The 70,951-nt window shown below is 45.5% G+C and overlaps 3 protein-coding genes and 1 long non-coding RNA gene across 7 annotated transcripts in view; 3 read left to right on the top strand and 1 right to left on the bottom strand.

Moving 5' to 3' along the window:
* adcy7 (adenylate cyclase 7) overlaps positions 1-5,216 on the top strand; it is a 36,538-nt gene extending 31,322 nt beyond the window's left edge. For 3 of the 4 annotated variants that reach the window (XM_084681609.1, XM_084681606.1, XM_084681607.1), the window contains 8 exons: positions 41-237; positions 407-515; positions 626-826; positions 1,992-2,138; positions 2,246-2,353; positions 2,559-2,673; positions 3,297-3,421; positions 3,974-5,216. In XM_084681609.1, the coding sequence (XP_084537735.1) occupies positions 41-237; positions 407-515; positions 626-826; positions 1,992-2,138; positions 2,246-2,353; positions 2,559-2,673; positions 3,297-3,421; positions 3,974-4,120 (1,149 nt within the window). In that variant the 3' untranslated portion in view covers positions 4,121-5,216. The remainder of the gene's footprint in view (positions 1-40; positions 238-406; positions 516-625; positions 827-1,991; positions 2,139-2,245; positions 2,354-2,558; positions 2,674-3,296; positions 3,422-3,973) is intronic. The other variant, XM_084681608.1, reaches the window with a different exon arrangement.
* A 71-nt stretch (positions 5,217-5,287) lies between these two features.
* Positions 5,288-11,961, bottom strand: brd7 (bromodomain containing 7). The gene is made up of 17 exons (XM_084681611.1): positions 11,836-11,961; positions 10,935-11,137; positions 10,639-10,750; positions 10,460-10,517; positions 10,215-10,359; positions 9,939-10,049; positions 9,538-9,707; positions 8,505-8,631; positions 8,201-8,276; positions 8,002-8,109; positions 7,633-7,768; positions 7,202-7,307; positions 6,961-7,017; positions 6,217-6,307; positions 5,790-5,933; positions 5,568-5,697; positions 5,288-5,432 (listed from the first exon to the last, which is right to left on the bottom strand). Exons 1-17 carry the CDS (start codon positions 11,882-11,884, stop codon positions 5,396-5,398), a joined length of 1,860 nt encoding a protein of 619 aa, XP_084537737.1. The 5' UTR covers positions 11,885-11,961; the 3' UTR covers positions 5,288-5,395.
* Positions 11,106-18,336, top strand: LOC146246733 (uncharacterized). The gene is made up of 3 exons (XR_014732206.1): positions 11,106-11,167; positions 11,933-11,948; positions 18,263-18,336. It is a non-coding gene; the product is annotated as an uncharacterized LOC146246733 (long non-coding RNA).
* Positions 18,337-45,833: 27,497 nt separating this feature from the next.
* On the top strand, positions 45,834-70,453 carry nkd1 (NKD inhibitor of WNT signaling pathway 1). Its single transcript, XM_084682579.1, has 10 exons — positions 45,834-45,970; positions 46,095-46,127; positions 46,346-46,485; positions 62,711-62,768; positions 65,695-65,795; positions 66,005-66,100; positions 67,568-67,715; positions 68,583-68,664; positions 68,862-68,989; positions 69,675-70,453. Exons 1-10 carry the CDS (start codon positions 45,946-45,948, stop codon positions 70,223-70,225), a joined length of 1,362 nt encoding a protein of 453 aa, XP_084538705.1. The 5' UTR covers positions 45,834-45,945; the 3' UTR covers positions 70,226-70,453.
* Positions 70,454-70,951: the final 498 nt, after the last annotated feature.

Genomic DNA, 70,951 nt, shown 5'->3' with positions numbered 1-70,951 from the left:
TCCTTGCTCTCTCCTCCACCTCTCTCTGACTCGCATACAGTACTCTGTGTACAGCTGTATCCTGGCACTCATAGCTTGTGGGGTCTTCCTGAGGGTCAGCTTCGAGCTCAAGGTGTTCTTCCTCACAGTGGCTTCCACTGCCTACTACATCCTCATCCTCAGCTCCAGGAGTGATCTGTTCAGTTCCTACGAGCAAATCCTGTATGCTCAGCTCAACGACAACTTGACCTGCAGCAGGTGGGACACGCGCCGCTCAACTCAATTTTGTCGAATGTTGTGGTTTCGAGGGGACCGATTCAAGCATGCCACATGAGCTAGGAACTTAGGACGGGGAGGAAGGAAGGATGTTTGCTTCGGAGGAGGGTTGTGACGTTACTCCTGGTGACCCCTGACCTCTGTATTGCAGCTCTGGAGATTTCATACTGAAGAGACTGGGCCTCGTAAAGGACCCCAGGGTGATGAGCTGCATGTACATCACTCTGTTCCTGGTCACCATGTTCCTCATCTCACAGCAGGTAAGAAAGAATCTTTTTGCTTCTCCATTCCTTTTTTTAAAATTCCATCCCTATATTCACTTCGGCCACCCACTAACCCCCCCCCCCCCTCCTCCCTTACCGCTTCACAGAACGAGTCCTGCTTCAGACAAGACTTCCTACTGAAGAACAAGAACCGTACAGAGCAGGACGAGATCGAGACCCGGGAGAACCTGAACCGGCTGCTCCTGGAGAACGTGCTGCCCGCCCACGTGGCCGCCCTGTTTGTCGGGGAGAATAAAAAGAACGAGGTGGGATTCCTCACAAACACTTTACTTACTGAGAAGTACAAGGTAGGGGTCCAGGATGGATGGATGAGCCCAACACATCCTCCCCTCGTCCTCTCCTCCACATTCTCCCCCTTTCTCCTAAATACTCTCCTCCTTTTCACTCTCCTCTTCAATATATTGTCCTTCCATCCTCTCCTCTCCATTGTCTCTTACACCAGGGTCCTATCTCCACTGGCCTACAGTAGTGATCCATGGAGGTGGTGTCTAGATTAGATTGACCCAGTGGACGGTCACTGCTAAAGCTGTACTGTTTCTTCTTGTTGTCCTCCCTCTGGGATCAAAGGTCGAACTCACACCTCACACCACAGGACGCATAAGGTCCTCGTTTGACAAATGAGTTCAAGGACTTTATGTTTAAGGAATTTTGTGTCCTCTGGGTAGATAGGATTTAGATACAATGTATCATCATTGTGATTTGTGATATGCTGGTTATCATTAAGTGTCCGCGCTGTGGAGGAAGCTTCTACTCTGCCACTACACCTTCAGCCACTGAAAATGGACAAAAAACAGACATCATATCAATACATTTGACAAATCCCTGATAAGAGTGTTGCCAATGCCAAGTTTTTTCAGAAATATATATCTGTTGGGTCTAAATCACCCTTGAAACCTTGCGCATTCACACCACTTGGTGTGAAAAAGAGGTTCAAGGTAAATTGTTACAACTCCTGATGTTTTATATATTTTTTTTTGTTCTTTATCTTGAAAGATTTATTTTTGTGTGGGTGCCTGGGAAAGTCTCATTCTGTCTTACGAGTTCTCTTATTGCAGAGAGTAGAACGCCAGTCCATCGTTGTTTGGGTTGGTGTTGGAACTGCAACATCAAATCAAATACTGGAAAGACCTGCAACCATATCATATTTTGGTGTACTGTAGAATAGAAATGAGAACTGAAGAAATAGTATTGCCCTATTTTTAATCCTGGGAGTACTGGAGGTCAAACAGGTGACTATAGCAGAGCTGACAGGTGTTTGCCTAGCCTTACATTGACCCTGGGGACATGACCCGACACTCTCTCATAGAACCACTCATCTTCACTGCCCTTTTCATAGAAACATGTCTCCCTGTGTACCCTAAACGTCCCATTTATCTGTTCAAAACTCTTCGTTACGATGTAATGCTTCTTGGCATCAGTCTTTATCACCTCTTCTCCGGTTCTGTTCATCAGGACCTGTACTACAAATCCTATGACTGTGTGTGTGTGATGTTCGCCTCGGTGCCCGACTTCAAAGAGTTCTATACAGAGTGTGACATCAACAAAGAGGGCCTGGAGTGCCTGCGACTGCTCAACGAGATCATCGCCGACTTTGATGAGGTGAGGCCACAGGCTGCTGCTGAACTTCTGCCACCCGATTTGTGGTCATATTCGGGAATTAAAAAACAAACCCCTTCTTCTCATCCCATCCTCATTTCCACATCCAGCTGCTCTCTAAGCCCAAGTTCAGTGGAGTGGAGAAGATCAAGACTATAGGCAGCACATACATGGCTGCTGCCGGTCTCAGTGGCACACCAGGACAGGAGAACAACCAGGTAGGATTAAGCAATTGATTATGATGTTACCGCCATTAATACAATGAACTAAGACGGATCTCAAACTAAATACTTGAAGGGAATTGAACCAAACAAAAGCTGTTTATATAACTTGTAAATGTGAGAATACCCAATTGGCAAGATGCTCAAGTGCTATGACCTGCTGATACAACAAAGTGGATTCTTCATCCCTGTGTGGTTTCAGGACAGAGACAGGCAGCAGGCCCAGATTGGAAACATGGTGGAGTTTGCCATCGCCCTCATTGGCAAACTGGATGGCATCAACAGGCACTCCTTCAACAGCTTTCGTCTCCGTGTGGGTGAGTGAGCTTGGGGAGTCTGTTTCCAAGCCTGGTGTGGTGCTGTCTGCTCTATATCCTGTTCCAGTTCTCAATGTGTCATGGGTTATACTTTACCTCATGCATCCGCTATTCACTTACAAGACCCTTCCCTCAATATATTGCATTGTCTGTTGCATTGTCTGGGCACTATAACACTCGCAGCGTCTTCCAATCCAGCCAAGTTCCCAGACAGCTTACTCTGAGCAGATCCCCTAAGCTTAGTGGAAACATTTAAAATACTTGGGAGATAAAAGCACACGTTATGATAAAAAGAATAACATAAACACTGGGGAAAGGTTGGCATGAAATGCAACATAAACAGCTTTCAAAGAAATGGTTCTCTCGTCAAAACAATTGGTACAGCACATAATTGAACTGAATTCCTTTGCGGAAAGACGCTTTTATTAAAAATCTGAGGCTCCAACAAGTTACATTTACAGACGGCTCTGGCTTTGGCCTCCCTTGCCAGACTGATGATAGTCCCTTGACATATGCTGGAAGTGAAGGCATAAATCTGTACATTTTGCCTGCTAACTAAAAACATAATTAAATAGATAAATCTTGTCTTTAAGCTCTTTGTTATGTTGTGTGCTACTTCACAGGGATCAACCATGGGCCTGTTATAGCTGGGGTGATTGGAGCCAGGAAACCACAGTATGACATTTGGGGCAACACTGTCAACGTGGCCAGTAGGATGGAGAGTACTGGAGAACTGGGCAAGATCCAGGTACTGCAAAAACAATGAGGCCTGTTGTGTCCTTTTCTACTTTGTGTTTGCGTCACTCAGGGCTCGCAACAAACGTTTTTCCTCACTGTCCCAGTACCATCCTGAAATTGACCTGTCCCAAAATGTCAATTATTGTGTTTTTGCATTTAGACATTGTGACATGGGTCGAGGTTAATGCAACACTATTCAAGTAATCCATACAGTCGTGGGGCTCAAATCAATGTCTGAATTTCAATGTGAATGCATACACAATAGAAAACACAATTTCTTGCTTGTTTCATGGTGGGGCTAACACTTCTTGGTGTGGCTGGAATAAAAAAGTTTATGAAGGTTTTACAAATGTTTTGGAAAAAAAGTTTCTAAAGGTTTTACAAATATTTTCTACAAAGTTTTGAAAATAGTTTTGAAAAAGTTTCAGAGCGCCCGAAGAGAGTGTCTTTTTTTTTTTTTTTTTTTTTTACGAGACAATTGGTCCCCCTATGCCAGGCAAGATCAATCAAGCTCTGATCAATATTTTAAATGATCCACATCTGATCACCCCTCCCCAAACAGGTTACAGAGGAGACGTCAGAGGTGCTGAAGAAGCTGGGCTACTCCTGCGAATGCCGAGGCCTCATCAATGTCAAGGGGAAGGGCGAGCTGAGGACCTTCTTTGTTTGCACGGACATGAGCAAGCAGCAGGGCCTGGGCCTGAGCTGAGGCCAGCCTCAGTGACCACTGGCCCTGGAGGCTCCGGCTGGGCTGCTGTTGGGAGGGGAGAGGAGCACAGGACCCACAGGCCCCTCTCCCTTCTCTCTACGCAGAGGGTCTCAGAAACATGGCCCTGGCGCATTCAGCTTTCCTAGACCATCATCAGGGTTGCAGTGTCGCATATGACTGAAGAGAGGATTGGATTGAGAGGGCAAGAACTCCCTGCCACTCTTGTCCCTTTTGAGGGATGAAAGACAGACTGTGTTCAAGCACTGAACTTGACATGAGTTTGTCGGCCCCCTTTTGTCTGAAACTGGTTGGATTTGTATCCTGGTGGTGATAATGAAATGCATGAAAAGGGACGCAGATGTAAATATTCCTTCCAGCTGATCTGTTTTCTAAAATATAACTTAATACTTTTGTTTAGTGAAAGGTCTCACAATATTTCTTCTATCCCAGTTTGGCTGTTGCCTGTGATGCACAAATGTATATGTACTATATTGAAGCCAAATACTGTTTCAGCCAACTGAGTTTACTTGCCATTCTCTGTTGAATGAATGAGATAAAAGCTGAATAGAATGTTGCTATGTTCTGCCTGGTTGTTCAACCAGTGCTGTAACACATGGGCGTACCAGAAGGAAATACAATATTTTAACTTTGGTATAAATGTAAGAAACACAGTATTTAAAATTCACTTGATTATAACTAGCTGACCAGTGTGTCAAGGCTAGTGTTTTCTGAGTAGGCCTGTATGAATGTCTTATGCTGCCTGTCCACATTTGCTGGGGAATAACAAGCTGTACTGACCAGAGCTGGGATCAACTCAAGGTGTAAATCACATGTTTCATTTTTTTTTTCCCCAAACCCCCAATACTGACTGTCTATTATCTTGTGTGTAAGCAGAACTGTCTACTCACTGAATGCTCTCGTTCTTGCCGCTGTGTGCCTCTGAAAACTGTTGCTGTGGGGCCTTATGTCTTCGACTGACTACGGTGGGCTATAATAGCTTGTGTTGCTTTCATGTGAACTGTATGCTGTCTCACCAAGGAACAAAGTTCGCATTTTGTACAGTAATGGAATGTTATAAATGGTTTTGCAAGTTTGAGTGGTTGACATTGTCTACAATATAGTTCAAGGACCTTGCAGTTGCTGAGTAAATGACAACCAAAAGCAAACTTTCTATAAAAAGTTTATTTGATGAAATTACAAATGTCAGACAAAAAGCACCTTTTGTACAGTTCAAGACAGATCTCATGTTATGATGGTAAGCCATCCTAAGCTCAGCTACCCACAGACGAAATATCCATGGATGCACTCTCCACTATGAAGAAAACCAGACCGACGCAAGTCATTATTTGAAGAGGAACATCATATTAGTTTTGTACAAGATAAGTATTTATACAAAATCAAATGTTAGCTCTGATAAGAGACAGCAGACTGATGTATGGTGGCTTACCTGTGGTCAGGTCTATGAGGGGATCCTGAGTCAGTGATGCCCATGGCCCTCCTGATACCGCACAGGCTGCTCACATCTCCAGGACCCACCTGGCTGGTCAGCTGGGCCAAGTTCTCAGTCACCTTCTCAGCTGCAGGGAGAATAGGTACAATGAGAGTTTACATCCAGGGAGGGTTGTGAATGACCCTACTGAGACTGTGTGGGAGAGAGCACGAGTCGTACCCAGCTGCAGCTCCTTGGTGGTGGGGGCGAGCAGGCAGATCATGTTGGGGGGCTGCTTGGCGCTCAGACGCTCGTTCTGGGCTTCCTGGAGCCCATTGAGGAGCTTTGTCGTTTCGTCCAACTTGTTCTGGAAACGCTGGGCTTCTGTGATGCACACAAACAACAGGGGGGGGTTCACACCTGCATTTTCCTACGTTAATTGTAACCTATATAATTGGATCTCGACCACAACATCTCTTTCACAAGGGTACGTTCAACCAAGCCCCGACTAAGTGGCCAGGGAAAGCATGCAGCCCTTCAAAATCACCTACCTAATTGCCTGTTTGACAGGCCTACGAGAATTTACAATGAAACACTATGACTCATGGTTCCAATTAACAGGCTAGCTGCGGAGAACTCGACCTCAGGTCACACCAAAGATCTTTACCCTCAGTGAGGTCCTCCACAGTCTCCGGGTCCAGTCCAATCACAGAGCTCAGAGACGCTGATCTCTGCTTGGTAGTGCTGGGCGTAATCACCTGAGTGGGGAGAAAGGAGTCAGTTTGCTACATTATCTTGGCCTTCCTTTTCAGCACTCCCCTCATCTCGCAACTGACAATTCTTAGAAATCACCAATTCCTCAAAAGAGGACTGAGATGGAGACTCAGGGACCAGTCCCTTTTAAAGCAGCACATTCCCAGCTTCCAAGAAATCTGCTGCGAAAAAAATAAATAAATAAAAGCAGCAGCACCACCCGAGCAGGGAAGAAGGATAATCTGGAGAGCAGCCAAGCACAGCAAACAGCCGGGGACAGAGGCTGCAGTGTTGCTCAGCAGGGTTTGGTGGCTTCAGTTTCCCCCCAGCCCTGCCACCCCTGTGTGGAGCCCATTCAAATGACCGGGAGACGGGAGGGGGGGGGCTGGAAAGAAAATACAGGCATTTCCACATCCCTGACACTGAGCCCCTGAGATTGCTGGATGCAACCGATCCCAGGAAGGGAAGAGGGACTGTAGTGGAGGGAGGTGCGTTTTTATGGGGAAATACTTTTCCACATGTGGATGTTGGCAGCTGACGACCATGGCTGTGCTGTTGACACAGCTGGGACGCACAACAGCCATGTGCAGAAGCAGTCTGGGCGGGGTTCAGCTCACGTTGGGATCATCATTAGTGTTGTAGTCTATCTGGGTCTTACCTCCATTTCAACCCTGGCCTCTGAAGTCTTCTCTCGTTCCTCTCCATCTTGAACAATCTAAAAGGCAAGCACGCATCATCAAGTACGCAATACCGTAGAACATTTTACTGTTCGATCGAACCATTATACGTTCAAGCAGAGACCATTGTCTTTTTCGGAAGGGATGCTTGGCTGCAAAATGCAAGAACAAAGTACAGTACAGCCAAGTAAATGTGTCAGAAGGAAGTGACTGAGTACTCACCACTTCTTCTATGGTTTTGGAGTGCTCTCCATTGGTCATCGCATCCAAAAGACTGTCTGCCAATTTGTACATGTGCTCCTCCGATTTGGCCAGAAACTCTTTGATGCTGTGGACCCAGTGACACACACTCAAACAAAAAACAATCGGAAGAGTTTCTCCCTCTGCAAGCACAAGTAGCAGGCTCGGATTACGTTCAACGTGGCTTGAAACTATGCAGTGGCGAGCTGTAGCCACGCCAACACCCCCTCTCATAACTTCAGAGGACGACATTTGGCCTTGAGTCATCCAGGAATCCTAATAGCGTGTTTGTCTAAAACAGTACTTAATGTAAGTCTGAAAAATAAATCGACATCTTCTATACTGTAAATGTCACAAGTATATATCTTCACAACAGTCAGAGAGGGCAGAGGAATGAGGAGAGAGATTCCTACCTCTCAGAGCCCTGGAGGCTGGGCTCTTCTCCGTAGGACGAGTAGACGAGATCCGTGTCGTCCTTGCTGATGTTGGCGAAGCTGGAGTCGTAGGTGGGAGCGTAGGAGGTGTACGGCCCGTAGTTCATGTAACACACTGTGGAGCACCGAGCATGCACGTCAACGCATCGTCCACACACAGCAACACGAAGGGGAGGGACAAGCTAGGAGCTGGAAATACACATGCCCTCCATCCACGGAAATAATTATTCAAAACGGATATGGATACAAAACCCTGTAGGCTTTTTTTTTAAACATGGGTAGGCACATTGGCTGTTGTGCTGTGAAATGTTCCCACTGCTGTGTTTTAACCCCCCCCCCCCATCCTACCTGGGGTGATCCGGTTCCTCTTGTCCTCCCTGAAGCCCTGCAGGGTGTTGACACCACTCTGCAGTCTGCCTGACATCATGCCCAGCTTCACAGGGCAGTAGCCCACATCTGCAGAAGACACAGTGACATGTCAAAGTTCAACTGCTCCCTCGTGCAAACAGTGGGCAGGAGAGCTCGAGAACTTCCTGGTTGCACCTACCTCCGGCGGATAAATCGGCTGGGTTAAGGATGGCCAGGGTGGTGGAGCCATCAGTCTTCCGCCTCTTAAACTCCAGCTACAAAAACAACAGCAACACTGTATCATGTACTTGCATGTAAGACATGGTTGTGGACACAAAAAACGTAAGCATGTGGTGATATCTGATAATTGAGGCTCAATAAGTCAAGTGACCTACGGCTATCGTACCTATGTATGTCTGCAAATGTGTCTAGCAACTGCGTATCGGGTGGACATCCATGACACAAATACTAAATGAAGAAAGTGAACTAGGGGGATCTCCCACCTCGGTCTGAAGCCCTCTGTTGGAGAGTTTGCCTCCAGACTCCTGGATGACCTTGCGGATCTCCTCCAGCTCTCTCTCTGCCTGGCTCACAGCCTTGGACGCCTCATCTTTAGAATCTTTATCCAACCTGGAAGCACAGCCGAACACAAAGGCAAAGAGGAGAGTGGATGAGTAAGAGGCTTTGACCCAGAGAATTACGGCCTCACAATATGGCCCAAATGCAGTTGACAGCCGTTAGTGATGCTGTAATTATCTTGTGCAACCAGAAGGAAGACATTTGAAACCACTCTGATGACCCAAAACGAGGACAGGGACAAAAAAGTAACATTTGCATACGTTTGTTTCCATAGTCAGCATCTTCCCTAAACTAATCCACAATGTTTAGATATTATCTGTCAAAAGTATGCTGCTTCACCTAGCTAACACTTTGGTAGTTTGAGACCAAGAAATGGTAGGCTTCAAAGACATGTTTTGTTCCCTGGTGTAAAACCTAGAGTGCAGTGCTGACAGCGTGCAAGACCCAACACGCTCACAGGCATTCCTTTCATTCTGAGCTCTCAGTGTCTCTGTGGAAAGAACTGATTCACCAAAGACAGGGAGGGAAACAAACCCACAGCACTTGGGAGGGAATCCATAACATGTGAATGTCAGGGGGCAGAGCTGAGCCACTTCCTGATTGGCTCTCGTGTCTCTGACAGATGAGCTCGGTCACAACAGTCTCATGTAAGCAATAGCACAGCAGCACGTCTTGTTACTACATCAGCGGCAACAACAAACAACTAACAGAATATCAATCCCACTTGTGCAAAATTTTAAAAAGGAATTCTGTCAAACATCAGAGGTTATTGTGACACTTGGAAGACGTGATCCTTTTATAACCAGTTGAAGTTTCCTTCCAAAGGCTAGTCTGATCAGGATCATGCCAGTAATTGCACCTTGAGATGTTTGCAACGTGTGTTTAAATCAGGGTTCGTTTCTCTCCTAAATCAGGTTTTAAATGGTGTTTTAGTATCACATGGGTAAGGAGCAGCACCTGGGAGTGCAGGGGGACTGGGAGTTCTCACTGGTGTCAGTGGGAATAGCACCATTTTGAGACCGGTCCAGGCTTGAGCCCCCTTCCTCCTCAGTCTTTCCTGGCTTGTTAGCAGGGTTGTCCAGGTCAGCCATGAACTCTATACTCTGTTTGACGCTCTCCAACCTCTCCTGAAAGGGTACAGAACATCAACTTTAGTTGGATATTTATTACTAGATGCATAAATTAGTTTGTAGGTATGTGAACATATTGTAGGGATACTGCAGCAATGTAGTGGCAGACTGTAATGACATGTCGCAATGTGGAGCCACATGCTGCTCTCTGCTGCCCTCTGGTGTCATTTCATTGAAAGTACAAGGCTTTGTGCAAGAATCCACTTTACTCTTCAGGCAAACGCTTACCGGGCTGAGTATCTTCATACCGGAGTGGAGCAGCTTCCTGGCAGCTTTATGGTAGATTGTCTCAGGCTTGTTGTAGATCATGGCGTTCTCACACATGATTCTGAGATCCACCTGTATCAGTGACCGATAATGACACACATGGGTAAGAATGGGCAATGTTGGTAGATCCTCTTTTTAATAATTTTCACTCCATAGAACCAGTACGCTATTTAATGAGGTAATCTGTGCGTTGGTGGTTTGAGAAGGAGAAAAGAAGGCCAGTGTGTGCAGATATACCTTCAGGTCCTCCAGAGATGAATAGTGCTCCTTCTTGACTTTCTCCTTCATTGTGCTGAAGTCCATGGGCCTTTTGATGACTGAGGTGTAACCAGGGGCGATGAGATCAGTCACCGGGAATGAGAAAAAAGCACTGGGGTCTTTCCTACAAGAAAAAGGAATACAATGACTAGAATGTAATATGCAAATGAAATTGAGTATACAATTTCAATCAAAGGTGTGTTGTGTTTGGTAGGATGCTTCACCTCTGGAGCTGTCTGATGAGCTGGTTCAAAGCTACCTGAAGCGGGGTTTGCTCCTTTTCTGATGGAAGAGATGAGTAATAATGTTGGCTATGAGTGCTTAATTAAATGACATTTTTCCAAATACCATTTCAAAGTGGACATCAGTGAAGTAAAAAGGCAAATATAAACATATTTATTACCTTCCATTTTCGCCAGGGAGGAAGACAGTTCTGACCGGACAGGAGTCCGACTCTGCTCCCTGTCATCCCAGTCTGTGTCTAAAGAGTCCTGTCCTTTTCTCTTCTTGATCATCTACATAGACCGCACAGATATAGGTCTGAACATGGACTACCCTCCACACAACAGTGACTGATGTAGCCAGCAAGCTTAGTCGTGTAATGACTATTGAAAAGCAAATTACAAAAAGTGACATTGTTCTAATTTTCAGCACGTTCCCATGGAAAATAGGGGCATCCTACAGACATTAAAAATGTACCTTTCTCTTTCTCTTGTCATCCAGGGGTGAACCTGGGTTGCTTCTCTCCTTGTCTTCCCTCTTCTTTTTCTTCTTCTTCTTATCTTTGCTGGGTTTGTCGTAATCGGCCTGTTCGTCATAAGTGTTTTCAAGACTCGAGCTTCCGGCTGTCACTTCATTACCCGCAACCTTCAGGACCAATTTTAGTGGTCTCTCTCCATAGTCTGCGGACAGCAGCAATCAAGCAGAAACAAGTGAGTATATTTATGCAGTGCATTGAGGCTACTAAAGATAACCAGCTAACAACTTTAAGATGTTCCGTGCCAGTCGGCCCGTTAGTATGCGAGTAAATTACTAGCTAGCTAGCGTCGTTTCTTTTTTAAATAGTTAAGGAGTAGCCATGTGTTTATGTATTGCTTCTCAAATGTCAGCATGTTGCTGAAACGGCAAAAGAGCAACACAGTTGTATTGTTATTTTTGCTCAACATACATTCATTTGCATGCTACTATAATCGATATGTTATTGCTGCATTGATAGTATTGTTGTTGGTTCACCGTGTGTTGCTGAGATGTGTGGTTACTTTGCAATGTAAACAGTCAGATTCTCGAGTCTGAATACCGAAATATATGGATCTATATTTTAAAATGTACTGCACTTCTGATACTTGATCTCCCGCTGTACTTTATACATACAATATTTGTTGCTTTGGATAAAAGTGTCTGATAAATTAATACGATGCAATGTAAATGTAATTTAAAAGGCTATTGTGAGCTAAATGTGACGGGCTAATAATGAGCTAGGTAACTAGTAGCTAACTAATAGCTAGCTTTCAAGCCTGGGGCACGACACCCACTAAAGCTCATACATAGCCACGATCTCTGCAACTTGAGGCGGTGATTGTGTAGGTCACTAAAGTCTTACCTTCGTATCCGTGTTTTTCGGACTTATGTTTCTTGTGCTTTTTCCCCATTGTTTATGTTATCCTGATGCACCACCGCGGGATCTTCTTTGTGAGTAGGTAAAAGCCAGCCTCAGTAAGTAATCCCATTTCCGGTTTATTTCTTCTTCTTGGGACCGTGAAACTGGTCGTCAATATCATTTCCGGTTTTGCACATTCCCTTTCAAAATAAAAGCATAGCCTGAGCCGTGTCCTAACGTATGAAGCTTGGCGCAACAAACTTTCACTTTTGGATGAAGAATACCTTTTGAAAGATAAATCAAATGTTTTTTTGAGTGAGGATGTCCCTTGACCTTATAACATATGCATGGGGAATCGGTTTAAGAGAGAAACTTTATCATAATAAGGATCATATTATGTACAAAACATGGGTAGATATTTTTCCAGTAGGAGGCACTGTCATCTTAACATTACCACAATGACAAGACGTAGCCTACTTTGGGACGGTAAGACAAGTCATAGATATAAGGGCCGTTTAGAAAATAATTCAGACTGTCCTTACACAAACACAAATGAAACACATACACATATGAAACGTTCATAGACATTCATAACACTGAAAACTCACATCCACACATGTGAAATGCTTGCATAATACACATATGAAGCGCATTCAAGTGAACTGTTTTTTTTTTTAAAGGTTGAACAAATATTTTATAATAAACTTTTTTCGAAAAAAAAAATCCTCTGTAAAATTTTTGTGTAAAGACAGTCTGAATTGTTTCCTAAACGGCCCTTTAATACAAATATATAGAAGTCATAGTATTCAGATATTTATTTAAATCCCATTTAGTTCACAGGAAAGTATGAAAATGAATGTAAGCTATGAAAAACTCCCACCTAATTGATATGACATACCATACTTGGAATTAATTGGAAGAGTGTTTGACATGTGCAAAGGAAGTTCAGAGACTGTCACTTTGATCTCATAACTTTTCTACAGTGACATTTTGTCATGCTTGACATAAAGCTTTAAAATCCACGTGGTGCTCACCACACCCTTACATTCTCTGTGACTATGACTCTTCACCTGACCAGCATGCAAGGCCAACTAAGGATAATTTGTCCTGTAACAGTAGCTGCCCTAAAGACTAAGCCCCAGGCCATCCAGACCATTACTTCTCCAAAGTTCAAACAACCAAAACCCTTCAAACATGAAAACGTGCTTTAAAACAGACATTTTTGTAGAACCTTTTTTTTCTCCTAGTGATACATCCCATTGTTATTGTGGCTTCCAAAAACGGCATTTCATAGTCGCTGTGCCCCAGGCCAGCTAACTGGGAACTGTCCAACAGGGTAGATAGGCTAACCCTTGGATGTGGCTGAGCCCATTAGGACCGTGCACCTCACTCAGAAGTGCCTCCATTCCCTTCCAAGCTGATATGCTCTGTTAAATCGGCACATATTGTGCGGGACGATGAATGACAGATGTTTTATTCATAGAGGGAAGATAGTGTGCATACTTTGAAGCACATTCCAGGTTTTATGAAGAGACAGGGGATGGAGGCAGGGAATACAGTACTCATATTCCACATTTTTGGGAACGAAAAGAGACAAAATTATCATTCCGACCATACTTCCCTCAGAAGAGGTGAGGTGATTCTGAGTTTTTTTTTTTTCGTCTGATATTCTGTCTAGTCAAACCACTCCTCATTCCGAACTCTACTGATTTTATAGGGCTAACAGCACGGCTACACTTTTATCAAGATGAGGTTCTCCCTGATGAAATCTGAATATTTGAGGATTAGTGTTTCTGCTCTCTTTGGGATTAAAAAGACTCGATGTTTAGGTCTATAAGTATAATAAGGCCCCCATCTCTTTTAGATCTCTGGAGAAGCTCAACCCAGACTCTAGAGTGAAGTTGTAAAGCAATACTGGTACTGGTGGGGACGGGGATGGGGGGGGCACGGGACGATGAGAGGATGTATGTGCCAGCCTCTGCTGGGCCTGCCTGCACACTCCTGCTTCCTGCCCCAGTTAGGCCATGGGATCCATCTGTTTCATTTCAGCCGCAGCACTGCACACGCTTTGGAAGTCCGTGGACGTCTCGGGATTAAAAGGAGATCAGTTACACCAAACAGGGCTAACAAATAGCAGATGTTGTGAAATTCATTATCCTCTGTCACAACACAGGGGCAGAGGGGACCCAGAGATTCCTTTCCACATGAAAGCACCATCCCAACGGAACCATGGGAAACCGCTTCCCACTTTGTGGCCAGTATGGAATTAGAATTTTCGGTCTCCACATACACAACAAAAACACAAACATTCATACAGTACAAAGGAGGCTTTGAATGGTTTATCTGTCGCGCACATGGTTCGACTGAACCGGTCCTGTATATATACAGGATGTCATTGAAGGCCAAACTCATCTCTAGACATTTAAAGTAGTGGAACAATCCAGTTTCTACAGTGTTAGCATAACATACTGTGTCATGAATAGTAGTTCTGACATTTGTCATGCTCCAACATGATTCATAACAGTTTGACCTTGCACAGAACAGTTGCTATTGTCTATTAAAAGTAACTACAATACTGCGCAGTGCATACAAAAAAACAGTACAACATAAATCAAACTGATTTAAATGTAAAATTATTATCTAAGACACAAAGGATGTAATCTCATTGCACTCAAATTAAATGTAATAGTAATAACCACTGTTTTACTGGATTGGTCAGGAGAGTCTATTGTTCAACCTGACAGTTGGTAGAGACCTGTTCTGATGTGACAGATGAATGTTTAGGGTCATCACGCCTGTCAGCGTGTAAAGGGTTTTGAAGATGTATAACCAGCCATCAAAAGCAAGACAGATAGAAACATCAAAGAGAAGAAGCCAATCATTCTGTCCCTCTGTTTCTCCTGCCAGATGATCTGTCACAGCGATGTCTTTGAGACTCCATCATTCACTCACTCAGCCACTCAAAGAGTGATCGTGATGTGGGGGCCTGACTTTGTGTCTATCTGGAGCCTTGCATCATGTGTTCCTCTTTGATTTTCCACCATTTGTCTCGATCACACTATTCCTGTCTGGCCCACCATGTGACCTAAGACTGTATGTAGAATTGCTGCCTGTTAAAGACCCTTACCTGTGCTTGACAATGCCGCCCTCAGAGAAATGAGTATGTTACATGTTCTCACTGTTTCAGTGACATATTGTGTTATTGTCCTGCACAAAATCCAAACTAGTTTCAACAGTCATGGTAGCTTGGTGCAGCTTGGTTAATCATGGTCCTGCTGCTGAAGAGACTCAGGCATGTGAAGTGCCACATGAAGTAATTTGATGTGCTGTCATTAGCATCTGCTGCTCCTCCTATCGTCAGCCCAAGTCTTCTCTGATCCAATTACTGTAATGTATATTTCATTGGGCTTACTTAATGTTTTTATGCTTTCACGTCACCCTCTGTGTCTTCTGCTTTAAGGTACTTTAATGTATTATTCTGTTTTTGAAAGCCCTATTACAAAGGATGTGAAAGTTTGTGTGTGTGTGTGCACGAGTGTGAAAAGGACTCTGATGTGTGACTCTGTGGGGAGGTTTATTGGGGGGCTGACAGTGTGTGTATGTACGTGTGTGTTTGCGTGTGTGAGAGAGACAAGGGGAGGGTGTGGAGGGGAAAGGGCCACTGATTTCTGTTGCTCAAGGCCTTTTTTCTCCACAAGCCTCAGAAGACAGTGGTCCTGGGTGGGGAGAGTTCCCAGGGGACCCATGTTCAAAGCTAGTGAGCATGGTGACGGTCTTCTGTCAGATACTAAGCTGTTTGAAAAGTTCATACAAACTGAAGCAGCCATTGGGAAATAGTCTTTGCAAACTCAAATACTTTTTCTTTTTCATTCAGGGAGTGGTATTCCACGACAAGGATGCAGTGTGTATATAATCTCATCATCATTCAGGATTTAATATGTGACCTGTCATTAAACCCTGAAAAATGAGTCTGAAATGTGACACCCGCCAACTTCTAATACCATCAACCAGGGTCATATGGTTAGCAACATATATAGCTTATTATGTTATTGTAAATATAAGTTCTAGATTATATTTTACGATACGTTGTCGGCAGATAGCTTTTTTCAATACCCTTTTGTAACCAAGCCCACCTTCTCTCATGCCCTTATAGTGCAATCAAATCCTAAAGGCTGGTGGAAAACTAAAAGACCCTTGTGAATGTCATTTCTGGGCTTCAACGGAGTGGGAAGGGATGGGGAAAAGCACTGTGGAGAGGATGACGGTAATTGTCTCATTTTCAGACAGATGCCCACAGGTACAGGTAATTACAGAGGGCCATTACTTCCCTCTCGTCGGTGTGTGTGTGTGTGTGTTTGCGTGCTGTGGCAGGGGCCGCTCTCTCGGGTGGGTTCCCACCGCAGATTGCATAGGTGTGACTTCAGCTCCACGTCCAAATGGGACATATGAAAGACATAGATCAACAGAGGGCGTCTCTGCCCCATTCCGCTGCTTTGGTGGCAATCCGGCAGATGGCATGGGGCTGTCTGAGGCCAGCAACGAAGAGAGCAGCAGCTTCAAAGCCGCTCTGTAATCGGCAGGAACATCAGAGGCTGGGAGAAAGTGACTGTCTCCCAGACGCCCGCCCTGCTAAGAGTGCGAGCGAAGCGCTAATGAAAGGCAGATAAAGGGATTGCAGGCGCTGGCAGAGCCTGCCAGAAAAAGGGAACATCAGGTAGAAAATGCACTTTTTTCTTCCTCTTTCTTTTCTTTCAAGAATATATAGATAAATGGTCTTGTCGGGTCTTTTGTGTTACCCCCAAAACAGTAACACACACACAAAGACTTATCTTAAAAGCATTTGCCCCCAGTTGAGGTTCAGTTCAAGCCCAAATGGACCGTGTGCCAGAGACGGGGTAGAGGCAGCATTGCATGGTAGGGAGGACGGGGGAGAAATAAAATTGCTTCGGGTTTTGCAGGAAATGCCACCACCAGTTCCATGTAGTTTGCAGTCTTTTTGATGTGCAAGTCAGGCCTGATGCCTGCTGTCAAGCCCAGTATTAATCAGAGGAACACAGGACTTGGTCACACCCATGTTGGACTCATCTACCACCTGCCTAGCATTCCTCACAAAGAACCTTCCGTTCATTTGAGATGATTAATTTTCTTTTTAATGTAGCTTCTCAGTTCACCGCAGGTTTATGCGTTTTTTGTGATACATTGATGCCTGATAGCAGAAATATCAAACGCCTAATACAAATGTGCTTCCTTTCAAGGGAGCATGTATTTGGAGATAACAGGACCATATTCAATGTAGTTGGCCTGGCCTGTTCGTTCAGAAGGTGAAGATCTATTGGAATTACCATATGTAGTTGATGAGGTTAATGATCATAGGAACTGAAATGGATGGTTTGTGCCATACAGGCCTTGTTCATACAGCCTGTACGTGTAGATGTTAATCAAATTAATGTGAACCTTTGTGACAAACTCTCTTTGCATCCTAATGTTCCATGTTCTTGGTGGGGTGTGATGAATGCAGGCTGTAGAAAGGGTAGTCTCTGGAGGCAGTGTAGCCTACCAGCCAGGGAGTTACCAGCCTGTGGATGTATAGAGGTGCTTAGTGGAGCCAGTCTGGATCAGTCATAGTCTACAGCCCCCACCCCTGCTCCCCCGCTCTGCACCAGAGACAGGGGACTTGTTAGCTGCTGTCTGGCTGGAGATTCTCTCCCCCAATTGTAGACTACTGTGCAGATTTCCCTAAAGTCCTTTGACAAGCTACTGGACTGTGCAAGCCTGTCAAAGCTCTTAATGGTTTCAGGTTTTAAGGATTACACTGTGTGAGGTAACCCAGGCCAATCCCTTACTTTCACATGGTTAAGAAGACACTTATTTGTTGTTGCGGTGCAGAGAATAACACACCTTTAATAACGTCAGGTAGATAGAAGAACACGTTTCCAGGCTACTGACTTTTGGCAGCACCATTTTTAAAAGAGTCTTTGGAGCTCTTGGGCTTAGTACTGTTTTATGAGAGGTGCTGTGGCTTAATGAACGATGTGGATTACCACAATATGCAGAACCGGATCTTCTCACTCGTCAGTGGAACATTCAGTCAAACACATCAAGCTTTCGTTATCCTCTTGAACATCTCACTTGAATATTCATCAGTCTTCAAGGTGCGTCAAATCCAGGTGTTTACCTGATGCCATTGCGCTCAAAGATGTTTCATCAAAGCAGAGTGCTTATGATGCTGATGCCTCTTATGTAGTTCATGCTGGATGAGAAAAATTGTCTGACATTAGTCCAACTCTTCTGTGCAACATTTTTCCAACTATCAGTTGATGATGCCTGGTAGTTGTTCTTTAATGTTTGCACTATATTTGTAGTCTGCTTTAAACAAACTTTCCCCTGGTTCAATTTTATTGATAATAATTGTATTATGTTCTTTCTTCAGCCATCCCTCTAATTTATCCCTGCCATCACCCCACTACCTGTCTGCCCTCCCTTCAACCTGGTCCCCACCATCACCCAACTACCTCCCTTCTCCACCAATAACCCATCATCACCTCCCCCCACAATGGCGCCCCTGTCATTCACCACTGCTCAAGCAAAGAGAGAGCTGGAGAAGCTTCACAGGGGCAAGGCTGCTAGCCTTGATTGCTTTAGCCCAAGGGTGCTGAAGTGCTGCGCCGCCCAGTTTTGTGGACTAGTCCAGCATTTGTTCAACCTGAGCATAAGCCTTGAATGGGTCCCTGTGATGTGGAAGACTTTGTGCCTGGTCCCAGTGACCAAGAAGGGACACCCCACTGTCCTGAACAACAACAGACCAATATTGCTTACATCCCATGACCCTGGAGAGGCTAGTTCTCTTGCACCTCAAGCATCTGGCCAATGCCTTTGTGGACAGACTGATCGGGTAAGCAGGCTCTGTTCTGGGGACTAACCACAGCACCCTAGAGGAATTGTAAGCAGTATTACCTGTGTCACCTGTGCATTGCCCTGTGGGTCACCTGCATTCAGCTTATCTGTAAGTTGTATTGCGCATGATCCACATGTGTATTACTCCACGATTTAACCCTGTATTTTACCGTGTATACAGCCCTGTTCTTTGTATTTGTATATTATTTTTTGTAACCGGTTTGTTTATTTTATTTCCTATTTTCATTTCCTTTTTCTGCCAGCTGCAATGCCTTCATTTCCCCTTTTGGATCAATAAAGTACTTACTGGTGCTACTAGGATGTGTTTTGGAGGATTTGGTTTTGTTGAGCAGAGAAAGCAAAACATGTCTAGGTGTCAGCTGGTGTTTCCGTTTTTGCACCAGCAAAGCCAGTTACTCCTACACCAGCCTTTCCATTTTAGAGTCATTCTTGAGTTGTGTAATTAGCTGGAGTTTAATTAAAGACTCATTTCAAATGGGCAGACAGAGAGGCAAATTAAAGAGTATTGTAAAACAGAAATGCAATGCTTAACAAGCTCTACTTGGTCTTCAAGGACATGATTTAAATGGCAAACTTTTACAGTTTGTCTGTTTACAGTTTTGTGGGTTCCACGCCACTGCAACATTGTGATAAAAGCTGATGCTATATTTAAAATATAAGTCAATAAATATTTTATAACACATCTAAAGTGGTCTTTCTCCCACCGGAATAGTTATGACACAGTAAAATAATACTACAATGTCCGAATTCTCAGTTGGAACTGAAACGTACTTGCAGTAATACGTTTGAGCATCGTTTGAAGTCAGTGTTTACACAAGTCAGTCTCAAATTATGTTGGTGCCTTTTTTTTGTATATTTGATAGGCCTACCTCTAACTATTTGTCGTTTTATGGACACCATTCTCCTTCATAACACCTATGGGTGCCCTCTACTGGTATCCATACATAGAAGTATGAGTGCTGCATGAGCATGGGATGGATCTTACTTTTCCAAGCATGGCTATGTGGCCTTGAGAAAGGCCAGCAGGCCACAGCTTGCCTGGTTCATGTCACACAAAGTGCCCCTGTCAGCACTCTCCACTGTGCTGGCCATGGTCTGCACAACTTTGGGCTAGTCTAGCCAACCAAATTACACTAATTGGCACAAATGTATTATGAACTTTAGATTTATATATCAAGATTTTATTTAAAGCTATTCACAGATTGTAGTCTATGTGCATAGCTTGCGTGTCAGCAAAACAGACAAGCTGACTTTGTCAAAAAAAAAAAAGAGAGGACTGTATTTCAAACCCATCCAGTATGCAGAACTTGGCAGCACCCTTTTCTAATTTTAGATCAGGATTTATTTGTATCCAATTTCTCAACTCTTTTTAAAAAGATGGTGAAAATGTTACCCAGATCCACCCAACCATGACACTTTAAACCACATTTTGCCTGATGTTTCTCATGGCACATAATATCTGACCTGGAAAAAATCTGTCTGGCATAAGAATGTTAGGGTTCAATTATATAGCGGCCAATTAAATTAATTGAGTATCAAAATCTTCAGTGAATAAGGAGACCCTGATTACCATCTGTGTTATTCCTGAACTCTACAGCCAAACCTTTTAGATGAGGCAGCGGAGGGATTTAACAATACAAAGAGATGTTGAGGAAGAACGTAAAAAAACTATGGCCAAAATACTTCTATAATAATAACTTTTTTCTTGCCAAAAAGTATTACTGTAGAACCCTAACCCACCCATTTTGTAAATATAGGGTTGCTGTTAATTGCATCAAATAGCGGGCCTTTCTATCTTACCTATCCAGCCATGCTATGTATACATACCCATCTCCATAACCTCTTGCCAAAAATGCACACACACACATAGCACACATACACACACACATACACACACACACACACACACTCCAGCGTCTGTCTCTGTTGGGTGAATGCCAGCTTGAATAAAGCAGTCCATCAGCCTCCTACACGGCCCATTACAGGAATGAGCTTGCATGGAAACATGTCGCTTCTAATTGAAGGAGAGTGAATCAAAAAGCTGCTCTCCATGACAAGACGTGAGGGTTAGATAATAATTCCTGTGTTTCTCCTCTTTCAAAGAAGCCCCCCTTTTTGGAGGAGGATTTGTGTGACCTTGTTTCCTTGGAGAAAAAATGAGAGAGCAGAGAAGAAGAGGAGGGGTGAGAGGGGGGTAGAAGGGAAGATGGGTGGTGGGAAGAGAAGGGGAGAAGGGCAGAGTGGGGAGGGGGGAGGTTAGGGTAACTTCAAAAACCCACATCAAAAGGAATAAATAATTGTTTCTGCTGGTTTTGTTGTTGTGATACGGATCCGCGCAGCAGCGAGTGGCGAGCAGGAAGCTTTGATTTGCGGCAGCCTTCCTGGAGAGGGCTCCTTCTGTTGGCGGCTGAGCGAAGAAGAGCCGGGGCCCACTGATTAAACTCCTGTTTGTTTTAATCTTCTGCCTGCCCCATGGGAGGTCCACAGAGAGCGAGAGATCCTGCTGGGGGGAAATGCTGAGCTCCAGAGGCCCACACCCTCTCCTCGGGCCTGCCTGCCTATCTGCCTGCGCTTACCTGCCTATGTGCTTGCCTGAGCGTTCTGAAAGAATATGAAGGATTAAAGGATGACAAGACGCCACGGATCCCATCCATCCAATCAGCCCACATAAAGAGGGTGGGTGGGAAGAGGAGGAGTAGGAGGATAAGGAGAGGAGGAGTGGGTGATGGGATGAAGGTGACAAGCGGAGGGTAGATGACGAGGGGGGTGAGGGGTTTGGGGTCACGCAAGAGATTATGACAGATCACATTTTCAATGTTATGGTGATGTGCTTGACCCCGTGGTTGACCTATCTTTGTTGACCTATCCAATCTGTGTCAGATATCTGGTTGTTTAGACATTTGGTTGACTAGTCCAAGTTCCATATTTAGAAAATATTTGTGGTGTATCGAGATCAGAGGATTATTTGTAACAGCTGACATCCCCACAGAACATCTCATTGTCCTGATCTTTGGTCGACATGCTCCATTCTCTCTTTTAACATAGCAAGGGGCCAGAGAGTTTCCAGATAGGAAGTCTGTCTCATCATGTTGCTAAACATTGATTCCCAAACATTTAGTTTTGATCTTTCTTCCCCATCACATCTTTTATTTATTTTCTCTCTTTTCTTCCTTCCCTTCATGTGTCGCCACCCACGTGGTTTCTAACTGTGCACTGGGGCAAACCATGGTATCCCCCACTGTCATGCTGGGGTCACAGGGGTCAGGGTAAGTGCACAGTAAGACAGCCGGGCATTGGTGGGGGAAGGGGGGGAGGGGTGTGTGTGCGTGTGTGTGTGTGGGGGGGGGGTTGCATGCTGATTGTGTGCATTTAGGGGAACAAGCTGCTCACATGCTAATCCCATTAGATGGCCCCACGGTACACACGAACACAGGCACACGCAACTATATACCGAGCAAAGCTATCCTGAGACTCATTCTCCCACACTCAGTCAAGTCTCTTCCTAACCTTCACTGACATCACGTGTGGTCGAGTCTGCTCACAGAATAGGATCAAAGCGTAGAACCACTGACCTTGTATTGAGTTGTTGCACAGTATTATACTATTATATATTAACAGCTACAGCAACCTGTAGATGTTATGCAAGTAATTCATTTATGTATATCTATGCATGCAAAATGGATAAGCCGGTATCAATGCTACAGTACAATAGCGTAGTGTTCAAGAGATCACTATACGTTGGTATACATTTCTGAAGTTATGCATACATCCTGGTCTCCTTTAAGGCATCATGCATACATGGTACGCTTGAACTCCTAGCCTATAGGTAAGAAACACTTTGTGTTTGATTTCAGAAAACAAATCTGTCTGGGTCGAAAGGAAAAAGTGAAGTGGAAGTAAGATTTTTGAGCAGTGCATGATTGATTGGACACCATTTGTGCAGTTGTTCAAAATATAATTGTCCCATCAGATGCCATAAACATTTGAAGAGAAAACTCTACGAAGCACTGTTTTCTTCTCTTAGAGTAAACAATTCGTCTCTCCACACCTCTGTCAGTGCGAGAGACGGCGCTCATTAAGAGCATGCATCAAACGGCCTATCGCAATTGACGGATTAAATATTGAATTGATCATTCAGCCTGGCTGCGGTGTGCAGTTGGAGGGGATCTACATTGTGAGCTGCTATGTGCTGACACATAGCCAGATGTATATTTAAACAGCCATTTCCCTGCTAAACTGTCTAATGGCTTTGGGGCTGAGGCAGATGAAATGAGACCTGCGGAGCTGTCAGATGTCTCTGGGGCTGCTGGAAGTGGCGTGGTCCCCATCCCCCCATTGCTCCCTAGCTCCCTCCCTTCAATCCCTCCCTTCCCCTAGCTCTATGTTCCCTCCGTCTTAGCAGGATCAGAGGAGAGGCAACGCGAGCGGGGGCCCCCACGCTAGGCCTCAGGCGGCGGGGGGATCGGGAGACTAACGAACCTTAATGATCCTCCGTCTGGCCCGGCTCCCCTGTCTTCACTCCTACACTCGGCTCCACGAAAATACACGAGGCAGACCTCAGAGATCCTGTCCACTGGTGCTGTTTGGGACGCTCTGTCTAGCCTCTTCCTCTCAGTTTGTTTAAGTTAAGGTTTGAGGTGCTGCCGGTTTCCAACACCGACCTTATCACACCCCATGGGAGGAGATGAGTAAAGAAATAAACCACACACCCCAACTCTCAAGCTGTACATTTGTTTATACTTCACCCCACTCCCCTCCACCCATCTCCTCCCTTCCTTCTACCCGCTCACCTTCTATCCCTAGACATGCTTTTATTGGCCTGTGAGCACTAAGAACATAGAGAACCAGATGTGAGGGACTGTAGAGAAAGAGAGAGAAAGAGAGATAAAGTCCATCTAAGTATCTGAGAGCCAAGGCAATTACAAGCATGTGTGGCTCATCTCTTATCTCGATGGGGCCTAAGATGACGTACCTAAGTCCAGAGAGGAGGAGCTGTCCGTTCCCTGCCCCGACAACAAGACATGGAAGCCTAGGAAGAGAACTTGGCAGAGAGTTTGGGAGAGCTCAGAGTTAAGCTCTCTGTGAAGTGCAAATCACCATCCTTTCAACCACTGATGATGAGCAGCGCTCCAGCATCAAAAAAGTCAAAAGAAATTCCTGCCTAACTGGTCAGGTCATTCTGGGAGGAAACCATACTCCTCGCCTTTGGCTCTAAGAACATCTGAAGGTTGTTATAACAGCAGCATAAAGTCATTTCCACTTACCTCTCCTGACTGCTCTGCAAGGAAAAGACAATCAGTGACGCGTTGAGGGAACATCTCAGCATCTCTCATGTTAACATCAGCACCTGTCACATCCCAGCTGAATAACTGGGCAAGGTTCACTTAATGCTGAGTGACATTCTCATACAATACGTCAGAATGTCTCACAGAGTCCCTGCTGACGCCAGCTTGTCAAAGTAGTGCTGGAGAGGTCAGATACAGGAAATGTTGAGTTTTACCTGACAGTTGGTCTGAGCTCTACCCAGAGCTATTTTTGAGCCTTGAAACAATGGGAAGTCTCTCAATTAAGTTCATGTTGTGCTAACAAGCTGGATATCCTTTAAACTTGCTTGGTTCTCTAAACCTGTGATTGATCTGGTTCCAAAACACCCACTCAAGTTGTTTTATTTCACCTGGCTGTGTGTGTGTGAGTTAGTGTAAGCGTGTGTGACAGTGTGTGTGTATACATAGGGTGTAGAGGCTTCAAAGGGATAGGGAGTAGTTGATCTTACCAGTGAGGCTCTACAAGTCATCAAACAGGACATTTTTCAGGCATGCTGAAGCCTTGGCATGAGGCCGATGGTGCAGATTAAAAGATGATAACTTCAAAGTTTACAGAATATTGTTTGGATGCTGCTCATTGTCCAGGTCTTCCTATATATGAGATTTCAAAGTGCAGCTGAGGGGCAGGAGGTGAGTTGAAACTTTCCAGTCACCCAAAGTTGACCCAGTTAGAGGCATGCTGTCTGTCACAAAAGTCAATGTCCCTTTTTTAGTTGTTGTGGAGCACATTCCCCTTGTGGAATAATGAGCATGAGGCTGTCGGACAGCAAAGCTGGATTTGCTCTCTGATGTGAGAGCCAGAAACGCACATCCTCGTTAGAGTGGCCCAGAGCCCCTGAGAACATCAAGTTCCCATCTTATGCTTTGAAGGCCATTGTGTTTGCAACAGTCTCCTTCAAGTGTATAATTGAGTGCTTACTGGATCTTTTCATTAAGTCTGAATTTGTGTGTGCGACTAGGTTTGATTGTGTGTGTTCTTAAGTTTGTGTTATTGTGTGTGTGTGTGTGTGTGTGTGAACATGAGCGTGTGTGTCACTGTATGTTCTTGTGTATGTGTGAAGCTGTACAACCAAGCTGGCAAGTATGGTGTCACTTTCAGCTTAGTCTCCTTTAAAGTTTCTCTTTTAAACTCCTATTTCTGTGTTTATTCGAGACACTCTTGAGGAGCGTGTAATCAACAGGGAATTGACTTGAAGGTCTTAAAGGTTCCACTTTGAAATACATCAGTAGCTGCTTCCATCCTCACTCTGGATGGGAGAGAGGTGTGGTCATAAATTTCACATCGGACCTTCGATGAACTTAATATGAATTTTCAGCATTTTGATCTAAGTATTGAAAGTGGATAAAGGGCCTGGTCTAAAGGATGTCTATAAAGGGCTTACATTTTCTATAATATTAAACCCAACCAGCCTTTGATCTTTTAATCCTGTGCTTGTAAGGTTGTGAGATAAGCAGGCATGACTAACTTTTCTTTCTTAGCCAATCTAATAGTCAAGAAAGAGCAGAGCACACATAATGAGCTCTTTTACCCCCTTTTGATGACAAATTGGACTGAAATTCCATTGTTTTACGGTTCTTCCTTGCAACAGAACTCTGTTCTCTGTTCCCAGTGAGAGGACCGGTCATATGAACGCTGTCCTTTACAGACTGGGTGTGCCAGAAGCCAAACCTACCCCTCTCAGTCACAGAATTCTATCTTAGCTGCCTGTCCCTGTCCTACTAGTATCATTATGATTATGTCTTTATTTAGCCTATCCAGAGTGACTTGCAGAGCTTAGTTAAATACTGTATATGGGTGGAACACAAGCCCTGGGCAGCACAGAGGGACAGTTTGGCCTTGTCAACACCATCTCCAGATTGGATGGTGCCAGCTGTGTACACCTCATATTCCCATTTGGGTTCTCTGTCTGTCCGTGCATGTGTCTGTCTACTACCCGTTTACTTACAAAGGGATGAGAGACATACTGTGTCTGTTCCTTATCCACTGGTTATACTGTAGTTTGGCAACAAGCTCAATCTTTCTGTCTCCCTAGCTGTGTTGAACCTTTAATTGGGCCACAGTGTCCTGTTGCACTCATCTCTCTCTCACTCTTTGATACTCTATTCCTCTCACTCTCTCTTCCTTTCTTTGCCTCTCTTTCTGTCTCATTCTCACTCACACACACAGCAGAAAAGCTATTTACATCTTTAATGCTTTCATCTGATATTCCCTTTGTGCCATTGTTGTTTTGCAAGGATTTAGGGTTCAGATGTAAAAGACTTCACTGGTAGCACAAAGACTAGCATTTTTGATTTCACGCATTTGTTTCCCCTCACATAACTGGCATTCTCTTTAGACAAATACGCCTCAGAAATGACTGGAGCCTGAACTGGCTGTACTTGGACAAGGACAGTTTGTTTAAAGACTGGGGTCCAGCTCTGAGAACACCACAGGGACATAATTCACATATTACATTAGTGTTTTACACTTCTAAGAGACCCTCCATAGCTTGGTGGTTTTCATCTTTCCCTTTGATGCTGATTGAAGGAGAAAGGCGGCCATTGTCCTCAGTGGCCTGCAGGCATGTCACAGGCTACACAGGCTGAGCCAATGGAGAGCTGCTGAAAAAGTCACCCGCATATGGCCGTGCTCACATGACTTAATGCCGGGGCCTACGTCTGGCCCCTGTCCCCTCCGTCCCTGCGTCTCTTTATCCCTCTGACTCCAGTGTCTGCCTCTGTCTCAGATGAACATGCCATCTGGTCTGGTTCCACATCTGTGGATATCCTGTCTACAAAACCCCAGACAGCAGCCCTCTTTGTGCAGAGACTGTCCGCTCCAGGGCACCTGCTATGGCTTAGACCAGTTTACACATGCAAAAGAGGCACTGCCATTAATAGTGTCCACCGCTAAGCATCACACGTCGTAAAGCATTTGTTGCAATATCATTTATAGCCGCACGGGATTTAGTCGCGGTGTACTCTGGGAATCCACGCGGCGGCACAAAGGAGTAAGGTTTGCGACCTGTCAGCAGGCTACGAGACTGCAGAGCACATTTATACAGTCATCAGAATGTCATGCCTCCGCATTTAGTCAGGTCTAAAGATGGAAGGGCCGATTGCCGTAGGGTGGAAAATAAACAAAGAAATAATTTAAACGGGTGGGCAGTCCTTTAGCACGGTTGGCTTGATTAATGATTGTATCAATATTTATCAAAAGTGCTTAAATCCGCTTTTCCTTTTCTCTCTGCTCGTTATTTTACTGGTTGCAGGCTTCAAACAATGACATCAATGCGGAGGTTAATTATTGTTCATTCGTTCAGGCTTGGCAGCGCTCTGCGTACCAGATGTGTTCAATGTGGGAGCAGTCAGAGTTGCTATGTGCATACCAGGAATGAGGGGCCATGTGTCTAGAACTGTTCCCAAAAGGCAGCGTTGTGGATTCATTTACCACATGAGCCTGGTTGTACAACCCCTGGAGTCCAATACAAATTGGAAAAAAAGTATTTGCTTCACGAAAATCAAATTTGACTTATGATATAGCAGCTCAATGCACTTTAATTCATAGAGTGAATGCATTGTTGGATCCTCAACTCCTACTTTGTGATCAAATATCACAACAATGAATTGAAACAGTGGATTCCCTGGTTAGGGTGAACAGTAAGCCCCAGTCTCTCGAGGCCCAACCCATCCATGGATGGATCTGACAGCAGGGGTTTGTGGAGGAGGGGGGTGTAAGAAATACTGCAAACCTACTACCCCATCAACTAAGGCAGGGCCAGGCAGGGAACAACAACAGCCCGCCCCAGTAGAGAGGGGAAGAGCCCGCGGACCAGCCAAGCGTTTCAAAACTGCAGGGTAGTCACCCTGAACAGACAACAATGACTCATGGCGCGCCTGTCTCTGCTGTCAAAACAAGAGACAGTAGCAAGGCTGCCGGAGTATGTCTGGCTGGGTGGAGCGCATCTGCCTTTCTCTCCTCCTCCCCCACAAGCTCGCTATTATGGGGAGGTCCCTGTCAGCGAATGACTGCTGTAGTCTAGGGATGGAGCCATACACAGTGGATATGCTTCACAGGACATGTCATATGCTGTCTGAGGTTTTCATGTCTTTAAATGGTTAAATAAATGTTTCATACCTCCTGCACTCTGCATTGGCTTATCTTGGCTGCACACATTACAGTTGACACTCTTGCCGCCTGTGTAACCCCATCTGATCAAATTCATTAAGTTTTTCTACGTTTATGGTGGCCCATCTCTTGCCATGGAGATGTTGTGGGACCATGTGTTAGCTGCAGTACTGGGAAAACGATCCCATTAGTTCAGCCACCGTTCCCCAGAAGATTTATACGGTAATCACCTCCCCCATGCATTCTGTCCCCTTGCCATGTCGAAAACACTTCCAGATGTCCCTTCCTTTTGCCTTCACCTTGACAAAGTCCCAGTCGAGTTTTAGCTGTCTCTGTCTGATCGTAACTCTAATTACCGAATGCTGTAAAAGGACATACGCAACACTGCATGCTACGCACAGAGATAATGGTAAAGAAACGCCCAACATCACATAGCAGTAGAGCCTTGGAATTGTTTGAGGTGGCGGGCCTCATATTTCACATCTGAACGCCCATGTTTAGCCATGCAGCAATGATGGTGCCCCAGTGTCTGCTTAAAGAGATATGTCCCTGAATGGTGTGAGTGGTTTAGAGAGAATCCAGGAGAAAGAACATTCCCATGTTTTGATCCTGATTCAGGACAGTGGTGCAGCAGAGGAAAAGTATACTTCCTGGAGTGAGAGCACTCTGGGCCTCCTGCACCTTTCATGTACTCCTGCATTTCAACACAACCTACTTGAAGGAGGAAACAAGGTGACCGTACGTGTCAGGGGCAGACCGATTTGTAAGTGGGCAGGACTTTGGTAACGCAGTCTTCCTGTTCCGCTCAGTTGTTGAGCCTGTTTTGTTTTTGGGAAGGGTGGCTGGATGGAGAAGGCGAAACAGGAAGGCGTCTGGGATTGATCCAATGGAGAGAGAGAGAGAGAGAGAGAGAGAGAGAGAGACAGAGAGAGAGAGAGAGAGAGAGAGAGAGAGAGAGAGACAGAGACAGAGAGAGAGACAGAGAGCGAGAGAGAGAGATAACATCAGGAACTCTGAACGTTTCTACTGTGAGAGAGTTCTCTCTTGGGGATGGAGAGGTAATTCCACACGACTACAAAGCCGACCTGGTGAAAGACGTCTCTAAGTGATTGCCTGCTTAATTAGCACTGTGAAATATATTAATGTGTTTTGAAGCGGCAGACGGCTGAAAAGCTCCCCCCCCCATCCTCCACACCCTGGCCCAGTCCGAGGCAGCTCTGATCACACGGAGATGTGTTCTCTGTGTTCTCTGTGTTATCTGTGTTCTCTCTGATAGTCGAGTTTTAGACTATCCTCCGATTCACACAGGCCTTTCAAATGTATTGTTTGTGTAATTATTATACTCTCGAATCGCTTATTGTCAAAGGAAGTTTGAAGATGAAATGCCGTGTCAATTAAAGCGATCTGCATTTGAAGTCCTGTTGAAGTCAAACTCAGATGCGCAGACTTGAGTACAAGCTCATGCATGTGATTAAATATTGTCTCCTATCATTGTTTATTTGGAAATGTCTGTGAAGTTGTTTCACTGTCAAAAGTCACTTAATATGGAAGCACTTCAATATCTACAGTACATCAGAAGTGGAACTTATAATGAATGCTCATGGTTTTCGTTTTCACATGGAGAAGTTATTTGACAGATTCATTTCAAACAGATACTCTGTCTGACTGATCCAAAGCTTGGGAATGTCAGAAATGTGAGATTTCTTCAGAGCTGGCACCAAAGAGGCTGAACTCCATCTCTGCAAATGTTCTGCAAACGAAACACATTTATGAAAATCTTGCAAAGTGTGTTTCCTGAGTGGACACACTTGTTTAGGATAGCAAGCACGACTCGTGTTTCACATCACGTCAGTTTGTCCAGCTGGATGCTAACTTAATCACTGCTGATATCAGGAGAGTCTCCATATCTCCACTCATATCATCTTCTTACTCTATTCTATAATCAATAAATATGCTATAAGATGCAGATGACCTCACTCCCCCTACAATAAAATAACAGCTCTCTTTTAATTTTCTTTGAGACTCAAAGATTATAACAAGGGAATTCATGAAGAGAGAGCCAGTAGGCTTGGTAAACCCCTTATTGTCTCACACCAGGTGGTAGAGAGGTATTATTCTCGCAGACTTTCTATTCTGCCTCCAAAAAGGATCAACACATTCGAATGCACATAGCAGACCGACCAGTCCAAGAGCGTCCTGTTTACTTTTTTCAGGGGGCTTGTTGATCAAGTGTTCAAACAAAGCGAAGCTTTTCTGTCATCATCCTCTTATTTCCCTGGTCTCAAACAGCTCAGCAGCACAATGCAGTCCCAGCTGTGAGGCGGGCATCACAGCAAGCCAAAGTAATTAACATTGTACAAATTCTCTGGGCCCGCTTCGCTCTAATAGGGAAGACTTTCAAAAAGCATCTTTGAGGTTTTTCGAAAAACAAACTTTGCCAGCCATTCTTTGGACGTCGCCGCGCTGCGTCTTAGCCCAGAATCAAAAGAGCCCTGGCGTCTACAGCCAGCGGACAGTCTTTCCTTTCATCTCTTGAAGGCTGTGAAGGAACGGACTGTGTCCTGCTATGGCCGTGAACTCGCCCAGCTTAAAACTGTGAGGGCCACGTTTTTTTTTCCTAAGGGTTCGTCCTTTGAGTGTTTTTTTTTCTTCTCTCTAACCTTTTGATCTAAATCTTCTTAACTTTAAATGAAGTGCTTCAGCCTCTTGAAGATTCTGAGCTTTCAAGTCACTATTCGTCTGAAGACGCAAATCCTTTTGGAGAAACAGATGACTTGATCATGTACAGTGGAGAACTTCACGTGGATGTTCCATATCTACCGACTGAACAAGCTGAAAATGTGACCTTGCATATTTGAATGATAAGAGGTCACAGTAATTAACTACCTAAAATCCCTTTGAAAGGAACTTTAATTCTACCGCCTTCTTTTATTATGCAAACAGATGTGGTATTAAAAGACTATTAACCAGTCCTTAACTGAGGGTAACATTAGATGACACCACCTAGGTAATGACCCAATCACTTAGGGAATGTTTTCTTTCTCTTCTCTCATGTACTTGCCTGTTTGATATCATCCTGACAAAATTAGCATGGAGGTGGTATTGGGATGACTTAAGTGTGAGGGCCACCAGTGTTTGGAATACACAGAATACCTCCAGGTCCTGAGCACACATCCTGATTGGCTCATGTGTGTCACACACCATAGCATTACCACTCACATTCAAACTCAAACTTTGATGGAGTCCTGTAGGACAGGATGCTATTTGTCACCCCATCATGCAAGCACTTTGCAAACCTCTTATGACAAAGACCAAAATGGCTTCATGTGAGGATTTTCTAGATATGACGTCTGTCTTGCCCTACAGAATCTAATGCTGCCATGTGTCTTCAATGGCACAGCCATCCCAAAGCATAGCATTTCAGAGGATGTGTGCCATTCCTGAATCAGTATGAATGACTTTTGAGTTACCTAGTAATATAGTGAAGCAGTTCCATGGTGCCTTGTCTTCCCAAGTAGAAAACCCATATGCTGTACACAAGACAATTTGAAAATATTGGAATGTCATCCAATCTTTCCGTCCCCTGTGTGGTGTTGGCTGAGGTGATCAGCTAACCAGTCACCTCTTCCCTTGGCATGAAACCCTGATGCTGCCCTCCATTCCTGGCCTTGTGGTAGGAGGATTCAGGAGGATCCCTGGCGCTGTGTGCTGAGTGGGGCTGAACAGGCTTTTGTGCGCAGGACGCTCCATCACTGGGCTTTGGACGTGGGTGAGGGATCTGCGGCTGCTCAGGGAGCTCCACAAAACGTTGTTCTTTTCATCCGCTAAGCCACTTGGCCTCACGGATGGAGGGATAGAAAGAGGGAGAGCGGACAGGGGAAAGAAAAGACAGACAGAGGGGCTAGTGGGTTGATGGCAGAGTTCCTGCCCGCTTCTTCTGGGACGTGTTTTCCCTTGCATTTGTCCTTGCACTCTTGGTCTGATTCACCATGAATTCTTTGGAAAGGCTTTGGTACTGCTTAATTTACATGTATGCCAACAGGCTTTTAATGTATTTAAAACTTGGAAGATGTTCAAAGGAAACCATAATTCCTCTGAAATGGTCCTTTTGAAGGCTTTATCTTGTTCTTTCTCTTCTAGCTAATCTTGGAGCCCCTCAGCATGCCAGAGCAATTTTTTCTAATGCCAATTAAGCTTGACATTAACATAAAAACAGCTTTTAACGTTTTTTTTTCACCCTTTTTCTGGACTGAAGAATGATGCTGAATGGACACTTATTTATGCTCTAAACAAAAGTCTTTTGAGTTTTACCATGAGAGACTTAAGTGAAATAAAGAACTACAGCTTTGTCTTTAATGTTGTTACTCAGATGAAGAGGGAAACGAGGGCCAAAAAATCCCTTAATAACAACTCAACACATTTGCTACTAATGAGCAGTCTCTTTGGTGAGACGTCCCAAATTCAGCTTTTTTGTTTAAACGAAGGTTATGCTATTAATGCAGAACATGTTGGCAGCCTCATTCAATTCTCCCTAGAAATGGTGTAATTGCCATACAGTTGTGTTTTGAATCAATTAATTACCATTAGGGCTACACTCCAAGAACTGTGAAACACACAACAAATGGTTTCATTAGCCACGAATGTGCAAATGTGACCCAGAGGAGAAACATAAATTCTTAGCAGATTTCTTGCATATTTGTGAGGAAGTTGAAAGCTTTGTGCTTCATTCACAGTGGAGCTGGGAACATTCCACTCTCTCTGGGAGAATTGATCCAGGGTAGGCGGCCGTGTGGGAACCCATTCTACAGCCTCGCCTGCCCCCCAGCTCTCATTTGACACAGCTGCCAAACTGGGACCCAAAGAAATCTCAAAAGAAGTCTCCAACAGCTGTTGAAGGAAATCAATTCACTGCACTTAACTCAATGTGGATTCTTTGAATGATGACAAATGGCTTCATTAAATTAGTTTTTTGGTGTGAAAAACGTTCCCCTGTGGTTTGTTTGTTCAGTGGTTTGACGTAGAGAAAATAAACTGAGCAGGGGAACTAAAGTTGAAACAGGTAAAGTGGGCAGAATAGGAAGAAGTTCCCCTGTGGGCTGTCTATCAGCCAGCAGGGTAACACACTGAACATGAGAAATGGTTCCTGAGTAAAACAAACTGAAAAGAAACTGGCAAGGCAACACATTCCTCAATGAAGTCGAAGACGGAGGTAACACTTTTCGTAAGTGAGGAGTGCTGACAGGAAACAGGTTTCCAAGTCTAACCGAGGCTGAGATTATTTTGGAGGAAGCCAAAGATAGACAGCCTCCTCTCAACTCTCTTTTGTTGTTCAGTCTCGTTATCAGGCTCTTTAATCACCGTCCCAGTGCCGGCGTGCCACTGGTGCGACAATGCTTTGTTGCTGTCCCACAGTTGTGTGAGTCACCACACAGCTACTGTAAAGCACCGTCGCGAATCGTAGACGAATCACGGAACACAGAACAGAGGATCACAGAGAAGAGAGAGACTTTAAAAGGCAAGCTGCACCAAGTGGGCTGTCATCCTGTCTGAGTGAATGCTAGAGGAATACAAGAACAAACAAGATAATTTGCAAACTTCATAATTTTCTTGAAGGGAAATAAAGAAGGTTCCACTCCTGAAGTAGAGACAGAGAAAGAGAGAGTGGAAAAAAAATGGGAGAGCAAACCATTATGAGCTAGTCAGCCACACTGATCGTCAGCATTAGAAAGTGCTTTCAACTCCGCTGACTGTCAGCAGCTTTGGCAGCTAGGGAGAGCTTAGCTCCCATCCTCTGAATCTGGAGGGCTGTGGTCGGCAATGACAAAATCAGTTTGAACTCTTGCGTGGAGGATCTGTGAAAGGGGGTTTTGGATCAAAGAAGCCTAAGTGGGTCAGAATTACCTTGACCATCTGAGAACAGTCACATTTTGAAGAGGAAACTAATCTGTAATATGTAGGGTAGATTAACATTTTGCAGAACAGATCCCTCCCAACGACGCCAGATCAAAGCAGTCCAAGGCTTCCCCGCCATCTCTTCCACGTTCTACTGACTCAGTGTTAATTTGTTAATTTGGTTGGGCCCTTCTCTTGTCTACCTTTGCAGAAATGTGTTTCCCTTTGAGTGTTGGGACAATGACTCCATAGGTGCCCAGCTTGCTTTACTTTTCAAATGAAATATGGCAACAAAACCAATGTTTATTTCTGGTTCTTTGTGAATGTGAATATACTCAACATTTTTACTGGACTGAATGAGTGTGTGAGATAGCAAAATGCTTGTCTTGCAAAGTGTTTACCATATTCTGCAGCTCTCTGGGCCTCAAAACGTCTCTTGTGAAATGTACATTTTGCATGCCTTTTGCCACCATTTGCATTTAACTAGATGCGCTGTAGGTCTCTCCCAGTGGCGGCACACTGACAATAATACACATCATTCACATTTGGAGATAGAGACCGGGGAGTCGCTTATGAACCCTTCAGAGATTTAGAGAAGGCTGGCTCTAAAGCTATTGTTGGAATAGGGTTTTGATGAAACATTTATAGGGAAATTTTCTGTCAATAAAGTGATGGTCGTGAACCCAACTTATCATTAAATATTGTTGCACAAAACTAATGTGAAAAATGTGTCAGAGAACTGATATTGACACTTCCTCAGGCGATGAGTAGAGATAATAACAAAGTACAAATATATTGTTCTGTATTATTTAAGTATGATTATGTGGATGTAAGTGCTAGGCCTGTTTCAGCTACATGTATACTTGTTTATGTGTACTTCCATTTTCTATGTCTGGACACTCTGCATCTTCCGTTCTTCCTCTCACTCATTATCATCAACGCATAAACACTATATAGTCCTTACCTAACCTCACTTCCTATTCTGGCATGTCCAGGCCGTAGTTGTTAGGTATTGAGGCAGTAATGAGACATGACAGATGCCCAATGGGAGCTCAGTATGAGCAAATGAACAGGAGCAGAGAAGCCATAATGGATTACTATCACAGCCAAGACTGTATCGGCCAAGCATTTAGGCGCTTCCTGTACTTTTCACCAAAAGCCCTGAGGAGGGAAACTACACATTCATTCATTGTCTGAGAAAATGTCTTTTTTTTTCTCTCTCTATTGTGTGTTACGTTTATACCAAAGCTTCACCATTAGAGCCGTTCACAGCACCATTAGCTGAATGTTCTCTTTGGTTAATTATATTTCTATGGAAGACCAGAAGGTACAGAATTAAAGGGAGGGAAAGAAAGTGATAATCACAAACTAATGTCTTCCAATAACACAGGATTTTCGTGTTGTCACAGCTTTCATTTGTAAAGGGTGTGTGTGTGTGTGTATATGTGTATGTGGGTGGGGGGTTCTTGCTCTAACCTAGGCTGGGCTAATTTCAGCCAGGCCTTTGGTCCATGTGAAGCAGTCCTTTAAAGACGGCTTGCGTTTGAAGCCCGCTGCTATGGGTGTTCAAAGCTGCAGCTGTTTTGGTGGTGGATGACAGCTATAATTGATGTTTATTTTGGCATCGAGTTCCAGTCCTTTCATGCAAATGTCCTGCATGGAGTGAAATGGGTCAGGGCAACTCTGGGTGGGCGCTGTCTGTGTGTACCAGGATGGAGCAAAGCGCTTAACGAGGAGACATTTACATTTTAGATCACAGTACCTCGAATAAACAAAACACAACAAAAAAAGCAGCCTTATTGATGCTTAGCATTTACAGGTTCGACAAAGGCTTTACTGACTTCTCTTTGATTAGGGTAAATTGCACAGGGAACAATTAGCCTTCACATTGAGGTAGTCTAAGTCATAAAGTAAACTTTTCATTATCCTAATTCCACAACAGTACGGAATTCTTTCTGTATTATGTCTGAACTCATGACCTTGAGTGAGTGAGGCAATCATAATATTGAATTGCATGGTAATTTCCCTTGATAAGTATCTACAGTATCTCTTTTATGAGCCTCTCAATGGGTGAAAGTTGTTTCATTATTTGTTTTGACCATTTCTTATGATCTTACTAAGTTATCCGTGAAGCATGTGTTTTACCAGCTCAGAACTGCAACCACAGATCTCCACTGGGAGGTGGTGGATTTCTGCGGCCTGGTCTGCCCACCTCAGACCTGCGGCACGTGTGAGCCGCCTCGCAGACATTCCGGGCTCACCGCACGTTTCCCTTCTCCGCGCCTGTCCCTTGTCTTCCTGGGCTGACATCACCAGGGAGGCACGCGGGGGCCTCTGCGTCTGTACCCAATTACAGCCGTGCTAAAACCCCTCCTGGACAGGAAGGTCTTCCGACAGTCACAAAACAGACAGGGAAAAAGCCTGTGACCCAAAGAAATAATCGAAAAAGGTACAGTCCACCATCAGGCCCTGTTGAGATATTCACTACAATGTAGGACATCTAGACAACGGGCATTAGTGGATTATCGGAGGCAGTATAAGGGAGTATGATTGGATATTGGGTAGGATCATCATCTGAAATGAAACAGGTCAAGATTGCATTATGTTGCAATTGTGTTGGATGACATTTTGTTATCTCCCTGTTCCTACTACAGTGGAATCTGCTTGCGTGAGAAGTGCAGGCCTGTCTGTTTCTATTGTTCTTGAACCCGGTCTTAGCTGCGGTTGGCCTGGAATGGCCCACGCCATGCCCATAAAATCCACAGAGGTCAAAACAAAATCATAAAACAGACTGGCATTCTTGCATCTTTCTTTTACTTGTTATTCCATTTCATTGTTGCCATGGAAGTCAGTTATATGTTGCATACACTCTTTATTTGGGCTGAAATATTTTCAGCTGGCAGTCTGCAATGTTTGAAAAGGCATTCCTCAGATTATTGATAGAGTTAACATGTACAGTGCCTGGAACATTCTTAATCTTGGATTCAACTAAACTAAACATTTAGGAGGGCATTGTTCTACCAGTTTAAACAAGACATCAGGCCCAAATGGGGAAGCTGTCGATTTAAAAGTGATACAGATACCCATAAAACCCACTTTCCAGGAAACCTAAACAGTTGCTCTCATCCAAAGCACACTAGTTTCACAACATGGCATAACAATAGAGTAGAGTTCAGAACAAATAAAGTCTTACGTGTTTGGCACTATCTTTTCCTAGTTTGCTGAAAGTCAATGTAAGGCAAGATGAGTGTTTTTACAGGAAATCAAGATTTGTGATGGGCTTTGTGGAACCATCCAACAGTCCAGCTATGGTCCAGCCATGCTAACAATGTCTCAGCACTGATGAGAGTGGGGGAAGTTGTGTTGAGTAAATACTATTGTGTGAAGTGAGTACTGTTGTGTGAGGTAAGTAGCTGGCACACACTGTGTTTTCACAGGTGACTTTAAGGGCTGTTATGTTTGAGTGGATGGTTCTGTGGAGGCCCATGCGCTGTCCAGATGTTTCCTTGCATGCTATGTAGGGAGACAGGCAGCAGGGTTTGAGAAACAGAGTTTGGCCCTCAGCCCTCAGCAAGGCAAGGCTGGCTTGCATGACTAGTGGCAGAAACTGCCTACAAGCTCTGAGAATTAATATTTACAGTAGGTCTTAAAGATCCGTTCAGTTGATAGTCAGTTACAAGCCAAATAAAAAACAAGACGTACTTGTATGTATAATGCATTCATTTTTATAGTCTAATATTTGTGTGTGTGCCCAAGGTAGTAAGGAAGGGAATAAATGAGTGAAAGATTGTGCAAAGAGAGCATACAACTAACCTTGGCCACTGAGGATGAAAACACTTTTAAACAAATAGTTTTCTCTTTCTCCTCGACCTCCTCCCTCTCTGTCTCCAAACCCCTAGTCTCCCGCCCTCTTTCCCTCCCTTTCTTTCTCTCCACTTTCCTCTTCCCATTCTTACTCCTCCCATCTCCCTCCTCACGTTCACTCCGTCTAGGACCACAGCTCTTCACATGGAATTGTTTCGTTCTAATCAACCAGCCTCTCCCCGTGCAGCGTTTTCCCAGGCACAAGTGGGCAACAAAGAGCCTGGCGTCCAGCGAGATGACATCACTGGCCCCTCCAGTCGCGCCCCCTCCTGATCCACGCCCCCCGCTCCCCTCCCTCTGAGTCCCTGGACAAAAGAAGTTGGCCCAGCTGAGACAGGGCTGCCAGCCAGTCCCCCCTCCATCCTCTCTCTCTCTCTCTCTCTCTCTCTCTCTCTCTCTCTCTCTCTCTCTCTCTCTCTCTCTCTCTCTCTCTCTCTCTCTCTCTCTCTCTCTCTCTCTCTCTCTCTCTCTCTTCTCGCTCTGCTCTGTTCAAGGAGCACAGCTTCATTAGGGGGATGAATTGTCTTATTGTCAAGAGCCAACTGCCCAGCTCACAGGCTAGGGTGGGGCCTCACTGGACATCAGGGCATCGTGCCGCGACACAGCTTCAAGGGTCAGCTCACCCAGTGTTTCAAAAACATCTCATGTAACGGATCACTGGACCACCCCTTCCTCTCAGAGGGATCACATGACCTCTTTCAGGCCAAGCCCAGGGGAACAGCAGTAACTTTATTTATTTTCAATCTCATTGTTTGGCTTGATCCAGTAAAATGCCTTTTTTTCTAATTCAATAGTCTTTCAAATCTATTTTGCCAAGCTGAAGCTAAATCCTGCCTAGTAAGTAAAAACATTTGCCTGTAATTCATGGACAGTGGAATTGTGGCCAATGCCCCCACTCCCCCCGCCCCCCATCTAAATGTTTAGGTGTTAATCCAAAGGCCCAGAAACAATATGTACCGATAGGTGTGAAGTGTGGCTTGTTTAATGACTTGGAGCCCTTCTCTATGCAGTGTCATCTTCAGCATCCTGTGTCTTTGGGGATGCTGGACTGTGTTTGTGTTCATGGTTGAAAATGGTTCAAGTTTAGTAAGTTGGCTTGGTGTACAAGTAAGCTTCAAGGTCTTTGATGGTGGGCAGGAGGCACCTTTTAGGATATGAAGTTAAGCTTGTGTGCCACTGTGGGAACAAGGAGACATTTTCAGCTCAGGGCTTTTGGACACAAATCATCAGTATTGTGTTGACATCAAAATGTGCCCCCTTCTGCATTGGGGGTGGGAAGCAAAGGTTCCCACAAGACACGCAAGCAAAAGAACGCAGACATCTGTAGAACCGTCTGGTCCAAGTTTGAAAAGTTTGATGAGCTCATGAGGGAAGGAGAGATTTCCTCCAGAGGATGACAAAGATCTAGTCCTCTGCTCATATTATATGTTAGAGAAAACGAATAGAGAATGGGCAGGAATGAAATGGAGGTATACTGTATATCTGTAAGGAAGTATACAAGTAATTCAATGGATCTCTTTAAACTCTGAGAAAATATATGAATCACCAGTGCTGCAGACAAAAGTGTTTGGATTGGCACAAACCTCAAAATAAACTGGGCTGAATCTTGGCAAGTGGCTTCTTAGAAAATGTTATACCTCATTATTGTAGAAAGAGACTCAGGCATTTCAACTGTCATATATTGCAAGCTTTGAGTCCAAAATAGGGTTATTGCTACAGAAGACATAAAATCTGTTTTAATATTTGTACGTCGTAACATGCTGTTGTTTAAACATTTTATTGTGGTAGAAATCTGCCCATAAAGAATTAGTATTACGTTTATTGTTTTTCCTGAAATGTCCTCACTGTTCTCTGCTCACTGCGCTCTTGCTCAATTACCACAGGCAAGAATTCTGTGGGGGTGGCTATGAGCCAACTTAGAAATGTTTTATTATTGTGGAAAAATTATTTTAAGTGCTTGTTTTACAATGCTGCTTGAGGCATTCTAATTTCTGCTGTCAGCATTGTACAGCTTGTGTCTGTGGCTAAAACCAAGAACAGTTTTAAAGAAGTGTTTAAGTAAACAAATAAAAAAAAAGACAATGTCAAAGCCTCTGGTCGATGGGTGTTTTTCTACAAAATAAAGAGATCCATTCTAAAAGTAGAGCCTTATTACTCTGTTTTCCCAGTACTTGGTCGAAAGAAGGTTTGACTCTTCAAGTGTCTGCATTGCTCTGTGCTTCTCAGGGTTTCCTCATTTTAGTTTAGTTAGTTCATGAAGTGACATCAAAACCAATTGATATGACAAAATAATTTGAATTGACCAGTCACACCTGTGAGGAACAAATAACATAAATATTTTTCTGGTGTCACTCATGGATCCCATTCAAAACTATCATATTGTCCTATCATATCATGTAGGACAGGTGTTTTTCCTCCATACTTTTAGCAAATTTGACAGAGACTATTCTTTCATCAATATCTAAGCTAAATCCAGTTTTGATTAGAAGGCAACATAGATGAAATACAAGGATTTAAGTGTTTTATTGTACATTGCCCTGTTACCTTGCCTAAACATAGGAAGTGTGCACCAATTCAGTACAGGAGCTAATTATAGACAGATGACGACAACAAACATATCTGGGTTTTCTCAGGACGAGTTGTGGTGCTGAGGTGTTGCATTCAGACTGAAATAAGAGTCGAGAGGCAAACAGGGAATTCAGCATCAACCCCTCCCCCCCCAGACCAGACAAGCCCCTCCCCCTCACCTCCTCCTTGGGTGTGGGCCCAAGGGGCTTTCTGGGTGATTTAGTCCTGCATTTAGATGAGAGAAAAGATGGACTTCACATTCTCCCTTTCTTTCTCCATTTCTCTCTCTCACCTTCTTCTCTGTTGTAGTGGTCTATCTGATCTTGCGTCTTCCTTCCATGGTTCCATGTTCCTGCTCCTTTTTCCCTCAGTGTGTTATGGGGAAAACTTGACTTCCTGACTTCCCGTGTGTCTGTAGGTGAAAGGTCATCGTACCCCAGGCTCATAGAGAGGAAGCCTGTCTGTAACCAGAGCTTGCGGGTCCACCCTGGCAACCCCCCTGTTCTTATTATTCCAAAAAGCCTTCTATCTGGAGCCTAGGAAGGCCCTGGTAAATATTTGGGCATTAGCAGGCCATTGTGTTTCTGTGTGGGCCACAGCCTTGCGGCTCAAGGCGAATATCCTAAAGATGATATAGCACTTGGGCCGCAATCCGATCGCATCTGCCGCACCTGAACCCAGAGCGAGAAGTGCACTTTCAAAGAGTGCTGAAACTATTCAAAACATGGGCGGCCGGTTTCCAGCCAGGGATAATGAATTCCATTGCCATCCGGGCCTCAATATGTGGGAGACTCTGAGCTTAGCTAAATAAACCTAGTCTGGCTGAGTAGCCTGATGGTGCCTGGCCCTATTGGGAGGAGGGCAGCCTGGTCACTCACAGGTCACCGGTCGGCCCAACACTGCACTGTGATGCCCATTTAGCCAGTTCCACTGCTAATACCCAAGTCCACTGGCCCCACAAGTCACACTCCTCTGTCATGTGGGATAGCAGGCAGTTAGTCAGGCTTGGGGATTGTTAATGCCTCGGCTTGAAACGACAAACCCTGTCTGTGGAGGGTGGATGTGGGATGAACTGGTTGGAGCTGATATGAGAGATCACTGCTTTTCCCACTGGTGGGAGTGGCAGGCTGTGATTTATTTTGTGGTTCTCTTCATTAACCATTCACATTTGCACCTTGTGTGTAGATCACCATCGCTGCGCAACGTGGGGGCCAGACAGTTCAAAGCTTGTGTTGCTTGGAAGTGTGTGAGCCACCCCGGGAGGTACCAGGCCTCGGACGCCTGCAGAGTCGTGGGTGCTGAGAGCCAGGGCGTGTGTTTGGATCAGGGACTGAATTTCCTCTGAAGATGTGGAAAAGGTTTACAGCGCGCTCCCACGAGAGCGTCTCCATCTCTTTGAAGCTCCTGTCTTGGTGGCTTCTCTTATCTCAGGAAAGGATTATTTTATCTCCTCCCTTTACTCTCTTTTCTCCTTCAGCTTTCTTGTTTCCTCTCTCTCTCTCTCTCTCTCTCTCTCTCTCTCTCTTTCTCTCCTCTCTCTGTTCCACACTTTCATTTTTCTCTTGCTCCGTTCTTGGTCTCCTCAGGTTGTGCCCCCAGCAGAACTCTCCCCCCAGAAGACCTTTTCCTTCCCCCATCCCGCTTCTCAGTGTCTCTGCCTCTGTCCCTGAGTCTCCCTGCACTCTTTCAATACGCCCCATTCCAATTTCCTCTCCTTTCACGGTACACCCAGCCTCCCTCACTTCCACCCCGACCCCCACCCCATCTCTTCCCTTTCCTCTGTTGCACCCCTTCTCCTTTTCTTTCCTCCTATCTCCTCTCTTCTCCCCTTCCAGCACATGACAGGCCGTGTAATTAATGAGCATCATAAACCTCTCTTTCTATTAGCTACCCATTAGTAAACCTGGCAAGCCTGTCATTTTGGACAAAAACACACAGCTCCTTCATTTGATCCCCACATCAAAGGGGGTTCCCTACTGTTTTCGTCTGAATACACTAATTGTGTCCTCGTTCTGGATGGGGCTACTCCCCCACCGCTTCAAAAAGAAGCAAGTGCCGGGTGCAGATAGCAAAGAGAGGTACGGAAGCAGAAAGTATTGATTATAGAGCTAAATTTGGGCAGAGTTTTCTGACGGGAGAAATTAACACAAACACTCAGTGCCATGACTCCAGTCAGAGAAAGTGTGAGTTTACTTCATTATACTATGTACCATCATTTACACTACTTGTCTCTACTTCAGAACATTTAGCAGAATAGATTTAATGGGCTTAAGGCCCTATTAAGAATGTTTTTGCATGCTGCCTTTATCAGATAAAAAGGAATTTTTGAGTGGGACACCAGCATTTTACCCTCTTACACCACAAGCCCATAACATAAAACTCTGGATCAGCAGCTAATTAAGATAGTCTTTAAAAGAAAGCGCCATCCGGAAGATTCTTTATTTTAACATATTGCATATATTACAGTTTGCAGAGCTGTCATTTTAATTTTGCCAAGTTTTTTAAATTGATTTTAAGATATGTACCTCAAGATAGAACTATGATACTGAGTGTACATGGTCCCATCATTCCTTTAAATAATGAAAACTCTACAGTTAATGGGTTGCCTTGAAAATGTTGATATTTTTTTCATTCATCAGTGTCTCAATGGTCTTCTAACAGGCTAAGTGGCACACTCTTTACCAATTATGTCCATAGATAGACACTTTTATATTACTGCAAAGAGAAAATGTCAGTTGGCTTTGTCTGGCAGACACTGTCCCGCACAACACAGGACATATTCATAAAATATCTGTATGATGTTAAGTCAATGAAAGGGAGAAAGACTGGAGAACCATAGCCGCTGTCCATATGGAGAGGCATCCACTCGACAGGCCGCTGTCGCCACGGCGCAGACCCCTCGTCCGACACGTCGCACGCTGGGCCGCCACAATGAGCTGAGTCAGCGGCGCTGCAGGAATCAACACTGTACTTCAATCACGATTGTCTTCTGCCCTTTACAACATCCACCCCCTTTTGTCCCCTTAGAGAAAGGCAACAGTCACATGTTTGCGCTCTAAGCGGCCGGCAGCTGCTCCCTCTTCTCTCTATATGCTTCACACCCCCCGCCCCCTCTCCCCCATCAAACCTTCTCCCTCCTCTCTGCCTCCAGTGGGCTCCCCGGGCAGCCTCCTAACATTGTTACAAGGACATAAACACAGACAAACCATTAGATCCCCCCAATCCGGCAAGCTGAATGTTCCCTTTTATGCCTGTTTCCAGGGAGAATGCTGGGTTTTATGGCGGAATGAACTCTGCCTGACCACCAGGGTAGGTGCTCTCCCAGGTTAATGAATACACAGGACGGAAGGCAGGTCTTTAAACCATATCCTCTGCTCTTGGCTAGTGTGTGGCTGATAGCACCCTTGTTTGACCTCCGCATGACCGTTACACTCCTCAGTCAGAGATTTGAGAAAGAAGATTGGCGCATGGCTTTGTACATGACTTCATTTGATTTATTCAATAATGAAAATTAGATGACCCCACCACTAAACATTTTTTAGACAGATTTTTACCAAGTACAGGATCAGTGGGTGTGGTTGGAGATCCATGAGATGGAATTCTGGTTTAAACCCCCTCCATCTCCTCTCAGCCTGGCATCAAAGGCCAGGCTTGGAAATAGGGCTCGCAAAGCCATCTCTCCATTGGCCTCTTCAAAGTACAGGAAGTGTGTCAGAGGGACAGTCCCTCTTTCCCAGCAAATGCAGGCGAGCGGCTATAATAACAAGCTCATCTGCGTGTCTGTGGCAGGAAAGTTCAAAGAGGAGTCTGATTCCTCTGGTAAAACATGTGATGATAGACTCAGGATGCGGAAAGCGCTGCTTAGCAGAAATGCACTGGGGCGGCTGTGTCAAGGACATGTATCCACTGTATATAGCCACATCCTTAAAGAGGTGAAAATATCCCCCAACCCACCCAACTGAGATCAGGTTAGAAGTTTGAGGAGTGTGATTTTGCCAGATATCAGTCCATTCACTTCCTTACACTCACATGCAGCAAATCATTTTTGCCTGTGATGTGCCTCAGCTACATGTTCAGGTAACTGGTAAAGAAAGACCTTATGAGTGCCTGTTTCTCAGACGTTTTAAGACCTCCCACATGGAACTGCTCTCACATGTGTCTCTTTCAGGCTTGGGAGTGAAACAGAGACAGAGAGAGAAAAAGTTAAGGGAGAAAAAATGGTGAGACCAAATGTCTCCAGTGAAAAGACGGGGCCCATTCAAAGATGGATGCCAGAAGCAGTGTCCTCGTAACTCAGCCTGTCTTATCCAGACAGATCTCCAGACTGCTGAAGAGACAACCCTCTTGGCCCAACTACACCATGTCTGAGAGCGAGTAGTCGTCCACTGGAGTGGATTTTCCTGCCTGAAGTCACAACGGTGCCAGTGATGTTATCTGCTGCCACAGTGTCTGACTGACTGGTAATGGTGCATGGCCTGAAGCCCTGAGGAGAAAGCACATGCTCTGAAGGATGTTGGAGAGAGGCTGGCCTGGTGTCTTTGGAGTTGGAGGAGAGAGACAGCGTCTGTTAGTGGATGGATGCAGGTGGCTGGGTAAACCAGAGCAGGGCATGGCAGGCCTTTAAACTTAAACATAGCCTTGACCGAAGAGGCCCAGGGTAATTTAGAGGCCATTACATTCAGTGCATGTGGGAGCCATCCTGTGGAATGGTTCACCTCTGTTTTCTAAGCAGCACTTTAACAATGTAAATTGTTTATCTTTTTTTACACTTTTGTTAGATCTTTAATATCTTTAGATGAGATGGGACTTCAAAAGAACATTTTAGAATTGGATTTGTAAACTGAATTACTGTAATGATATACAAATTCTGATTTTTATTGTGGGTTCCATCCAATAAACTGTTATGTTATACTCAAGTTTTTTACAAATACTCAAAGCATTTGTAAAATTAAAAACTTTAGAAATGTTCTCAAATTCTTCATGCAAAATATTGTATTTTAATTTATCAATTAAATAGTATTCCCTACCTATCTTTATAATACAATACCATCCACACTTCCAATGCGTCTGTTTGACTGGCTGGCTTTTGTGCCGGGTTTAATTGTTTTTATATTCGGAGATTCTGTAAGAATCCCGGCTGGCTTTCATGTGCCGCCTTGGTCCAATAAAACACAGAGACTGCCTGCTGGTCGTTTAATCTTGGGCGAGGTGTCAATCATGTCCCTTCAGTGGTTGAAGTGCGGGTTTTGGTAACCGCCTCCTGTACGCTTAGAAGAGAGACGAGGGGGAAAGCTTGCTCCGATCAAAGGCAGTGTGCCTCTTTAGCTGTATGATGTACTGAGCGCGCAAGCTGCTTTCTTACGGACGCTCGTATCTGGATATAGCTGATTTCTGGATTATAAATCAATCTGATGTTTTACATTCTCAACTCAATGCAGAGACATGGGTAAACTTCATTCTAAGCATGGTAAGATTCGGCATTTTCCTGTGATATGTACTATGGTCGACGTAATGAATGCTCACTTGCAGGGATACTTTCGAGTAATTCAACTCATTCTTTTCTCCTTTTTTCTCACAAATTATCTCAAAAGCTGCTATTTGTAAACCGAGGGAAAGTCCAGAAGGTGAGTAGACTAATATTGGGCTACATACAGTCTTTTCCAATGTTTTATTTTACTGAAAGATCTATTTTCAATCTGCCTTGCTTTGTCAGGTATAGGTACGCCTAGAGTTTAGCGGGTAAACATTGGAAATAGTTACAGAGATACTTGAAAACATGATGTGAAGGAAGGTACAATGAATGTGAACATAGTTATAATGCGTCTGTTATTTTCGGTTTCAGGCGACAGTTTTGTAGTCAATGCCTGTTTGGCGAGGAAAGGGATCGACGACTGGCTCGTGAAACAGAAATACTATTGCTCGGGCTCGCGGCTGGAGCAACAGGACTGTCATCATAAGAATAGCTGCGGATTGTCTACAAGGGTAAGCAATGAATTTGACTATGACTACATGTAACGTATTGGATATTGTGTTAAGCTCTTTATTGTTGTAGTTGTTACATTGTATATGAAGCCGTCTAGACACAATGATGACTAGGGCTATCAAACATCAACTTTTTCAAGCGAGGTTTAGCGAATGGTTTGTAGCCTAAGTTAGGCAACTTTGCCCAACTTAAGCTTCAAGATAATTAGTACACTGAAATGTATTAACTTTTTCGGCTACCTCCATTAAGTAACCAGCAGTAACCAGTTGTGGGAAACCAGGCTATATGTTTTGGCATTTAAATCTTTAAGTCACCCACTTATACTATAACATCACGCAACCTCATCGGCCAGTCCGACAGGGGTCTTCAGAGGCGTTCTCATAGAATGTGCCTCCGTTTTATTTGCTTTGGCAGTTTGGAACAAAAAACCGTTGTTGGTGTGAGGAAAATGTACACACTTCAGTGTTTTAATTATGATATCAAATTAAATTAGAGAATTTTCGGATGCTTATTTAATTAGACCAAAAATAGAGATATGCAGGGATGCAATGGGTCGACGGTAATTGGGGTACGTTCATAAGTCAAATAAATAAGTGCTTCACCTACCAGAAGTGGCTAAATTATGTATTGCTGTCCAGTTGCTATAACATTTGTTGCCTGTATTGAAGAGAATTGAGGTGTTTAATGGTTATCAATATTCAAAGGCAGTGTTAAGATTGTAATTGACAATCATACAGAAATTTGTATAGAAAACACCAACCTGAACACACAATCACAACCATTATGAAAAGTAAAACAAATTTGGTTAGAAAAAAAAAAAAAAAGAACAAAACATGCATTTAATACCTCAAACTTCACTTGTCCTCAACCCTTTCATGAACAGAAGCCCCTTTTACGGATTTAAGTTTTTACAAACAATAGAAGTCCTGACAATTTACCATCTCATTATGGTTTGGTAAATGTCCCATTGGACTGTAGTGGAAACAAATGAGTCAGACTATGAACAGATGCTTGGTTCTTCAGTAGGTAATAGATCACACCAAAGTTGAAAGCATTGCAGGCTGACAGACTGGTGACAGGGTTGCATTGTAAGGCTGGAGCGAGGTGGTGGAGGTCATGTCTGTTTCGTATTTGGCATGCTGGTAAACACACACAGTTTTGTTGTTGTCGAGAGCAAGAAGAAATCCTTTGGAATTGCTTCAGACGAACCATAAGCCTCTTTGGTTAGGGATGCTTCTCAAAGACAGAATTTTTGAGGATTGAGTGCTCATCAAAAATCCACCAGGACTCTCCACTTCCCCCACCCACTCCTTCAGCAGGGGGTCTCAGACACCCAGTCCTGCAAGTGGCCATCATGCTAAACAAAATTCCATGCTGCTTGTGTTAGATGTGTGAAGGTTTTCTTTTATTTGTTTGCTTTTTTACTATCTTAAAACGTCTTACATTTTCTGAGCATATATCCTCTGAAAGGGATACTCGCCTTCAGTACATCTCTTCATGCGATGTTATGCAGCTTAACTGACATGCTGGCATCTTTAAAAGAGAACCACCATGCACAGACAGCACATGCCAGACCAGTTCAATAGGGATGCCATGTGCTTGGAATCCAGGAAGACACAGGGTAAGCCAGCCGTGAACTCCTTCAGGAAGTAACAACCATAATAGAGCATGCTGGCGAAATCTCTTGATCAAAGTCTTGTCTAAAGTCCTAGTTTTCTTTCTCCCTTTCTGTAAGGTATTTTTAATAACAAACACAGCCAGTCAGGTCACAACCGTGTGAGGCTGGGAGCTTTTAAGCTTTTAACTTTTATGACTGGCCCAGTTTGAGATGACGTGCCCGTGATCGAGTGTGACACTGAGTGTCATGAGGGGTCAGGCCCAGGTCTCCATGTTGCACGCACATGGTGACAAAGTCACTATGGTTGACGTGTGCGCAGGCTTGTATATGCATCTTCGTATTGTAATTGGACTGTCTATGACATCATAAGAGAAGCGTTCTAACGCAGCCCCCTGGGTGGAGTATGTACCGGGAGCTCTCTTTGCCTCAGCCCAGTGAAGGGCATTGTGGGAAACATCTGAAAGGGTGGGATTGTTTGGTAGAGCATGTTTTCATTTCCCAGATGGTGTGAAGTGAGATTTGGCGAGCTTGAAAAAGGAACCCTGCTGAAAAAGTTGGATGGTTTGAACAATTTGGACTCTGTGGAGTTCAGTTTTATAAATAATTGAATTCCTTGTGCCTAATGGCTTTTACAGCTCTGAGGAAAAATGAATAAAATAGGACAAAGGTGTGCCTTACATCAATATTTACTAGAATGTTTTCCTGACGTTGTTTGCTTTTGTTTTCCTTTGTCTTGGAAAATGGCACAAAAAAACATGAATATTTTATTTAAAAGTTTGGCTGATCTGACAAATCAATTGAGTGTTGCCTTTATAAGATTTAGATTGTTTTAAATATATATTGAGTCTATTTGATTTTGAGGTAACTGTATCAGTATTAAGTTACCTGTAAACACACTTTGGTGTCACAGACAAGCTGAAGTTGTTGTCCTCAATTAATAGGGTTAAATAGCCCAACCCTTGTGGACAGAGAGGACTATAGTATAACACCTCTTAGGTGATAATGCAAGTCAACCCTCTTGGCTTTAAAATGTGTCCATGTTGTATAGGATACCTGGTGAGATAGCTATTTATAGCCCTTGTTCTTCTATCCTCCCAGCTGAATTGGGGTCCAGGAGAATGTGGGTCAGATGGTGGCAGCAGTGGGGAGTCCAGCCTTGGAATTCTTTTGATCTGAATCTCCCAAACCACATTTCTTAAAGTGCAATTTCTGCCATGCTAAATGCCCCTTTTTTTATAGAACACATGTTTGTTTAGTTGAGCTGATTACATTAGCAAGCTTGTTTTCATTAGAGGCTATATTGAATTGAGCTAAGTGGTAAGTCGTGGGTGGGAAGAGATGTGAGACTCCAGGGCTCTGGGAAGTTTTTATTTTTTCAGTACGCTTATTAGTTAAACTAACAAAATGCCATTTTGATCACATTTAATCAAAATTTATCTCCACTTCTATTAAGTTGCTGGACTGTAAGAACAGGTGGCTATGAAGATTTGTCATTTAAGGGGCCACAGCATGGGAGTCTGGACACATTTACTTTTTAGACTTGGAATTCACCCCACCCTCAAAGTGTGAGACTTTATTGTATCCCTTGTACAACGTTGGAGCTCATAGACATTAAGAAGGAGTACCGACTACCACAACCAATACTACAACTTGCCAGTTAATATCTCTTTAGCATGGTTTTGCAAAGCCTTAAGGCCTCTCTAACCGAGTTTGCTGAAGGCTTAGTGTTCGTAGGAGTTGGAATGGGGATTCAGCGTTGTGAGTTGGACCCCTTTAGCTTATGGTCCAGGGAATTTGCAACGTGTTGAAAGCAACTTGAAAGATTTCATTTGATGATTTGTTAAAGCATTTTCCCTCTCCTTTGCCAAGTCCTCCTCTCCTACTCCCCAAAGCCCCCTCCCCCTATCCCACTTCTCTTCTTCTCTCCCTAGCTTCCCTCTTTTCCTCCAAGGCTCCATCTGTTTCTTGCGTTTACCCTGTGGCCTTGTTGGTTGTTGCTGATGAAATAAGGTTGCATCTGAAGTGGGTGTTGCAGGGAGGTGGATGCAATGACACTGAGGGCCCCTCCTCTGGTGAGAGGCCCTGGCCTCTCTGTAGTAAAAAGAGGCCCCCCAATGAAGCCAAAACTCTGTTGGAGTCTCTCAAGACACTGCTTTCAAAAATTCCAAAATACCGTTTATGACATTTAAGAACTCTGACTAAAATCAGTGATCACTACAAAATCATTAAATGTAAAAATTACTGTGCAGCCTCTGCCCTTGACCCCTGTGTTTCTCACTAGGTGCCTGGCAATTGTTTATTGGACTTGCAGAAGTCTGAATATTTTTCGAAGTAGGCCCTGATGCTCTTTTTGCAAATGTATGTGTACTTACTTTTTTGTATATGCAAGCCTTCAAGTCTTCTAAAAGACACGGCAGGTTTCTTTCCCCCCTTTACTTTTGCACTTCTCCTGTTGTGTTCTCCTTTCTTGTCTTCACAATGCGCAAAGCCCTTGTCTAGAAGCTGAAAGCACCTTTCAAATGCAGACTCTTCTTTTTCTCTCCCTCTTTCTGTCCTCTCCCCATGTCTGTGCTTTTCCCACCAGCTGTCCCCAGAGTTGTGTCGTATGCCCCCTCTCCCTCCAGGATCTACCCCTGTCCACTTCCATTGGACCGCAGGCCTGTTGTTGATCTTTGAAGAGACTAAAAGAAGCTGGGAGTTGCGGTCTAAGAAAATAAAGGGTTTGCCTTGGGGGAGAACAGGGACAGCACCTGGCTTTTGTGATTTTCCCATGAGCAGAAGGGAGAAAGGACGCGGGTGGCATTAATGTCACCTCTGATATTGTGACACATGGATTACTTAGCTGGCGGAACTTGTCCAAAGTGACAATGTGAAGCGGATATCCCTTATTTGCTCTTTTGAATGATGGTGCCTGGACAGGTTCCTGTGAGGGAAATCTGAGAATGTTTTGAGTAAGGCAAAGGTATCAATACTGATATCTGATCAGGTTGCCCCCAGTAGATTCTTTTTCTTACCCCTATTATGTATATTTTCTGAAGGTGGAGTTTATTTTCAGTCAGCGCTGTGCCTTCTATTGAATGTCACTTCATTGTTCATGTCATGAATTTCATGGCTGTAATTTTTGTGATGCGTGACACTTTATGTTTACAGACAGTTAAAAATAGGGATTTGCTATGTGAGATATGGGGGCGTGCAGGGGGGTGGAGTGGCGCCTATGTGTATGTGCGTGTGTGTGGGGTTGGCTGTCCGGATGCACTCCGGAGATCAAAGGCGTCCCTGGGAATGTGCTCAGAATCCTCCTGGGATTAGCAGCTGAGATTCAGCCTTTGTTTTCCCAAATATCTGCTAACTGTGGAGCAATGGATAGGCCAGGATCATTTCAAAGTGTTTCTCTGTTCTCACCTCTTTTATGAAGCTTTCTGTGCATTGTTTATTCGCTGGGTATGCTGGAGACAGACTTCTCTGTAACATTGACTGGAAATGCTAATGATAAATTAGATTGTAACGTCCAAAGGCTATTTTGCATTTAGTCATTTAGCAGACGGTCATATCCAGAGTGACTTACAGTAAGTACAGGGACATTCCCCGAGGCAAGTACGGTAAAGTGCCTTGCCCAAGGACACAACGTAATTTTGCACGGCCGGGAATTGAACCAACAACCTTCTGATAATAGCCCGACTCCCTAACCGCTCAGCCATCTTACTCCGTTGTGTCTGTCGTATTTTCCTCTCTTTCTAGCTCTTTGTCTGGCGGTTGTGGGTTAAACCCTTAAACAGTTTTTAGTTGAAAAGCATGTGCATAATCAAAATGGTGTCTATAGAAGGTCTAATTAGCAGATTATCCATCTATAGAGTTAATCAAGCTGATGTCATCACACCGAGTTGCTCTCTTTTGTCTTTCCGTTTGAAGTGTGTAGTCGAGAGAAATTCTGTGTTTTTTTTAAAGGGAAAAGGCCTTTGCCACACAATGGAGATAACAATGTGTCTTGAAAAGCATGCAGGATCTCTACAGAGTGAATCTAGGGAAGCAGTTGGGAAAGTATTGAAGTGATGGAGCATGGAAGACTGTTGAACTATAAAGGCAGAAATCTCTGTCCGTCTCTGTGTGTTTGTGTTTCTGTTGCTGGATTATTTGTTACAAATCTGCCAATGTGTTTCTCAGGACCCAATGACGTGCAATGAAACGTGGAACGTTGTTTGGCTGAGTGATTTGCGAAGAATATAAAGACATAAACACGTTTGCCGCCATGTTGATATGCACTAAGACATGGAACCATGGCTCTCGCAAAACGCCAAAGGGGCGCTGCACTAGCATACACCACCAACTGGGATAATACTGGATTGCCCCGCCAATGGGCATTGCAATGTTTAATAGACGGTTTATGATATGGGCATTGCAATGTTTAATAGACGGTTTATGATACCAGATGTAAATTGATGTGCTTGTGATTTATCCAGCTATATTTTATAAGTCCTTGATTTGAAGTCTGTTCAAATATAATATCAGTGGGTGATACTGGGTGACAAAGGAAAAGAGATTTAGAGTAAGAGAGCGAGTAATTGGTTAACAGAGTGGGAGAGATTGGAGGGGAGTGATGGAGAGGTATACATTTAGAGAGGAAAGATGGTGGAGGATTCGGCTGTTGTGGTGTCATTGGGTACCACTGAGCCTCCCATGTGAGCTCTGTGCCGGCTTTAATCACCCACTTAAAAGGCTGTGCTGAAGTGGGCGTTTAAGCGTTTAAACCCTGAATAATTCTCTCTTGTTTGTTTATCAGTTCCCCTGCGGGTTTCGCTCTGGCCTGTACTAGCAAGCATTGAATAATTTGACTGAGCAGTCCAAGTCGCGGGACTCTTACAAATAGGACAAGATCAACATCTGCATGAAACTACTATCTACTCAAATACACACATGTGCGCACACACACTCCGACTGTACTTAGCATTGCTAACCATCGCACATAAGTACCCATTTGGCGTGCTCACATTTTTTTTGTATTTGTTTTCGTAGCTGATCAGACAGAGGGAGGGAGACACCAGTGATGGGCTACACAGCTTGCCACAGCTCTGCTGGAGCGTTTATCCCCCTAAAGCCTGAGAGAGCTATGGTGACCAGGTCCTGGCGGCCACCTGAGTGAGAGAGAATGGAGGAAGTGAGTTTATCTAAACAGAGCCGGGAGAGCATTGTGCCTCCCTCTCTGACGGTGGGCCGGGACTCTTCCTGTGGCGCCAGGGCAGGAGGTGGCCTGGATTGTCTGTTAGAGGGATGTTTTCAGTGAAGAAAAAGCCAAACACGGGAGCGACCCAACTGAAAGGAAGACTTTGCTCCCCTGGTGTGTTTATGCTCCACAGGTGCTACAGCCCTGGAGAGGACCTCACCTCATAGACTGTCAATGGGGCAGGGCAGCCCCTGCACTCCCCAAAGGGCCGTTTTGCCTCGGCTGTTAACCCTTGGCCCATCACTCACATTGAACAGAGCAGACTCAACAGGAAGAGTATTTAACCAGAGCTGGAGTGGAACTGAACTCTGAATAGAACTGAGAAGTGGCAGAGGGCGCCCCAACACTCAGTGGGACTGTCCTTTCTGCTGGAGTGCACATGGCTCGTTTAGCTATGACCTTGGATTATTATGGCTTGTACAGTGTTGTTTTAGGTGGTTAATCTGTGTGTGTGTGTTGAACAGCTCCAGGCAGTCTCCAAGGGCATTGCCAGGGCATTGTCAGGGAGGTGAGCAGTGTCTGAGGGTAAGGCACCATCCTGGGGTCTGAGCTTCAGGCTACAGGCCTCTCGTCCAGGCAGAGACAGGCATACACCGCTGTTCCTCTTCTCCCCGAGTCATTTCTTCTCCTATAGACATTTCCTATGAAGGAATATACAACAAACACCACAAATCCACCCCAGCAGTATCCAATGTATCGTTCACATGCTAAAGTGTACTGTATGCTGCTATTCTGCCTTGGCGTTCTGCTACTGCAGTGGAACCTCACGGATTTAGCAATGAAAGACAGGGGGTAGCCTGCAGGTAGTGGAAGTGGAACAAACTGACTGTGCTGATTTCTATTTGATGCTTCAAAGACCAAAGATCCGGCTGTATGCCGTTGGTGCAATGCTCTCGCTTGCGATTACAAAGCCTCTGTTCGTTCTCCAAGATCTTTGGAAGTAACCAAAGTAAAACATTCAATGGCGAAGTTTCTGGAACTTTTTGAGAATTATTTTGCTACTACTTGCCTACTTCCTGGGTTGTTATTAAAGGGCTGCTATTAGCAATATCTGGTGTCTCATGACAGTTGGTATTTGTTGTGAGTGTGGAAGTACCAATGTGAAGAGCATTCTTCAGTAAAGATTTTGTTGGTGACTATTAAGCCCCTTATTCTTCTCAAATGTTCTGCTACGAATAGAAACTTGGTTCCAGTAAGCTTACAGTAGGGGAAGTGTCTATTCCCAAGTTAAAAGTGTGTAATTAAAGAGGCAACTGTACTGAAAATTGAAAGGTCAGACATATTTCATGTTTAGACGCAGTGGTATATGGTTTGAAGGATGTCTGCTCTGAGAAAGTATACAGGTTTCTTGCGGGTGGCGACCTCAATCCCTTTAGCCTGAACTCGATAACACATACAGTTGTGTCATGTTTCAACAAGATCTAGATAAGGCAAGTCAATTGTCCAAAAATTAATTGTGAAAGGGGTTATCTGGTAGACAAGTAACATGGGTGGTTATGCCACGCAGGTGTAGGGGTAATTCCATGACAGAGTGCAAAGGTGTGTTTTGGCTCATCTTGCCAGAGCTCCGTGGTGAAAGGCTGAAGTGGTTGTCACTTTCCACCAGATCTCTGCTAAACCCCTGCCCCCACCCACGCTTCATAGTGCTTTAAACTGGTGTCTGAACCCACACAGACCCTTGAATGACTCCCTCTTGAGATACTCATAACTAATTACCCAGAACTCCCAGACACACTGTGTCACGCCCTCAGGAAGCTATTCAACACACACACAGACACACACACACACACACACACACACACACACACACACACACACACACACACACACACAGACACACACACCACCCATACAGTCAGTCTTAAAACGAGTGTCAGTCTTGGTACAGTTAGCCTAGAATGTTCCAAGGTTCTATGGCTCTATAATTTCCTGTGTGGCGGGGGGAGGGATCTGATTGCAGCCCTAACCCCAGGGGCCCTCTGAGATGAGACGTGTCACTGTGCCTCCTCGGCTCCCTTCTTCCATTCTTTGGAAATGAGCTTCACTCTGTATTCAAAGGGCCATAACGTTGTGATTTGTTGCTCTTGGCTGACTGGACCACCTGTAAATCAAGGCCAAGTGACAGGCCGTCTCCATTCCTCTCCGATCCCCAGCTCCCCATCGGGACTTGCGGCTCCAGCGGCAGGGTTCATCGGCTGGTGGAGAATGTGTAAGAGGAGTCCACCTAGAGTTCATATCCCCTGTTAACCTCATATCTGCCAGGAAAAACACATGAGAGTAGACTGGGATCTTAAAGACCCTTGATCTAGATCCATCCCTCACTCCTTCTCCCAGTCCTCTATGAGAGACACATTTGATAAACAGGCCTGATAAAGCTTAATAGCTTTGGTTGCATGTTTTTCAAAGCTATACAGATGCCTACACTTAGAGAGGCAGGCAGGTTCCACAGCCCCAGGGGTTAAAGGAGCTGTAAAAATCTTATCTTCGCAGGTGTAAAAGTTTTGTAAATGGGTCATTAAAGTGTTGGCTAACTCCACACATGAAGCACAAAGAGGGAGTGGGGAAGGGAGATTAGCTCAAATCAGCATGTTTCTGAAGTACAGAGATGAGAGCTGTAAATCTCTGCTAATATTCCACTGAGCCTTTAGGAGGCCGCCTTTGATGTGGGTGAGGTAATGTGACCAGTGATGTTTGCAATGTTAATCTGAGGTGCAAAATGACTGAAGGCCATGCACAGTAAGTCCATAAAATTGAGCCAGCCAATGGTATGTCCTTTTGGGGGGGGGGCAGAGGGGGGATGCGGGAGGTGTTCGGGGTGCTCATATCAAGAGATGAGAACCGAATGCACGTTAGTGAAAACACTTACAACAGGAGTGCATGAGGTCAATGTGTCCGGCAACTTCATGTAGTTTGCACAGACGCCTTAAAATCAGTAAACATAGGCCTGCAGATCAAACCGTGAGGTTTGGCTTCTACGTACAGCACACAATACCACACGAGACCACACCTCGTCCAACACAGGGCTTTGTGGCCAAAGCTGTGTGTGTGTTGGTGGAGCGGCTGGCTGACCTGTCCAGTGAACTAGAGATAAGAGCCTAAGCCCCCTGGCATGCGTGGGCCCCACCAGCCCAGGGCCTTTGGTGCTGCTGACCAGGCACACTCTAATCACAGGGCAGCTTCCTCCCTCCAGCCCTGCCGCTGATGGATCCCCTGCCCCTGGCTATAATTTCCTTCCTGCTGGCAAAGGAAGAAAAGTGGTTGTGTTGAAATTGAGTGGTGTCACACAGGGGGGCCGCAGAGTCTGCAGACGTCCACAGGCTGCAGCTCGAGGTGCCGTCTGTGTCTCCTTTGTGGCAGACCTCAAATGATGCTCAGTCTGAAGCGCCGTTCGAAACGGGCAACATCTCAAATGTTAGGGATTTTGTTTTTGTCCCGTCGAACCAGGTCTTTGTTTTCTCTAAAATGGTTTAACCTATCTGTCCAGGCTCGCTTTTGAAGGTAAAATGACTTCAGGTCAAAGTCTGATCAACACACTTTGAGGTATTGAGCAACAGCCTGTTGATAATCGAGTTGACTGTGTGCATTAGGTGGTGTAAATGACCACAGGTGTTGTATATTTTCTTGCCATGAAAAATTGTCTTTCAATTGCTTTTATGGGTCTCTGCATAATAATGATCTATAATTTGGGAGCGAACCCAATTATTTTTTGTTTTGGAGCCAAAAAATCCTGTAGCATCAGATGGTTCAGCTGATAGATCCCTTTGTGAAGTAAAATCTCTGATTGAGAGACAAACCATACATGATTGAAAACTTTTACATAATAGTTCAGATGCATCCTAATTTGGAAATGTGCATACTAGTAGTCTCCGTCTCTTTTACTTTCTCTCTCTCTTTTTCTCTGTCTCTCAGTTTCGGTAAATGTGCAGGCAGCCTCGCTCCATATGATTATCCGAGAGATCTTAATTTCATGTGTGCAAACCGATCCCCTTTGAAGCCAAAGCTCAGACACAGTGCTCTGTTCACCAGCTCACATCAACACCCCCCTATCTTGGCTCCATCTCAAGGCGTCGTGTTCTGCCGCTACGTGCGGATTTGAGGGCCGGGAGTCCTGTGTAATGTTTGTTGCGAGGAACAGTTCACAGTGCGTGTGGAGTCTGGAGCCAGGGTCGGGCGTCTGTCTGTGGACAGTGTATGTTTCCCCACTGTTTCTTGCCACTGCTCCAGTGACTGATTCTCCACTATGTTCAGGCATTAGGTCTGGACCAGGCTCGGACTCCATCCTCTGAAACAGCCGGGCAGCAGCCGGGCAGCAGCCAGAGTATCTCAGTTTAGGGGTTTTGTATGTGTGGGGGAGTTGCACATCTGCACTCCGAAACTGCACTAATAATCTTGATGCTAATTTATTTTGCTGTCCTAAATACCAAAATACAAATGCCAAACTTTTTTTTTTTTTTTAAGACTTGGTTTTCAAAGTTCGCACATCATGGTCTCAATCCACAACAAACCTTTTCTTGAATTTTATTTTTATGAACACCATCATAAAATGTGCTTTGCTGCCAGATGTGAGGCAAAAATATATGTTTAAAATAGTTTCATATAAATGTTTCTGTGAATGACTTGTCTGGTCATGTGATAACTTCATCTTGACCCTAAAAGTCTGTCAGGATTGAGTGAAGTTTTTACCTAGGAATGACCTTGTCTCCCATCAACAGGTAACTTTCTGTTAGACTCTCTAGTGATCCCATATGTGAAGCCAAAAAGAGCAGACAGGGAACCAGAGAGGCATCGCTACCATTCCCTCATCCTCTCCACGTCTCTGACTGACTCCTTCGGTCTCGCCTGCTTTCGCTAAACGGCCTTTCATCTGTCGCTCCCTGCCTTGGCTGTTTTGCTGTAAATGTCAGACCTGAAGGTGTTTTCCAGTGCAGGAGGCAAGGCGAGACAGGCCTAATGAGATTTTTCCTGGGTTTTGATGGAGTGCCAGCAACAGTGGTGAGACTCCAGAGGCCTGCTTCCACGGAGCCCTGGCGCACGATCAGGCGAAGCTGTCGTCGGCCGTGTAAATTGTCAGCCTGTGTGGCGTGGCGTGGAGGCAGACGGTGTAGACCGAGAGCCTTGTGGTTCTTTCCGCAACCGCACGCTCCCTCTCTCGCACACGTAAACACCCGCTCTCTTATAGTTGCTCTTGCTTGGAGTGTGCAACGCACTAGCCGTTGGTCTCTACCTGCACACACATGATTCTCCTTGTCTCAAGGAAAGATTTTGACTGCTTGTCACCAGTGCTTGCTTGTTTGAGACTCTTCACTATACAGTATGTGGCTCTAACATCTTAATGTGCCAAATAGAAGAACACATGCTCGCACACTTGGCTTAGTCTTGGCCTACTCTTCAGTGAGCACAATGCCAGGATAAGACTGATGGGGGGGCCCCTGGCAACCCGATGACCTTACTTGCCAAACTTCAGTCAGCCTATAGTGAGCTCTGTGCCCCATGCAGTTAATGGCTTCTGGAACTTAACGTCTCACCCTCAATCACTCTGTATATCCAGTCTATCCCAATACTAGTTCTTAAAATATTATGGTTTGTAAACATGCAAATCTGGTTTTTCCTTTTTGGAAATACATATTTATGTGCGTGTTGTTGACGTTGGTTTGCCATGTAGATTCAACGGCCAAATCAAACAACGCCAGAGACTGTCCATCCCCATAGCTGGGATGTTGTAATGCTGCACACTGTGTTCTTATGTATGTTATAGGAATAAATCACTTTCTGTGAAGGGCTTCTAACAACTTTAAAACACACTGGAGCCTTGCAATCCTCCTCCTCCAGGCACAGAAGAAGCTCAAAAGGGTCTGGCTGCTGTTGAAAGTGAAATGCTTTATACTTTGGTTTCCACAGAACATTAAACATCATGTCTGGAAAATTGTTTTTGGTGGTCCCAAGTGTTGGAGGAGAGCTCTTGTTTATGTGTTCATGATGCTGTTAGGCCCTAAGACCAGCCAAGACTTTCTGCAGGCCTGGGAAAGTGACACCTCTTTGTAGCTCCACATTAAAACGTCATAAACACTTCATAACATGTGTTGTTAAACACATTTTTCCATAGACACGGTTCAGTAACAGCATTATACACACACTATGCAGGTATTTATCATTCAAACATCTTTGTCAAATGCAACCACAACAGCAATGAGTTGTGTGTGTGTGTTTATGTCGAGTTTTACTCACTAAGCTTACTGGAGTTTTACTCTGAGAAGGTGCTGTGTTCATTAAGTCATACTCAAGATGATCAAAGGGGTGCAGCTCTTAGCCTTGCCCTTCTCTGTGTTTGCCTTAAACTCCACTCCCACGGTAACCCTTGACCCCAGGATTGCATAGGTCTTCTTGCAAGCCAGTGATTGGCTAATTCTCTGACAGGGCAGGTCAAGATTGATGACTCTTTAAAGGTCTACTGATTAGCATGCATTTAGCGCCCTAACATAACCATTCAACACAAACAAGAATTCAAACTCAAGGTTACACCCGATGAAGAAACTTTGAACCGTCTGGAATGCTGGCTGCATTGGCTGTGACCATTCACTCTGGGGTCATGCATTACTTTGGCCCACTGCGTTTGGGCTACAATACCAAAATGAACATTGAATCTCCTTACAGAGGGGGAGGTCAGTATCTCAGTGGCTGTCCAAGTCGCTAATCTTCTCTCCTTTCAACTGCTGCCTGGATCCTTATGAGTTCTCCCTGGAGAAAAGAGCATTCCCAGAGGGCTGGCCTGCATGTTTGAAGGGCTGCAGACCCGGGACCTCCATTGAATTGTGAAGGGAGGGTCCTAAACCTCGGTGGGTGTCACCGGAGTCAGAAGTGAGGTTCAGGGGATTAAGCTTTTTTTTCAGCGCTGAATGGACCTCTGCTGCCTGGTGAGGACCTGAGCCTCACCAAATGGGTTATTCCAGCCATTAAAGCTTCCAACCGGGGAGCCACAGGTCCAGGAGCTGGACAAAGAGACTAGTCTCATTGTTCCTTTGGGACAAGATTCAGAGTTCAGCGAATGTTGGACATTTGGCTGCCAGGAATAGAGGAGACATGGGGACTTTTTCACAATTACTTTGTGTCAAATTGACCAGTTCCTTGAACTCACATTTTCTGAAGTATTTAAATAAAAGAAAGTGCCCCAGAAAATACAGTGCTCAATTGTTTCAGCTGAAGTAATGAGGAGAAAGAGAGAGTGAGAGAGAGAGAGAACAGAATATTAAAGATCAGGGGGTTTGAATGAATGTACTGATTCTGAATGATATTTTTTTCAAAATTTACCAAAAATGCAGAGCCCATCTCAGACAGTAACCTCAACATACTAATAATACAGCTGCCATCCATCACCACAGACAACATCCAATTAGCACATTCCTTTTCCCCCCTGTTCTCATGTTCTTGGCTAACCCCTCCACAATTTTGGTCATTCATCAAAAACGAAAATGTGCTCAATACCGTGTGAATGAGTGTGTGTGTGTGTGTGCGTGCATGATTGGAGGATGGTTTGTTACTGTAACTAAAGCCCAGAGTGTTCATTGTTAGATATCAGAACACATGGTCTAGTGTGAGACTGCAGGAATGTTGATTGAGGGGTGATTTTTAGCTGCGACAACCAGCTCTATGGCTTGCTCTGTCAGTTGGTTGGTCTGTCCACAAAAATAGTTTGCATCTATAGCCAGGAGTATTAGAGGCTGTTTGGCTCTCTCCACTGACCCAGGGAACTCGACCTGACCTTCAGAAATGGTCCTGACGCCACATTGAGGTTTTGGGTGCAGTCAACACTCTTTATTCTTTGCTCTCTCTTTTTTTCTCTCTCTGTCTTTCACACACACACACACACACACACACACACACTCAAATACACCCTTTACAGTTGCCTACAGCTTCAGCTTTCCCATATCTGTCTGTTAAAAGATGTTCTGAAAAGCACTGCCGATTTGTGTTTTCCTCTTCGGCGTCTCTGTAGAGTTGGACTGACCTGTTGGAGTCGACCTTCCAAAGCAGAATACACACGTCAAGGCTCTCCCATTTCGCTATCAGCAGAGTGCTGGCTGGCGCTCAAAGAAACAAGCTGAGCCCTAAGCAGCAACACAAAACCTCTTCATGTAACCCACTCCCAGCACCCACACCCCACACCCTCTCCCCTCTTAAACAATATCTGACTTCTATCTCCCGGTCCATGTAACTTCTAAGCCTGACCATATTAGTCTGGTTCAGGCAAGGTTTAAATAGCAAGTTGCTAAGGTTTCTGCTTAGAGGGAGCTGTCAGAGGTTTAAGTGAGTCAGACAGAACCAGTCAGTATGTGTAAGTGTGTGTATACTCCTCCAGTGGGGGCCACCCACTGAGGTGCACAGCTCTACCAAGGCTGACTGGGTGAGGATCACACTGGGTGAGGATCACACTGGCTGACCTTCTAGATCTGTATGGATTAGACACAGATCCCTCCAACACGTCCTCGCTCTGGGAACCCCTACCCCTCAAACTCCAGTAATGCTCCACGCTGACTAGCATAAGTAGCTATGGCCTTCATTGACATGGGTGGCTGCTGTAGCATTGCAGGAATTGACCCATAATCCTCCAAATGTGGTGTGCCGTAATATCGCCTCGGCGTGTTAAGGAGTGTTGGTGTGCATATGCACATTTGTGGGGTATGGGATGTGTCCAGTGCGACTTTTCTGTTGCATTAGTTCACTTGAGAGATACTCATATTGTGTGTGCGAATGCATGTTTGCTTTCCTGGGTGTGTGTATCTGTGTGTATATGTGAGTGAGTAATGGTTATTGGTGCAGATGACTGCAATACCAGAGAGGACACCTGAGCCAGACTTTTCCATGGTTGAACCCCGGAGCTCGCATGTCACACAGCCCTCTGGTATGCACTCACACACACGGCTGCCAGGACAGGGGGCTCTGGTGAACGAAAAATAACAAGCCTTGGAACGTATCGCTACCCTCGGTGACGAAAGACCCGTCGCAGAAATAACCCCCACAACACCCCTTCTTTTTCCCAGAATTCCCTGACAGGAAGAGAGTGGTGATTGAGACGGCTCTTTTCACTCGTCTCAGGCCTGCTTGGCAGCCTCACACACACGCCGTGTTTAGATCTTCCTGTTACCGCCTGCGCCTATTTTCCGGTTCTATTTAGCCTCAGTTTGTCACTGGTTGCCAGATACTCTACACATACTTCTGACCGTCGTCATTTCAATGCAACTCAGCCGCAATGTATCATACAGCTCTTAGATGAATTACCGGTGTCCATTAAGAGCTGTTTGTTTTTTGCAATGTGAAATGATCCTCCTGCCTGTCTGTAGATTGTCAACACTGACTGACTTTTCTTTCTCCCTCTGTCTATCCTTCACTCCAGGTCCCTTTGGATGAAGCATGTGCAGAAGGGATCAGTGATGAACATTACCGTTTAGAAGGTATGCCCACCTCCTCCCCTCGTCCCATACTAAGCCCCACAAATGCTGATGAGGTGCATAAAACCCTCCGGTCCTCCTCCTCCCTTTACTCTTCTCCTCCTCTCTTTCTCTCATCCACCCGTCCCCCCGCAAGCATCGCAAACCCCCTGCGTGTCCTCAACCCCCTCCTGTGTGGCATGATCCCGGCTAAAGAGTTCTGTCTCTGATAGGAGACAAGGACACTAGGCACTAGGTTCTATGGCTAGGTTCTGAGTGGGAGGGCACTTACGAGTGAGAAGAGCGTGGAGGGCCACACATGTCAGGCGGCTTGGCACCGGAGTCTGAGTCTTGTCCAAGTCTGGCTGTCCTGAACAGCGTTTTTGGTTATTCCTCGGAGTAACGGTGGAAGTGGATGAAAAAGAAGCGTTTATTAATCACACCAATCGTGTTCCACGCAAACTCGCGTGCCGGAGTGTCCACAGCCTCTGCATTCTACCCGTCCTGCTGTCCTTATGGGGCAGCCAGGAGCAGTGGGTCAGCGGCAGGTCAGCATGCTCACCCATGTCCTGAACATTAAACAGGGCCCCCGTCCGGGAATCAAACATGGGACTTCCTTGCTGTGAGACTTTTTGTGAACTGGTGTGCTTGTGTCCTTTCTGCAGTCCCACTATGACTAGTAGACTTTGGTGATACAAGCTATTCTTTGGAGTCGTTCACACAGTACAGCAGTGCATCTTAATAATTGTATACAGTCCAATTTAACACAAGACTGTACTTAATAACGGAGTGTTTTAGAGGGTTTTCTGTGTGAGTACTTGACTCAAACCCTGGTGTAGACTCCACCCACTACAAGCTCTGCCACACATCTGACAAAGTGGGATCTTAAAGTGAGAAGAGAGTGAGAGAGAAAGGAGTGAAGATGATAGGAGAGTAGATATAAAAGCATTCTCTCCTCGGGGCTTCAGTAAGCACTTGCAAAGAAAGTTTGTAAGGATGAAAAAAAAAAAATCTTGCTGGCAAAATTGCAAAGGGAAGAGCAAAAGGCCTCAAAGATGAAAGCGTTTGTAGGATGTCTCACCCTGCCCACTATGCAGTGAGGTGTGAAAGGGTGAAGGGGAGTGAGTTAGAGTGTGTTTGTCCACAGACTGAAACCCTATCAGCGCAGGTAACGCTTACATTGAGATGTTTGAACACTTGCCATTGTATCCTGTCTCCCAGAGTAAACACATGGGCCAATCGACATGAAAGATTTGGGCTTAGAATCGGTCATTTGTAATTCAGTGGCCTTGCTAAAAAGTGTGTCTTAGCAGAAAGTGTGTCAGTGCTCCTGTTCTTGCTGTGGTAGCAGTGTTTGTGTAGAGCTGCATGTCATTGGCACATAAATGCGAGCACGTATGTGAATGTATGTAAAGAAGGTGCCATTGGAAAACAGGCCTAGCATAGAGGGTAGAAAGTGGTGGGGGCCAGCCCTTCCTGAAAACCCATCTCTGCCCTTTCAGATTGAATCTTCAGCCAGTACCCCCCCCCCCCTTACAAAGGCAAGGCTTAAGTCAGCCATTGAGGGGTCATGGTCAGTGTTTGTCTGCGTGTGTGTGGGGGGGGGGGGGGGGGCAGATTACAGTATCTCCCCCAGGCCATTCATTAGCCTCCAGATAAGCATCTCCACTATATTGGACTTCCTACTGAACAGAACCCCCCCCTACCTAACATGCACAATGTTCTCTTTGAGCACCTCAGATGATCAAAAGATAGGACCCGACATTACCCCCCCCCCCCCCCCCCCCTTCTCCCTCTCTCACAAAAAAAGTTGGTCAAATCTCCCTGGAAGGAGGCCCTTCATTCTGCCGGTGCCTGTCTGCCCAGGGATGGGACGGGTCGTCTTTGATCTCCCTGGATCAGGAGGAGTAGAAGGGGGGGGGCTGTTGTGTCTGCTTCTTTTGGCGAGCACAACAAACACTGTTTCAGATTTTGACTTGGCTTAATTAATTAGTGATTCTGTTTTACAGGCGGTCTGATCCTCGTCCAAAAGGTTTGAGAATGGAACTTCAAAGTGTGCGAAGCGGGGGAGGGGATGGGGGGGGGGGGGGTAAGGGAGGCGGGGGGGGGGGGAGGGGGAGGGGGGGTGAACGAGGAGAGAGAGAGAGACACACACACACTCCGCACTATGGGTGTATGTCACCCGCGGGACACACAGGCGTCAGTGGAAAGTCCTCACGTGCAGCCAGTCCAGACTGAGGGTCCCTCTTCGTAACATCTCTATCAAGCCCATTTGGCGAGCAGGGAGCACGCAAGCGAAACAGATCGGCTAAGCTCCTGAACGGGGGAAAAAAACGAGCAGATGGAGGCTCTGGGTGTATCGGACGCCTTTGCCGGCACAGTGTTGCTCTCGTCCCCTTGTCTTTCAATCTCACCTCATGTGTAAAGCGCTGCAGAGGTGCACAGGCCCACTACCTAGTCTCCAGGCTCGCACTTTGACGGTTTTAGTTGTTGTTGATGGTGGGTAGAGGAGCACTAGAAAATAAAGGGTCAGATGAAGTCTCTCTCTGGACCCGGGTCTACAGTGTGATGTACAGTCTGGAGACCCACAGTAATACAGGGAGAACATTATGCCTGTCACATCTAGACTGATGAGCCCAGCTGCAATGAAGCCAGCAAACACAGGGGGGGGTTGCTCCCATGGGCCCTTTGATGTTCGCATGCCGTTTCCAGTGCAGCCCTTTATTTTCAAACACGACCCAATATCATGTCCTGTCTCTTGGCTGTGTGTGAAGCCATTCATCCTCCTCACTGTGTGGACACCCTATGTGTCTGGCCCTGGGGCTAGCACCTTCTCAAAGAACCCTCTCTCTCTCGCCATCCCTTTAGGTTATGAAGGAAGCCCCTAGTCTTTGTTTCTGAACCCCCAACCCTGTGTTTAATGTGTGTATGTGTGTGCGTGTCCCCGCAGTGGCTCTGCCCCCAGAGAAGTCGGTCGGGTGCTGTGAGGAGAAGAGACAGGGCAAGGAGAGCAAGGCGCCCGCAGGCACACAGAAGCAGCTCCAGTTTGAAGTGAGTGTTAACATCGACCGGGCCATTTAGGACTGCCCCCGGAGGAAGGAAACTAGGCCAACCACATCGTGCGTCACATTCACTGATGGGGAGACAAACACACACACTCACACGTAAACACACACTGACACGCGCATTCACATGCACAGAAATACGCGCACGCACTTGCATCTACGGGACGTGAATTGATGAAATTGTTTTTTCTCCAGGAGCTGGAGTGTGCAGTGTCGGTAGAGGAGGACAACAGGCAGGAGTGGACTTTTACCCTGTATGACTTTGACAACAATGGCAAGGTCACCAGAGAGGTAAGAGCTGCTGGTGCCAACTATGCTAACTCTTGTTGCATTAACCAACTTTTTAACCCGTCTCCTTTGCTTCTGCTTGTTTCTATCCAAGCATGCCAACACACACACACACACACCTACACATTCAAATCACCTACACACAGACTCCCACACACACCCACCCACCACCGTCTCTAGATGGCAGCTAGACGTTTTTGAAAGAAAACACAGACAGATTAAGTCCCATTAATCCATTTCCTCCATGCAGCGAGGAAGCGAAATGAAAAGACTTCTTTGCTTTTCCTCCATGTCCAAGATACCTTGTGGCTGGCCCTCTCATTTGTGGAGATCTGAGGGCGCCCTCGAAAAGGCCTGCATTTTTCTTGAAACTGTGTGAAGAGACTAAAGCTGTCCTCCGTATGGTTGGATCTCCAGTTTCTCTGGCATCGCCGAGGCCCCGCAGCACATGAGGCGTCAGCGCGCTCCAAAAAAAGGGGAAAAAACTGCTTTCTTCTGCAGCTCCCTTGAAATGAAACTAAAAATGACACATGTTTGTGTTTGAAACGGTATCTGGAACCGGTCCCTGAGGAATTCATAATAGTTCTTTATGCTGCTAGTCAGAGAGAGAGGCAATTTTGAATTCAGACAGTTTGGACTTAATTTCTGGGTGAGAGAGCTGGAGTTAATAGTCGAACAGAGCAGCCTAATTCCAGAGCCATTTTAAGAGCCCCCATTCCTCACCAGTAGCAGTCGAGGGAGCACTTGTAGCAGGACTGTAATTACCTTCAGAGGGAAATCGCTAACAAGACTTGAAATATGTATAATTAAGCATAATACAATTTTAATCTTTGGATGGTAATGTTGTGCTTTTCCTAAGCTGGCTTTCATGTCTTCAGTGAGAGCAGATTTCAGATGTCTGCTGTCTGTACGAGTGTTCCTTGGCCCCTGTGTCCTTCTCTCGTGGGGTTATAACTCTCTCTCCCTCTCTTTCTCTTCCAGTACCGACTTCTCTCTCTCTCTCTCTCCCGCTCTCGCTCTTCTTCTCTCATTCACCCCTTATCATGCCCCAGAGCTACACAGACAAACCCCCGATTAGCGTGTGAATTCATACCGAGACAGAGAATAAAAAGGTCTGAAGTCAAAGAGAAAGTGAGCGAGATAAATTAAGAGAGCATTGCGTCGCGGGCGTGTAGTAAGTCGTACATCAGGTTTGACATCTCGGGTGCGTTTCTCCTCCTACCTACTAGACAGTTCTTTTCATGCATTTATCCCTTTCCTTTCCCCCTGCCTGATCACTTTACAGAAAGAGATGAACTAAAACAACTGACATCCTTGGTGTTCTTCCCTCCACTGCCGGTTTGCCTGTGTGAGCTACGCCTAAGAGATACCTCCTAGGAGTGCGGTGTCACTTCAGAGCTTAAACCTTGTGCTTTCTTTTCCCTCCTGTTCTCTCTCTCTCTGTCTCTCTCTGTCTCTCTTTCTCTCCAGGACATCACCAGCTTGCTCCACACCATCTACGAGGTTGTGGACTCCTCCGTCAACCATTCCCCCAGCAGCAGTAAGACTCTGCGGGTGAAGCTCTCCGTGGCCCCAGACTCCAGCCAGCGGTGGAGGAGCTGCACTCAGGGCGTCACAGGTACAGGCAGGGGTGACAGGCCTGGATCACAGGGCGTGTAGAAGAGAGGGGGAGCCTGGGAGGAGGACTGGGGGAGGGGGGTTGTGTGGGTTCCCCTGTGTTGCCTGCTGTCAGCTCATCCAGAGACATGTTTGTTGTCGCGCAGAAAAGGCACCTGCTTTAGGCCTGTCAGTCCCCCTCTTCTCTCTCTCTTTCTGCCTCTGTCTCTCCATCGCTCCATCTCCCCAGCACAATGGGGTTCATTTTTAATGATGGGCGGAGTGACAGAGCCAAGAGAGCCCCCCCTGTGCCTTCAAATACTCAGAGAGAAACCTTAAGAGATGCGCAAAGACTTTTGATAACCACCGCCATTTTCTTTTTCCCCCCTCTCCCTCCAAGCTGTCGGGAAAATATAGCTACATTCAACTTAACTTTTCTAACTGTCGACTCAGTAAACAAGAATTGTGGGGAATAAATGTTCAAAAAACGTATTCCTGTTTGTTTATGTCCTGTTGTTGTGGCTATTTATAACCGTCAAGTGATTCAAAAGAAGCTGGTTTAGAAAATCGGGCAGGCTTTCTTCATGATAATTTCAAACTGCATCAGATCTTCCACCATTAATAAACTTTTGGCTTTGGGTGTGTTTTTTTTCCTGTGTCTTATATGAGTCCTGGAGTAGAACATAGAATAAATGAAGCATTGTTGTTTTTTCCCCCCTTTTTATAGATCTTCAAAGTAAAAGGCTGTGAACAAAGGTTTCTTTCTTCTGAGGCCTGTGTGACTGTAGTAGTCAGTGCTGTGTGTGGCTGCTCTGTATCGCTCTCTTTGATAATGGCCTGCTCTCTCACTCTCTCCACCTCTCTCTCTCTCCCTCTATCTGTCACACAGACATGCCTCACCCCAGACACAAAACTGACAAGTGCATCGAAGACCCAAAAAGTGCAGACAAGAAGTCCCGGGCCCTCCTCAGGTGACTGACTTAGCTTCTTCCCTCTCTGCCTTGAAACGGACTGTTTATAACGGTGAAACATCAAATTAAACAGCAAAATAGACCAACAGTATCATACAGTGTAAGGTGAACCCAGTAAAAAATCCTTGTGTCTTGGAGAGATCGTGTGCTTTAGTGCCACCTGTGTCTGATGAGAAATGTCTCCGTTGTCGTGCCAGGCGCCACCACGGCGACCCCCACACCCAGCAGGGATGCCAGAGGGACTGTGTAGACGAGAACCTGGAGCGGAGGAACCACTACCTGGACCTGGCAGGCATTGAGAACTACACCTCCCGCTTCGGTACTGGTGAGTCAGCTGAGGTCAGCTGGAGTCAAGGCTATGATGGAGAGAGTGAGGGAGGGAGGGAGGGAGGGAGGGAGGGAGGGAGGGAGGGAGGGAGGGAGGGAGGGAGGGAGGGAGGGAGGGAGGGAGGGAGGGAGGGAGGGAGGGAGGGAGGGAGGGAGGGAGGGAGGGAGGGAGGGAGGGAGGGAGGGAGAATGAGACAGACAGGGAGAAATGGAGAGGGAGAGAGAGATAGGGAAAGAGAGAGGGGCAGCAGCGCCACACGGTCGGCCCTTTGAAGTCTCTTCCAGATATAGCTGCCTCCCTCCCTTATTACTACAGCACCTGCTTGATGCCATTAGGTGTATGATCTGCAGCAGGTCTGGCCAGCAGTAACATCTGGACCCAGCCAGGCACAATACAGTATGTATTCAGGGCTAAGCCCCATCAAGAGCCCGCGCTGGGGTGAATTGAATTATGTTTAATAAGCGGCCGCCTTGATCTAAATGTCAGTGTTGACATGATGCTTATTTTGCATGGCCACTGTAACGAGTGTAAAAAGCTATCTGTCACATTGTGTCCTGTGAAGAGTGATCCCTAACCTGAAAGTGCTAACAGAATGACTCAGCGTTTCAAATGAAGATTTATTTAGGAGGGCTGTTCACACAGCATGGGTTGAATAGCTGGTGTGTGTCCCTCTCCTCCACAGCCCCTGCAGCCGCAGAGCCAGTGAAAGCAGAGCCCCAGACTCGGCAATCCAACCAAACCAGGTCCCGCTCCCACGAACCCGAGAACGGCCACGCCTACTCCCATCACCGACGCTCGCAGACTGTCACGGAGGGTGCCGGCCCTGTGGACAACCTGTTTCCCGCCAAGCCCCGTGCGGGCCAGGACCCAGGAAAACACGCCCTTCGCTCCCCCAAGACCCACGGCCGCACTCCCCCTGCGCAGGCCACTGGCCGGGTGATGAGGAGCCGGGGGGTGCCCCCTCCCCCAGCGCTGCCTAGCCAGACCCCCCCTCACCAGTCCACGGCACCCTACCGCAGACACAAGCAGAAGGCCAAGGACGGGACCACGCTGGGCTATCGACCCCTGGGCACCCTGGGGGCGTCTGTCGGGCCGGTGGTGGAGAAGGAGCAGGTCAGGGACCTGCCCAGCGTCGTGCTCTACGAGGGGGGACTGGCCCAGGTGGTGCAGCGCCATGAGCATCACCACCACCACGAACACCACCACCACTACCACCACTTCTACCAATCCTGAACCCCGCCACCCCAGCCAGCCGGCCGGCCTTCCCTCTCGCCCCCTGCTGCTCCACCCCTGGCAGACAGACACAACAGGAAGGCCCCTCCTGAAGCACACAACACAGCCAGGACTGTGACAGTGGGGCCCTGGGCCCTGGGCCATGAGAGCTGGCACTGTCGAAGGAGACACAGGGAGACGAAAGAAACACGCAAAGATAGATAGACACAGAGCGTGAGTTGAGATTGAGGGGAGCGAGGAGGACATGGGGGAGGAGAAAGACATGGGGGAGGAGGAGGACATGGGGGAGGAGGAGGACATGGGGGAGGAGGAGGGTGCTGTAGCCCCACTGCCGCCACCGTGGGAAGAGGGGTCATCCTGAGGTTGACCAGACATACAGACGCCATGTTGGGCAGGAGGACAGTGCCAGGGTTGAGCAGAGGAGCCTGGGATGAACAGTATTAACAGAACACTCCTCTGGTGGCTCTGCTTCCAGCCCTCTAGACTGATGGAGCTCACAGTGCCAAACCAGAACATTCTCCTTCCACACCACTGGCTCAAATGACTGCTTCGAAGAGGAAGGGGTCAGAAAGACTGTGATGTATAGAAGTAAATTAATGAAGGAAAACAAGTTGAAGGGATAACAGTACCTGGAGTGTGTGAGAGTGGAAGTGAGATGTGTGTGTGTGTGCACATACGAAATATGTATGTGGGTGCGAGTGTACGATTGTGTGTTCAATGACAGAT

Source organism: Hypomesus nipponensis, chromosome 19, assembly GCF_054491055.1.
Source record: "Hypomesus nipponensis isolate SF chromosome 19, ASM5449105v1, whole genome shotgun sequence".
NCBI lineage: Eukaryota > Metazoa > Chordata > Actinopteri > Osmeriformes > Osmeridae > Hypomesus > Hypomesus nipponensis.
The sequence above is the reverse complement of the archived record's forward strand: the minus strand, read 5'-3'. Positions and strand labels throughout refer to the sequence as shown.

Coding starts and splice junctions, on each gene's coding strand:
- nkd1 (XM_084682579.1), top strand. CDS start 45,946: ATGGGTAAACTTCATTCTAAGCATG. Junction 62,769..65,694: donor TGAACATTACCGTTTAGAAG/GTATGCCCACCT, acceptor GTGTCCCCGCAG/TGGCTCTGCCCCCAGAGAAG. Junction 67,716..68,582: donor CTGCACTCAGGGCGTCACAG/GTACAGGCAGGG, acceptor TCTGTCACACAG/ACATGCCTCACCCCAGACAC.
- brd7 (XM_084681611.1), bottom strand. CDS start 11,884: ATGGGGAAAAAGCACAAGAAACATAAGTCCGAAAAACACGGATACGAA. Junction 9,708..9,938: donor GTATGAAGATACTCAGCCCG/GTAAGCGTTTGC, acceptor GTACCCTTTCAG/GAGAGGTTGGAGAGCGTCAA. Junction 5,433..5,567: donor CCTCATAGACCTGACCACAG/GTAAGCCACCAT, acceptor TTTTCTTCATAG/TGGAGAGTGCATCCATGGAT.